At 42.4% G+C, this 72089-nt stretch overlaps 2 protein-coding genes across 2 annotated transcripts in view; one reads left to right on the top strand and one right to left on the bottom strand.

Annotated features, from left to right (window-relative positions):
* Positions 1–4977, bottom strand: part of LOC138367038 (uncharacterized) — a 5074-nt gene extending 97 nt beyond the window's left edge. The window contains exons 1-2 of the mRNA XM_069328433.1: positions 4963–4977; positions 1–287 (exon numbers count right to left, since the gene is read on the bottom strand). The exon at positions 1–287 is cut by the window's left edge and continues 97 nt beyond it. Of these exons, the coding sequence (XP_069184534.1) occupies positions 1–287; positions 4963–4977 (302 nt within the window). The remainder of the gene's footprint in view (positions 288–4962) is intronic.
* Positions 4978–21379: 16402 nt separating this feature from the next.
* LOC138367036 (dentin sialophosphoprotein-like) lies at positions 21380–56944 on the top strand. Its single transcript, XM_069328432.1, has 4 exons — positions 21380–21470; positions 21576–22093; positions 55114–55216; positions 55998–56944. Exons 1-4 carry the CDS (start codon positions 21380–21382, stop codon positions 56942–56944), a joined length of 1659 nt encoding a protein of 552 aa, XP_069184533.1.
* Positions 56945–72089: the final 15145 nt, after the last annotated feature.

Raw genomic sequence — 72089 nt, 5'->3', positions numbered from 1 at the left:
ATACACTTGCCAGACTGGTCAATACACTTGCCAGACTGGTCAATACACTTGCCGCACTGGTCAATACACTTGCCGCACTGGTCAATACACTTGCCACACTGGTCAATACACTTGCCGCACTGGTCAATACACTTGCCGCACTGGTCAATACACTTGCCGCACTGGTCAATACACTTGCCGCACTGGTCAATACACTTGCCAGACTGGTCAATACACTTGCCGCACTGGTCAATACACTTGCCGCACTGGTCAATACACTTGCCGCACTGGTCAATACACTTGCCGCACTGGTCAATACACTTGCCGGACTGGTCAACACACTCAAGCCGGACTTGTATTCATCCTGGGGCTCGTCTTAACCTCTCTCTGCTGTTGAATAAGACGCTCAGACGTTGGGACGGAACACGAAATGCCAGTCACCATCTTATGTACACGTATTACACCGCAAATTTGACGTTAACGACCACAGCGCTAAAATTAGACGCTTTAAGGGACTTAAAAATAACGCAATATTGACTAATCGGCTAATCGTTTTACGATAGGTTAGATGCATTAGGATTGTACGCTTCTAGTTAGAATTAAGACCACTACAAATTTTTCCGCTTGTCGAATCGTGAGATTGGTGTGTCCGATGGGTCACAAGATGTTTAATGTGAACAAATCCACAAGGCCCGTGATGAGGGTTCGAACCTACGTCCGAGATGATCCTATACGTGCCTTAATCGACTGAGCTACGACATGGTAAAAAAAATTGTAACCGGGAGTTCAACTTGACCTACCCCTCGAGGATTTGTTCATTTGATGCATCACGCTATTGGGATTTCTGTGTGTAATATTTAATATGATATTGAAAATTCCAGTTATTAGCAGTATCCGCATTTACCCTTCAAACAGGCTCTCCAGTCAAGATACAGCAAACATCATACATTACCAAAATACAGATGAATATATTTATGTATTTACTACATACCTAATTGTATATATAATGTTATTTATAGATTAAATTTGACTTTATGTAAATAGACATTTTCTCTGAATTTAAAAAAGAAAAATATTAGAGAGACCAGTTGCAGAACAGATACGCTGGAAGCCAACAGCAAATTAAGTAATTATCAAAAAGAAGGCGCCAAGCAGGCAACTGCTAAACAGCTGACGAGTAGCACAACCAAAACAGCAGACTAGCACGTGTCAACAGTGACACCCTCGTCACTGGTAACATGACAGACAGCAAGAACAATCTGTGCACCCAAGTGGCGAGACACAAGACAAGGCACTATGTCATGACACAGTGCCGGAGAATGACCAGGCTAGGCGTCATACAGGTATAGTGGGAAGAGCCTTAGTGGGGGGTTATGAGCCCCAGGGGAAGGGGTCTCTGCAGCTGTAACCATCACGAACTGTGCGAGAGGTTGTGACATCCACCCTCGCCTCCTGACACCACAGGAATTTCACTACAGAGATGCTGGAAAGCTGTGAGAAGGAGAGCCGTTAGAGGACAAAATTCGCGAGGAAAAAAACATAAAAAAACACATGAATGATGTTCACTGTTATCATGAGAGAACGGACGAAGAGTTACTTCTGTTCTTCTTTATCAAGACAGAACTTCCACCTGCCGGCGTATCTACGTATACTGTGAAAATGAGAATCTATTGCCCACAAACCCTTAGAACGGAATTTAAGGTTACGTCATACAGCTACCTGAGCTTATAGAGGCCAAATGAACTCTATGTGAGTGTATTATGTAGAGTTATAACAGTTAATTGCACTCTAGGGAACTCACACAACTCTAATCATAAATCTAAGCTACAATTTTCACTCATGACTCAAATCATCTATAATTCTGGTCTTTAATTCTTACTCATGGCTCAAATTATCTATAATTCTGGTCTTTAATTCTTGCTCATGGCTCAAATTATCTATAATTCTGGTCTTTAATTCCTACTTATGGCTCAAATCATCTATAATTCGGGTCTCTAATTCTCCCTCATGACACCATTATAATTCTAGTTCCAGATAATACTAATAATACTCGTACGGAAATATATTACTTTATTAGCCATTCATCTATATTTATCTATTCTAGGAGTTCGAAATATTATACAATGAAGAAAAATCTAAATATTTTCCGGCGGAATATATTTAGTCCAAAAACATATAATTTTTGTGATGAATGTCGTAAAATGCTTTTATTCACAAAGTTGAATTTCGAGGAATAATCTTGATATGGTCATAAACTATTTGAAAAAATAATTTTCCTTTTTCTCACAATTTTTTTATATATATTTACTAAAATTTTAGGCATAAAATATAAGAAATCAATGCAGTTTTCCGGTTACATTCGTATTTAAAATAAAAGCATAAGATAATATTTATAAACAACAATTTATTTATAAAACAATAATAACAATAGCATCATCGAGTACTGGGTTTTTCCGCCATCTGCTATTTCAGTTTCCAATTATGTTCTCTCGTTTTACTCTTCCTTAATTTGCTGTTCCTCTTCTGTATCTACTTTGTTAGAACCCCTTTGTATCTTGTATGTCGTTATCATGTCCGCATATTCCTTCTTTCTTCCACTGTATTGAGAGGCAGTTCCCTCAGTCATTCTTCATAGCTCAGGAACGAGCCTTGAGGTATATATATATATATATATATATATATATATATATATATATATATATATATATATATATATATATATATATATATATATATATATATATATATATATATATATTTTAACGTTTTCTAGTTTTGTTTTGTAATTCTTTAGACGGGGTTCCATGCTGAGGCAGCATACTCATTAACAGGTCTTTCAAAAGATGTGAAGAGAAGCCGGAAGAGATCTTTTGTCCAGGTTGCTGAAGGATAAAACCAGACGTTTGCCAGTATGACAGATGCTGCTCTTGTTATCATGCTAATGTGTGCCTCTGGCGATAGATCTTGGGTTGTATACGAAGGTAGAAATAGCCAAAGCTACTCTGTCCGTTTGAGATGTACTTCTTTTTCTCAATTTACTTACTTGAACTTGGGTTGTGTTCACTATTAAATCTATTTCTCTTTTTTTTCATTTGTTGGAAGTTGCCTTCCCTTCATCGTGTCCGATATATGTGATCTCCCATTGCTCCATCTCCTTGTAGTCTTGCATTTGTCAGAGTTCAAGTCTGGAAGGCATGTGTACTCACCTATATGTACTCACCTATATGTGCTTGCAGGATCGAGCATTGACTCTTGGATCCCGCCTTTCGAGCATCGGTTGTTTACAGCAATGACTCCTGTCCCATTTCCCTATCATACCTGGTTTTAAAATTATGAATAGTATTTGCTTCCACAACCTGTTCCTGAAGTGCATTCCATTTCCCCACTACTCTCACGCTAAAAGAAAACTTCCTTACATCTCTGTGACTCATCTGAGTTTCAAGCTTCCATCCATGTCCTCTCGTTCTGTTACTATTCCGTGTGAACATTTCGTCTATGTCCACTCTGTCAATTCCTCTGAGTATCTTATACGTTCCTATCATGTCCCCCCTCTCCCTTCTTCTTTCTAGTGTCGTAAGGCACAGTTCCCTCAGGCGCTCTTCATACCCCATCCCTCGTAGCTCTGGGACGAGTCTCGTTGCAAACCTCTGAACCTTTTCCAGTTTCATTATATGCTTCTTCAGATGGGGACTCCATGATGAGGCGGCATACTCTAAGACTGGCCTTACGTAGGCAGTGTAAAGCGCCCTAAATGCCTCCTTACTTAGGTTTCTGAATGATGTTCTAACTTTTGCCAGTGTAGAGTACGCTGCTGTCGTTATCCTATTAATATGTGCCTCAGGAGATAGATTAGGTGTTACGTCCACCCCCAGGTCTCTTTCACGCGTCGTTACAGGTAGGCTGTTCCCCTTCATTGTGTACTGTCCCTTTGGTCTCCTATCTCCTAGTCCCATTTCCATAACTTTACATTTGCTCGTGTTGAATTCTAGTAGCCATTTCTCTGACCATCTCTGCAATCTGTTCAGGTCCTCTTGGAGGATCCTGCAATCCTCATCTGTCACAACTCTTCTCATCAACTTTGCATCATCCGCAAACATCGACATGTAGGACTCTACGCCTGTAAACATGTCGTTAACATATACAAGAAATAGAATTGGTCCCAGCACCGATCCTTGTGGTACTCCACTTGTTACTGTTCGCCAGTCCGACTTCTCGCCCCTTACCGTAACTCTTTGGCTCCTTCCTGTTAGGTAGTTCCTTATCCATTCTAGGACCTTTCCCCCCACCCCCGCCTGCCTCTCGAGCTTGAACAGCAGTCTCATGTGCGGTACTGTATCAAAGGCTTTTTGGCAGTCCAGAAATATGCAGTCTGCCCAACCATCTCTGTCCTGTCTTATCCTCGTTATTTTATCATAGAATTCCAGAAGGTTTGTTAGGCACGATTTCCCTGTCCAGAACCCATGTTGATGTTTGTTCACAAACCTAATGTTCTCCAGGTGTGCAACCAGTCGTAGCCTAATTATTCTTTCCAGTATTTTACAGGGGATGCTTGTCAGTGATACAGGTCTGTAGTTAAGTGCCTCCTCTCTATCTCCTTTCTTGAAGATCGGCACGACATTTGCCTTCTTCCAGCAACTGGGCAATTCTCCTGACATAAGTGTGTGTGTGTGTGTGTGTGTGTGTGTGTGTGTGTGTGTGTGTGTGTGTGTGTGTGTGTGTGTGTGTGTGTGTGTGTGTGTGTGTTCTCACATATTTTTGCCTGTAGGATCCAGCTCTAGCTCTTGGACCCCGCAGGTGTGTGTGAGTACTCTACTAGATGCACTCATCTAGTTGTGCTTGCGGGGGTTGAGCTCTGGCTCATTGATCCCGCCTCTCAACTGTCAATCAACTGGTGCACAGATTCCTGAGCCCACGTGGCTCTGCCATATCTACATGATAGAGATGAGTGCATATCTCATGATAGATATGAGTGAGTGTACTCACCAAATGGATTTTCATTATTGCAAATTCGTGGACGTATTCAAATAGGCAGTTTCTATCTATTCAAATAGGTACGTGTGTACTCACCTAGTTGTACACACCTAGTTGTGTTTGCGGGGGTTGAGCTCTGGCTCTTTGGTCCCGCCTCTCAACCGTCAATCAACAGGTGTACAGATTCCTGAGCCTATTGGGCTCTATCATATCTACACATGAAACTGTGTATGGAGTCAGCCTCCACCACATCACTTCCTAATGCATTCCATTTGTCAACCACTCTGACACTAAAAAAGTTCTTTCTAATATCTCTGTGGCTCATTTGGGCACTCAGTTTCCACCTGTGTCCCCTTGTGCGTGTTCCCCTTGTGTTAAATAGACTGTCTTTATCTACCCTATCAATTCCCTTCAGAATCTTGAATGTGGTGATCATGTCTCCCTTAACTCTTCTGTCTTCCAGCGAAGTGAGGTTTAATTCCCGTAGTTTCTCCTCGTAGCTTATACCTCTCAGCTCGGGTACTAGTCTGGTGGCAAACCTTTGAACCTTTTCCAGTTTAGTCTTATCCTTGACTAGATATGGACTCCATGCTGGGGCTGCATACTCCAGGATTGGCCTGACATATGTGGTATACAAAGTTCTGAATGATTCTTTACACAAGTTTCTGAATGCCGTTCGTGTGTGTGTGTGTGGCTCATTTGGGTACTCAGCTTCCACCTGTGTCCCCTTGCAACCCGTTCTCGCACTTTCGTATAGTCAATATTGACTTATTAAATACGTGCATATGTGACATACTAAACATACTAGTTTACCTTGAAAAGCTTCATAGAAAACACCGACCTTAGCTAACCTTCTTAGTATGTTAAGATAAGCATCTTATTGCTTAGTAATTACAATTATTACTTAACATATTATAGGTATAGGTTAAGTAATAATTGTAATTACGAAGCAATAAGGTGCTTATCTTAACATACTAAGAAGGTTAGGTAAGGTCGGTGTTTTCTATGAAGCTTTTCAAGGTATACTAGTATGTTTAGAATGTCACATATGCACGTATTTAATAAGTCAATATTGACTGTAAGAAAGTGCGAGAACGGGTTGCCCCTTGTTCACGTCCCTCCAGTGTTGAATAGTTCATCCTTGTGTGTGTGTGTGTGTGTGTGTGTGTGTGTGTGTGTGTGTGTGTGTGTGTGTGTGTGTGTGTGTGTAAGTGTGTGTGTGTGTGTGTGTGTGTGTGTGTGTGTGTGTGTGTGTTTGTGTGTGTGTGTGTGTGTGTGTGTGTGTGTGTGTGTGTGAAGAACATATTACGACACTGTGGTCATCGTCCCGTGGGATGAGAAGTGTGTGTCCTGGATACATAAAATAGACACACGGTGGATAAATGAACACAACTCTGAAGCAATAATGACGACCACTCCCCCCCTCCCCAAGGCAGCTTTTAAGGCAAAAGCAATAAAAACTTTTACTATTTATTCCGCTTGCCAAGTTATGCCTTTCATCTCCTGACATGTTTGCCTTCTGAGCTGCTCCCTTGTTTTATATACAAGACTATTGTATCGTGTATTTTATTGTATATTTTTGAATGTGTATGAATGTATACATACTTGGCCGTGCGGCCCCGTTCTCTTGATTTGTCGTTCAGCAAAAAAATGGAAGAGCTTCGTCCCACCAAAATGGTACTAATCCACACAGACCTCCCAATTTATCAGTGCCGATGGACAATAAAAAGTCTATACTACCATGCTTCAAGTTATACTAATACTGCTACGGGCTCACCATAGCCCGTGCTACTTGGAACTTTTTGTTCCAAGTAGCGAATCTTAAACAACAACAAGTTATACTAATAGGTCGCATTTGTAACGGACTGGTCGAATCAGTAAACATATAGAAGAGATGTATTTGAGAGTACTGACTGAACACCACATATACATCAATCCCTTATGGAAAAAAATAATCAAATACTGATGTTTAAAATGATTAGTAATGCAGTGTTCTAAGGTTACTTAAATTTTTATAAGTGACGTGGAGCCAAGGGGAGGTAGGTCTGTCTCTCTCTCTCTCTCTCTCTCTCTCTCTCTCTCTCTCTCTCTCTCTCTGTAGTTTATGGTTCAATATGAGACGAAGCGAAGCAGCCCTCCACCACACACACACACACACTCGCCTCCCCTATTTTTAACCCAGGATATTGTATTAGCAGGGGGGAGGGGGAGCATATAATGTACACAGGACTGGTTATCATAGATTCTTTACGAAAGGTGGGGAGTGTAAGGGGAGAAGCTATTTTTTTGCATGTGTATTAATGAGAATTGTGGCGCATGTGTGTAATGTGTAGGGAGCTTTAAAGTGGTGCAGAGTTGGATTATGTGGTTGTCTTCATTGTGGTATAAAATCTGATATTACACACACATATATATGTATATATATATATATATATATATATATATATATATATATATATATATATATATATATATATATATATATATATATATATATATATACATTGTGACGGTAAAGTGTTGGAGTGTTGATGTTCGGCAGTCCTCCAATGGCAGGTGTCAATGCCTGGTCACACTTACAAGAAAAAAAGAGACTGCTTGCCTGTTTGTCTGTGGTAAAGTAATGGAAAGACACGCAAAACACAAAATATAAACACTGAAATTTTAATTACTTTAGAAAACAAAATATGAACAAAGACAATCCCTTGGCTTACGTAAAATTCAAAACAAGTCAACAAACAAAACAACATGAATAATTACTAGATATGAAAATTTACGCTACAATAAAATAATGTGCAATGCAATAATAATCAGGTGCTGAGAATATTGGCTATAGCTTCTACCTCCCTTAGTATACGACAGCCAGAGCTTAGTATACCAGAGATGTCAACTTCTAAGAGCACAGGAATATTCTGAGGAGGACGGCTTGAGCTGGCCCAGATGTCGACTCAGGTAGAGGGCGTGAGTGCAGGTGCAGGTGTGCTGTCGGCGATACACCAGCCAATCAGGAGCAGGCAGGCGGAGAATGGGTAGTTAGCTCGTTGACGACGGGCGATGAGCCGGCATGTCGGGTGGTGCAAGGTACGCTTTGCTTCCTGGTCAAAACGTTTTGTGCTACTGGTGGAAGTATCTTGAATGTAGCATCTTGTACTTGTAGAATGACGTGACTGATATAGGGAAAAGCAGGCTCAATCTCTCTTGAAAGAGATTATCGTCACAACATATATATATATATATATATATATATATATATATATATATATATATATATATATATATATATATATATATATATATACATATATATATATATATATATATATATATATATATATATATATATATATATATTATTAAATATGACCGAAAAAGTAAGATTAATAATTCTAACACGAATTTTCTCAATCTTTCGTACATTTCTCTTTTCACTGATACAACTAACACAACACCTATACCCCCTATTAGACTATTTTACAGGAACTTCTTTTCCACAGCTCATAAAACGGATGAAAGGGTCCTGAAAGATATTATTAATAGAAACGTTATCCCTACAAACAAAAATCAGAGGATACAACTGACAATTTACTATAAAACCAGAAAAACGGCCAGCCTACTCATGAGAAACTCTCCAGACACAAAGCAGAACGCTTTAAAAGAGACCAACGTCATCTATGCCTTCAAATGCCCACTTGGGGATTGTAAGCTCCAAAAAACCCAGTATATAGGCAAGACAACAACATCTCTTTCTAGGCGTTTAACGATGCATAAGCAACAGGGCTCCATTAAGGAACATATAATCTCTTCCCACAACCAAACTATCGCCAGAGAAATCCTAGTAAACAACACAGAAATCATCGATAGATACAGCGATAGCAGACGGCTTGACGTTTGCGAGGCACTACACATTAAAAAGTCAACACCAGCAATCAACAGCCAATTAATGCACAACTATATTCTACCCACCTCAAGACTCCGCTCCAATATAGAAGCATCAAGAAATATGGACCAATAGGCTTTCTACAATCACTTCTATTCAATACCCATTGTTTCGTGTTCTGTCTTGTGTTGATGAAATTAATACCCTATTAAATACCACCTCACCCCATCCACCTCACTCAAATGTAGATATAAACAAATCGGAGATGTGTAAGTTCTATTCAGTTGTGTATGTGTAACTAAAGTCTTTGAAAATGTAATAAGTTTTACGAAACGCGCTCAAGTGTCGTGTCAGACTAGAAATAAAAATGAATTTTGGAGAATTGATTTTTGAATTACCACCAACAGTGAAAAGAAATGTACGAAAGATTGAGAAAATTCGTGTTAGAATTATTAATCTTACTTTTTCGGTCATATTTAATAATATATGTCGACAGGAAAGACTGCTACCAAAATATACTAATATATATATATATATATATATATATATATATATATATATATATATATATATATATATATATATTATGCATATTTTACAGTGAAATACTATTTTCATTGTAATTACAGTGGTTAGATTAACATACGGTGTAATTGTTTTATCTAACAGTTAAACATTAATTACTTTATGATGGATATTATAGACTAAATTAAACAATTATAATTTCTATTTATACCTCTGAATAATATGTTATAATTTATTTGTAATTAATGTAATCTATTATAAACCCAATACTAATACAATTTCTGAAGTTCAGGTATTTTATCAGACACAACAAAGTCTGGTCACGGAATGTTATCTGAGATGTACATTTAAACGATAAAATTGGCGTACGGTTTAGGACGAAATGTTCAAGTTTGTCCCCATCTTTGTCCCTATGTTGTGTGTCAAGCTTTCTAGATCCTAATTATAATGAATCTGTGATTACATTTTGAAATCTACTACAGAGGAAATTACAGCCTTGAATTCAAGATTTTAACATATAGCTGCTCTTAATTGCCAGACGTAAATACAGTCTAACGTATTACACTTGTGACTACAGCTGTAATTTTACTATTCTGCTGTAGCAGAGCTGTATGAAAGGAAAACCACATCAGCTTGATTCAAATTATATTATTATGCATGAAGATGACTCTATGCAAAGGCTTCAAAGACCAGCAGGTTTAAGTGATGTTGTCAGCTCATTTAACGCGGTTAATGAGGATTCAGGTGTCGGGAATTAGTTATCAACAGCCGCTGTTCACTTAATCCTTAACGCTAACAAATAATCAGCAATAATTGGATAATTATTGATCTCTACATTCCTCTCTCTCTGTGTGTTACAAATAATATGTGTGGGGCTTCTATGGGGGACTGGTACTATTAAGGGGTAAGGGTAGTTAGAAGACAGAGTATCAAATATGGGAGAGCTAAAAGGCCCGGCCCCCAAAATAAACTATCCACAGTAGTAATAACTTGCTACTAGACCATATATGTTAGTCTAAGGGTTGATCAACGCACTCCCACACTGGAAGAAGGGATACTCTGTAATTCATGTACTTATTTATTAACCCCTTAACAACCCCCCATATACACTCACACCAATAACAATAATAATAACTTTACCACACTATCTTACGTTAAAAGCCTTGGTCCACCTAGGCAGGATACAAGGTTTACACTAATAACAAGCTAGGGTAAAGTACTACTGGATAAGCACTGAAGCTGGATGCAGCTTAGGGTAGTGAGACCATGTGGTACCCTAATACAAAACACAACACTTTGGGGTACCCAAAACACTGGCAAATACTATCCCCAGGTCTCACCAATATTTACTACCAGAGTAGGCACACTTAACACCATGTAATACTTAACTTAAGGGTACAGGAACTTAGGGTAAGGGAAATAAGTAAGAGGAGAAGGGAGGAGATTAGGGGTGCAGCCACAGAGTAGGTCTCGTCCGCACGAACGCCAGCCAGAGAAGAGAGAGCTCCTAGCGACCAGCTGGCCTCCCTCATGTCGTGGTGCCGGAAGGAGCCTAATTGATCGTGCAGCTAAGCACATTAAAGATCTTCCCCTATGCAACGTATTGTTACTTTATGAATGATTAGAAAGTATTAGTAAGCAAAGTTGGTGCCTATGTTATTATTTAATAATCAACCCCCAGCTCAGTCTTTAAATGCTCTTTGAGAAACAATAATAGTCTTACGTCTGGCAGGGAAGATACAAACAATTGCCGTTCGAGATGCACTCAACTGTACTACTAGAAAGTTTAATAGCTCAATTTTGACCTCTTGTTTCCACTGGAGAACCCAGGGTCGTGACACTCCTCCCCCCTTCAGAGAAAAAAAAATGTGACTACTAGAATAGTAGTCATATTTTTTTTGTAAGAGTATACAGAGAATAAAAAGAAAAAACATATGACAAAAACAAAAAATCAATCAAAAACAATTTCTCTGCAAAAAAAAAATACAAAGGAGTTCTCTGAAAAAAAAAACATACACAAAAAAAATAAAAGAACAGGGAAGTAAATAAATTGGACACGGAATATTTAATGTCACAGGAGAACCTAAAAAAAAAATTAACTAAAGCATGACAGTTGGTAAATGGCTTTCTGTGGCTCAGATGAATGTTATTCAGTCAACCGGGACAGAGCGTCGGCTATCACGTTGAGTCTGCCCGGTAGGTGGGTAATGGAAAGATTGAAGTCCTGTAGGTACAACGCCCACCTGAGGATGCGTTTATTCTTACCCTTCACCTGAGTCAGGAAGACTAGTGGGTTATGGTCCGTGTACACTTCCACTATATTACCTGTGAGGTAAACTTCAAACTTTTTACATGTTAACACTAGCGCCAACGCCTCTTTTTCTACCACTGAATAATTGCGTTGCGCCTTGTCGAATTTCACAGAGTAATAATATACTGGGTGTTCCACCTGATCATCCCCAGTTTGCAACAACACTGCACCAGCACCCGAGTCAGACGCGTCAACATGAATTTTAAACGGTCGGTCGAACCTTGGACTAGCAAGCACTGGGGCGGAAGCTAAGATCAATTTCAAATTTTTAAATGCCTCTGCACAGTCTGATGACCACTTAAATTTAACGGCTTTCCGCAACAAGTCTGTGAGAGGAGTGGCAACACTGGAAAAGTTCTGACAAAAACGTCGATAGTACGCACACATACCGATAAATCTTTGAACGTCCTTTTTAGACTTTAGTACTGGATACTCCAGAATGGCACTGATTTTATCTTGCCGAGGTAACACTTTTCCTTGGCCCACTTCATAACCGAGGTACGTCACTGTGCCTTGGCCAAAATGACACTTTTTAGCATTTAAGGTAAGATTTGCCCTTTTCAAGATGGCAAACAACTGGCGTAACCTAGCTATGTGGTCAGTCCAATTACTGTCAAACAGCACGATATCATCTAAATACGCCCGACAATTTGGCACCTTAGCGAGTAGAGAGTTCATGAGTCTCTGGAACGTGGCAGGAGCATTACGCAAGCCAAACGGTAACACTTGATACTCAAAAACACCCTCGGGTGTCACAAACGCCGTTAGCTGTTTAGCACGTTCAGTGAGTGGGATTTGATAATACCCCCTCGAGAGGTCGAATTTCGAAACGTACTTGGCATTTCCCAACTCGTCGATGCAGTCCTCGAGGAGGGGCAGCGGATAGGCATCCACAATGGTCACCTTGTTGAGCTGCCGATAGTCGGTGCGTAATCGCCAGGAGCCGTCTGGTTTGGGGACGAAAAGGCAGGGCGAGCACCAAGAGCCCTGGCTCGGCCGGATGAGGCCGTGCTGGAGCAAGAAGTCGACCTCCTTCCGTACGATGGCCTTCTTTTCTGGACTCATCCGATAGGGTTGAAGGCGAATGGGAGTGTAGTCCGTCAACTCGACATCATGACAAATGGCATCAGTCTGGGTCGGGACCTCCCCGAACAGACTGGAGAATTCATCAACCAACGACTGCACCTCTTCACGTTGGGCCATCTGCAAATGGGACAGTCCCTCCTCCACAGCATTCACAGAACTAGAATTATTTAAAATGAGATTAGTTGGGTCCCCAGAACAATCATCCCCTCTCTCACTGGAAATGGAAACATTGGTTAGTGCAATGGGCCTGGGGCCCTGGAACTTCTTCAGTCGATTTACATATATGAGCATTACCTGGTTACGTTTGTCAGAGTGCCTCACTTTGTACGTGAGGTCCCCAGTCTTTTCTGTCACAATGTAGGGGCCTTCGTACTTGTGGGACATAGTGTTCCCTAGTCGAGGCTTTAATACCAGGACAGGGTCGCCAGGCTGAAATACCCGTAACTTAGATTTAGCATCGTTACGTTCTTTCATCTTTTCTTGGGCCTTGCCAAGATACTTTAATGCAGCCGCCTTGCAGTCCTTGAGTCTCTGGTGGTGTTGCGCAAAGAAAGCCGAACCTTCGGTTAACGTTACGTTCCCTAACAGATTCTCCTGTAACATTTGCAAGGGTCCACGAACTTTATGGCCAAAGACTAACTCAAAAGGAGAACAGCCCAGTGAACTTTGTAATCCCTCTCTAGCCGCAAACAAAACATACGGTAAATTCTCATCCCAGAAGGTGTGGGAACTCTCGCACGATGTCTTCAACATCTGCTTCAGAGTTAGATAGAAACGTTCAATTACCCCCTGACTCTGTGGATGGTATGTGCTGGAAACCTTATGAGTTATTCCATGTTCCTTACAAAATTGCTCAAAAACATCAGACTTAAAATTAGTACCATTGTCAGTTTGCACGACCCGAGGCAGTCCAAAAGTGGAAAAAAATTGCAACATACGAGCAACAACAGTTGTTGCTCGGATGTTCCTTACAGCAAATGCCTCTGGGTAACGAGTAGTGATACACATCATCGTGATTAGGTAAATATTACCAGACTTAGTTCTAGGTAATGGTCCAACACAGTCCATTACCACATGAGAAAATGGTTCCTCTGGCACGACAATAGGCCTTAGAGGAGCTTTAAGTGGAGTCTGGTTTGGTTTCCCAACCAGTTGACAAACAATACACGCATTACAAAATTTTGCCACATCGCTTTTCAGCTTGGGCCAGAAAAAATACTTTAAAATTTTGTGATATGTAATATTTATACCTTGATGTCCCCCCATAGGATCATCATGAGCAGCTGTCAAAACTCTTTCTCTATAGCAGGTCAGCAACATAACCTGGTGGACTACCTCCCACTCATTTGACAAGGGAGCACTCTGTGGTCTCCATTTTCTCATCAAAATCCGATCATTGTAGTAGTGCCCAGTTGCTGCGTCTACAATTTCCTCCATAGAGACGGCTGTTTCATGACAATCTGCAAGAGTGGGGTCAGCTTTCTGTAACTCACTCAAGGAGACATCTTGGCCTTGGTCAGATGCCATTGGCCGAGGCTCAACAGTGTTCTCCTCCACCTCCCCACTACTCTCGGTAGATGGCGGTGGCAGGCTCTCCACAATGTCCTCGGCCACGTCATCGAGTCGGGCCATGAATGTGTCCGCGAGGTCCACTTGGTTTTCACCACTCGGAAAGCTCCTCGTGACCTCGGGATTTACCACCTTGGCAAGCACAGGGCTGCCCTTACATTTAAGTCCCATAGACCTGGTCACCGCGCACGCAGGGTACACAACATTATCCTCTGCGGCGGGTGGATCCAGGCAAACCTTAGGGGTAGGCAACATAATAGGCAGTCTGGAGTCCCCTACCTTATCCCCTGCTAAATCATTACCAACTATTACATCAACATTAGGGAAAGGTAGGTATGAAGTGACTCCGACTGTACAAACACCCTTGTGGAAATCAGATTCCAGGGTAACCTTATGGAGGGGTACTGCTCAAGTATCACTAGTGACACCCTCGACCAGTACCACCTCTCCAGTGTCGAGAGTGTTGGCACCTTGCAACGCACTCTCTAAAATTAAAGTCTGGATGGTACCGGTGTCTCGGAAGATCACCATGTCCTTCCAGGAAGAACCCTCAGACAAAAGTAGTCTCCCTTTCGATAAGAATGGGGTAAGCAAGTCCAACCACTGTGGGTTGGAGGTCTTACTCCCTAACCCTTCCGAAGGCCTCAAGCCCTGTGTCACAACTAGAGCATTGGGTCTTTTTTCCGGGTACAGTTGCCAACAACGGCTAATAGTGTGGTTTGGACGATTACAGTGACCACAAAAACGTCGGGGAGAAGAGACATTACTAACAGAATTACCCTTCGGTTCACCCTTAGGTGCCGTGGGGCTAGACACTTTAACAGGGTTAGTTATGTCTGAAACAGAAGGTGCATTAGGTAAAGGGTTAGAATGAGCTGGTCTGGACTGGCTGTGGGTATAAGTTTTGCTACTCTGTGGGGTATAATTATTTTTATTGGGCCTTTTGCCCGCCAATTGGTAGTTTTCTGCCAACTTGGCCAAATCCCCTATTTTAGAATTTAACTCTATCCTTCCTTTAATGTACTGTGAAACATTCTCTGGCATAATATCTATAAAATGCTCCATTAAAATTAAGTTCCTGAGAGCCTCGTATGTTTCGGCTTTCGCCGAGCGAATCCATCTATCAAACAATCGAATTTGATCATTCACAAATTCAGTGAGCGGTTGGTTGTGAGTAGGCCTAAGGTTACGATAAACTTGGCGGTGAGCTTCAGGAGTAATTTCATATGCCCGCAAAATACATTCCCTGACTTTATCATATTCGAAACACTCGTCGTCAGGCATGTTTATAAAAATATCTTGTGCTTTACCCCTAAGTCTTCCCTGTAGGATTTTCACCCACTCTTCCTTTGGCCAGTTCATGGACATGGCCAATCTCTGAAAATGGTTGAAAAACCTTTCAGGGTCTGACTCGGAAAATTCAGGCAAATTATGCTTTTTCTCATAATGCCTGGGGTTTGAATCCCCGGCAGGTGGAGGTCCAGTGGCATTCGCTCTAATTCTAGCCTCCTCGGTTTTGAGTCTTTGCTCCTCTAATTTTATTTTTGCTAACTCTAAAGCTAATTCTCTATCCCTATGAGTTGCACTTTCTGCTTGGCTAGGCTGGCATAAAGGTGTATCACTTGCCAATAGTTCTTCATCAATACAATGTTGTAATATTTCATTCACCAAAGTCCACTTTTTATCCGCGTCATTTAATTCTAGGCCAAATTCCTTGCCTAACAATACTAAATTAGACTTTTTAAGTTTCTTTATCTCTACCACTGAAGGCTCGCTTGCCAGTCTCTGCATTTCAGAAGCCATCACTAATAATTTTAGCTCCCAGCCAAAGAAAAAATAAAAAAATAAAAATTGGAAAACAAAAATTTGCACGGCCCCTAACACAAGGCCACACTAACCTTAATCGTGAAGGGATCCAGCTGGGTGTCCAGTCAGTGCAAGAATGTCCTTTGCTAGATGAGCTGGACCCTAGGCTAGCACACAACCGTTCTGCGGAAATAAAAAATTTTAGTTTTGGCACTCAAGAATCTAATTTTTTACACTTATAATGTTCATCCCGGACAGGCCCCCACTTGTTACAAATAATATGTGTGGGGCTTCTATGGGGGACTGGTACTATTAAGGGGTAAGGGTAGTTAGAAGACAGAGTATCAAATATGGGAGAGCTAAAAGGCCCGGCCCCCAAAATAAACTATCCACAGTAGTAATAACTTGCTACTAGACCATATATGTTAGTCTAAGGGTTGATCAACGCACTCCCACACTGGAAGAAGGGATACTCTGTAATTCATGTACTTATTTATTAACCCCTTAACAACTCCCCATATACACTCACACCAATAACAATAATAATAACTTTACCACACTATCTTACGTTAAAAGCCTTGGTCCACCTAGGCAGGATATAAGGTTTACACTAATAACAAGCTAGGGTAAAGTACTACTGGATAAGCACTGAAGCTGGATGCAGCTTAGGGTAGTGAGACCATGTGGTACCCTAATACAAAACACAACACTTAGGGGTACCCAAAACACTGGCAAATACTATCCCCAGGTCTCACCAATATTTACTACCAGAGTAGGCACACTTAACACCATATAATACTTAACTTAAGGGTACAGGAACTTAGGGTAAGGGAAATAAGTAAGAGGAGAAGGGAGGAGATTAGGGGTGCAGCCACAGAGTAGGTCTCGTCCGCACGAACGCCAGCCAGAGAAGAGAGAGCTCCTAGCGACCAGCTGGCCTCCCTCATGTCGTGGTGCCGGAAGGAGCCTAATTGATCGTGCCGCTAAGCACATTAAAGATCTTCCCCTATGCAACGTATTGTTACTTTATGAATGATTAGAAAGTATTAGTAAGCAAAGTTGGTGCCTATGTTATTATTTAATAATCAACCCCCAGCTCAGTCTTTAAATGCTCTTTGAGAAACAATAATAGTCTTACGTCTGGCAGGGAAGATACAAACAATTGCCGTTCGAGATGCACTCAACTGTACTACTAGAAAGTTTAATAGGTCAATTTTGACCTCTGGTTTCCACTGGAGAACCCAGGGTCGTGACACTGTGTTTGGGAAGAAATGCAACACTCTTTGGGGCTGTGAATAGCAAGTAGTGGAGCTTGTAAGCAAAAGAGCACTGTATTACGTCTTGGAGAGGTCTGTTTAAGCTGTTACGTTTGGGCTTGTATATTAGCCCGTCCTCATCACAGCCCGACCTCATCACAGCCCGTACTCATCACAGCCCGACCTCATCACAGCCCGACCTCATCACAGCCCGTCCTCATCACAGCCCATCCTCATCACAGCCCGTCCTCATCACAGCCCGTCCACATCACAGCCCGACCTCATCACAGCCCGACCTCATCACAGCCCGACCTCATCACAGCCCGACTTCATCACAGTCCAACCTCATCACAGCCCAACCTCATCACAGCCCGACCTCATCACAGTCCATCCTCATCACAGCCCGACCTCATCACAGCCCGACCTCATCACAGCCCAACCTCATCACAGCCCGACCTCATCACAGCCCAACCTCATCACAGCCCAACCTCATCACAGCCCGACATCATCACAGCCCAACCTCATCACAGCCCGACCTCATCACAGCCCGACCTCATCAACAAAGACAAAATTCCATCCACCCACCAAACCCTCTTGTTTATGTACGGAAAATGGTTTACACACAACACACAACTGATGACGTCTGAACACTTCCGGAACAAGTGCTTCGCTGACGACTATTGTTCGAACCACAACGCTGTAAATGCTTCACCCACGTACTACAAACAATCGCCAACAGAACCTTAACATCTAAACTAACCTAACCCAGGGGCCTAATTATGCACAATATGCTTATATAATAATGATAATTTATATTTGATAAAATTCCTGTTTTGAATGAACAGCAGGTTAAAATGGATGAATGCATCTTTGGGGTCGACCGCTGGATGGAATGGACTTGGTCTAAGGACGGGTTGGCTTTACACACGACTCGCAATTAAAGACCTTCGAATATTTTCGAACAGTGCTTCGCCGACGACCTCTGTTCGAATCGCAAGACTGTAAATGCTTCATCCCACGACTACAAATGAAAAATAATTACCAACAGAACCTGAACACCTAACCTAATCTAATCGCTTAAATAATCACAGTATGTTAAAATATAATCATGTTAATTTATACATGATTTATAACACAGAAATTTTAAAACAGAAAATTTAGAACACAGAAAATTCCTGTTTTGATTGGACAGTTTCGTTAAAATTGATGAAAGTGTCATTGAGGTCATTTTCACTAACAATCGTACGCTCTGTATGTATTGAAAATACTTTAATTAAGTGCATATTGCAACAGCTTTAAAATAAATTGTTTAAGAAAACGGAAAATAATTTGAGTTAACACGAGTTCAAAAAAAAGTTGACACATTGAAGAGAAATTATTTTATTGTGTTTATGTATGTTAGACCAATACTTTGTGTTGGTTTGTTAGGTGTGTGGTGTAGTGGTGGTGTGGTGTAGTGGTGGTGTAGTGTGGTGGTGGTGTAGTGGTGGTGATTGTTACGGTGCCCTCTCCTATTTCTTTCGTTTGCCGGCTTTAAGAGTCATATCAACTCTCCCTAATGTTTCTCTGAGGTACAGGGAAGTCTATTGGTATGTGTGGCGACCAGACCGGCTGCCAGTAAAGGGAGAAATTTACATTATAAGTGGTAAGTAAGGGGAATTGGCGCCTTGATATAAATTGAAAGAGTATCCCCTGCTGCAGATATGACGTTTTGGAAGGGACACTAGCCGATCGCGGATTGGCCGACTTTGGTCGCGGGCGACCAATCAGAGCCCACCATGACGTCACCGAGTGCCCCGGGCGGCGCCAACGTCAGAGTTGACCTGACCGTGAAGGCGAGAGGACGCACCTCGGTCAGCTCTCAAGGATTTGAGGCTCTACAAGCCTTTCTTAGTGCATTAGAGCTAGCTATCGCAGCACATCTTATGTATTGGAGACCCCGCGCTTCTGGGAAGCAAAAAGGAACCAAGTTTATTGAGCGAAAGAGTGCCAAACTTGGAAAATATTCGGCGACGACGCTGGGCGGCGACGCTGGACGTTGAGGGCCTGGAAAGGTGTGGCGGGCAGGCCTAGCTGTGACTGGGTCACATCCACTGAGGGTTTTGGAAGGACGACACTGTTCCTAGGACAAGGAGCAACGCCTTGTGGAAGGGGCGAGTGTGGGAAAATAGAGATTAGCTCAGTGCCCATTGATGAACCAGAATTGGGGTAGCTGTATCTCAGGGATTGGAACGGCGAGGACGCGAAGGCTTCACGACACCTGAGGACCTGTGGAACGTTCCTGGATCGTCAAGGATCGACTCAGGAAGCGTGGGAACCTCACACCATCGAGGGACAGGCGTCGTGAGCCAGGAATGTAAGGTAGATCATTTTCCCTCCCATTACCCTTTGTGTGAGTAGGCTAGATAGGTCACAATATTCACTTATGTATGTGGCAATAGGACATTAATACTTTAGTAGTAGAATAGGCTGCAAGGCAGCTTGTGTCCAGGACTGTCAGAGGGGACAGTGTGTATGGATGGCAGGACAGTGAAGAAGAGGCGCCGACGTGGTGAAGAGGCCCTCCTGTGAGAGAGTGTGGGACTCCTGTCTTTCTGCCCAGTTGAAGGAGTGTTGGAGGTCGTTGAAGAAGAGGCTGACGATCTCCAGACTTATTATCCTTATTTTCATATTCATGTATTACTTGTGATTGTATGTGTGTTCATGTAATTTGCGTCAGTAAATTCACACATTTTATCACTGTGTTTAAGTGTGTCTCCATTATAATATTTCTCTATGAGCATACACGAAGGTTATTATAGTTACACCTAGGGAACACTACGTTCTCTAAAGAGGTTCTTATTGCCTGGAGAGCGGTAAAAAACAGCACAGACTTATATAAAAGTGTACCCTTAGCCATCCGATCAGTATCAGTGCCTAAATGGTGGCAACTAGTAAGGAGTTCCTGCAACCTTTTGGTCTGGCAGGCAAGACTCAGGGAGGTTATGGTTATAAGGTAAACCTGAGTTTTCCTTCACTCCTCCACGGGTCTAGGCCGGAACTGTTAACAGTAGTTTCCCCGTGTTTGACTGAAGGGCTTCCAGGGTGAATCACTGGCACCCCTTTGTGGTGGAAGCAAAGACCTGCGGAGGTGGGCATTGTTGGTCCTCTCCTGTGTGACCAAGGAGACTCCGGTGAATCCCGGGAGTCGGAGGGGCTGAGTATTCGGCCATTTGAGCCCCTAGCAGCTGAGTGCTAGCAGAGCCCCGGCCCACCCCCCGTGACATGATGTGTAGTGATGGTGATGTAGTGTAGTGTGGTGGTGTGGTGTAGTGGTGGTGATGTGGTGGTGATGGTGTAGTGGTGGTGATGTGGTGTAGTGGTTGTGGTGGTGTAGTGGTGGTGATGTGGTGTAGTGGTGGTGATGTGGTGTAGTGGTGGTGGTGTGGTGTAGTGGTGGTGATGTGGTGCAGTGGTGGTGGTGTGGTGTAGTGGTGGTGATGTGGTGTAGTGGTGGTGGTGGTGTAGTGTGGTGTAGTGGTGGTGATGTGATGTAGTGGTGGTGATGTGGTGTAGTGGTGGTGATGTGGTGTAGTGGTGGTGATGTGGTGTAGTGGTGGTGGTGTGGTGATGTGGTGTAGTGTGGTGGTGGTGTAGTGGTGGTGATGTGGTGTAGTGGTGGTGGTGTGGTGTAGTGGTTGTGATGTGGTGTAGTGGTGGTGATGTGGTGCAGTGGTGGTGGTGTGGTGTAGTGGTGGTGGTGATGTAGTGGTGGTGGTGTGGTGTAGTGGTGATGGTGGTGTAGAGCAGTGGTGGTGTAGTGGTGGTGGTGGTGTAGTGGTGGTGGTGGTGATGGTAGTACTGATAATAGTAGTGGTAGAGATATTAGTGAGAAAATCAATAGGAGCCATGAGAAGGATTCGAAAACGCTCTCCTCGTACTACTCCCCCTCAAGCACACGCCCTAAACCACCACACCATGACATGGTAAAAAAAACAGTGGTCCATAGAGCCAGAGAGCATGGAGGCAAAGCGTGAAACCTTGATTGGGCTTCAGATGGAAGCCTCAGGATCCCTAGAGGATTCAGTGGAATCCCAGGTGGTATTGGTTTGTGAACATGTAATGGTGTAGTGGTTTAGGGCGTGTGCTTGGGGGAGTACCAAGTGAGCGAGTTCGAATCTTTATCTCAGCTCCGACCTTTTTACTATTCTTACAGCTGATAAAAATAGAGGTAGTGGTGAAACTGATAAGAATAGTGGTAGTAGTGATAGTGGTGGTACTGATAAGAATAGTGGTAGTATTGATAGTGGTGGAACTGATAAGAATAGTGGTAGTAGCGATGGTGGTGGAACTGATGAGAATAGTGGTAGTAGCGATAGTGGTGGAACTGATAAGAATAGTGGTAGTAGTGACAGTGGTGGAACTGATAAGAATAGTGGTAGTAGTGATAGTGGTGGAACTGATGAGAATAGTGGAAGTAGTGATAGTGGTGAAACTGATAAGAATAGTGGTAGTAGTGATAGTGGTGGTACTGATAAGAATAGTGGTAGTAGTGATAGTGGTGGAACTGATAAGAATAGTGGAAGTAGTGATAGTGGTGAAACTGATAAGAATAGTGGTAGTAGTGATAGTGGTGGTACTGATAAGAATAGTGGTAGTAGTGATAGTGGTGGTACTGATAAGAATAGTGGTAGTAGTGATAGTGGTGGAACAGTTAATAGTAGTGGTGTTGAGGTGAGGGAGAAATAGAGAGAGAGAGAGAGAGAGAGAGAGAGAGAGAGAGAGAGAGAGAGAGAGAGAGAGAGAGAGAGAGAGAGAGAGAGAGAGAAAGAGAGACAGACAGAAAGACAAACAGACAGACAGACAGATAGACAGACAAGGGTCAGGTGTCCACTCGCTGATAGCTAATTGGCTGACCCATTGTCTGACGTGCTGAACTGTCTTCCACCTGAACAATACTGCCTTTCCCTAATGACTGAGAGGAATCTATACGTCTCTTCATATCTATCTGTCTCTTCTATGTTCAAATCAGTGCACAGAACAAGCCACTAGGCCCCACAAAAAAGGTGTTTGTTGAAATAAATACATGTAAGTAGGCCTACTGGCCTAGGAAAGGAAAGAATACGCCTGCAATAGACCTACACCCCCATCAACGGAAAGAGAGAGAGAGAGAGAGAGAGAGAGAGAGAGAGAGAGAGAGAGAGAGAGAGAGAGAGAGAGAGAGAGAGAGAGAGAGAGAGAGAGAGAGAGAGAGAGAGTTGGGGGGTTACAGAAAACTCTCCAAAATACAGTAGTAATACAGGAACCGAAATGAATATTCTTCTCAGGTTTCCTGTGATATACATCAAATCTGTTTGCCACAAACTGGGTCGCAGTGACAAATCTCACAGGATTGATACAGGATTTACACAGGGTTTACACAAGATTGACACAGGAATTCTAAAAAATCTGTTAACTAACATCAGCTCTTCGACACACCTCAAGAGGTCACTGCAGCTCCAGGTGATGAAACGGGACTCTCTCTTTCTAAACTCTTCTCAAGAAAATCCTGAAACATTGTATTGTACTTTTAAAAACAACAGTAACTTCCATCAGCACTCAACAAGTCATCCAAAATGTCGATCCTAAGTTCCACTTTGTGGCAAAGTTCGAACGTTGTAAAAAAAGATGTGTTTTATTTTTGCCCCGCGATTGAAAACTCTTAATTGGAATTTATAGGAAGATGCACGGGACACACAGACACACACACAGACACACACACACACACACACACACACACAGACACACACACACACACACACACACACACACACACACACACACACACACACACACACACACACACACACACGCACACACACACACACACACTTAATATACTGCTTCAACCCCCCCCTCTCCCCTCATAAACTTTTTATCCTGACTTGCTCACTTAAGATTCCAACGTTTCCTGGTAATTTATATCAACAAAGAAGGGCTTTGAACGACTCTTAAACATCTTCTTAGCTTCCTCCTTCACTTTTACTACACTTTACGATCTTCCATATACACGACATTGTCCTCAGATAGATAAATTGTCTCTCTCTCTCTCTCTCTCTCTCTCTCTCTCTCTCTCTCTCTCTCTCTCTCTCTCTCTCTCTCTCTCTCTCTCTCTCTCGTAAGGTTTCGTATCCTGGCAAGTTTTCGTATTTAAATGAATGCTGGGAACAAGTCACACAGAACAAGTCCTCAAGAGAAAGAAAAAAAATCACTACTTACTCAACAAGGTACAGTAGGTACACAGTGAACAATTCCACAAGGGCCGTGACGAGGATTCGAACCTACGTCCGAGAGCATCCCAGACGCTGCCTTAATCGACTCAGACAGCTCAGACATATGAATGTTTATTTGATGCATCACGCAATTGTGATTTCTGTGTGTAATGAAGGTACACAGTATGATTAAGGTACACAGTATGATTAAGAAAAAAAAGTTGGGAATTTTAATTTTCCTCACTAGGATTCCCCCGCAGCTCAACACTAGATAGACAGACAATGTTTAGACGTTATGATGGATGTTATTGGTATTTCTGAGCTTTCATCTTAGGAGTGAACAGTACAGCGAACAATTCTGTGCTATTACGAGTTATTTCCAGCGAGACCGAGTCTGGCTATGAGGCTGGAGGGAACTCCTCGTTAAAACAGTGTGTGTGTGTGTGTGTGTGTGTGTGTGTGTGTGTGTGTGTGTGTGTGTGTGTGTGTGTGTGTGTGTGTGTGTGTGTATGTGTGTGTGTGTGTGTGGTGGAAAATTTACATTTGTGATTGAATTTCCATACGTCAATACGTCGTCAGTTGCTACGTTTATTCATGAAATAAGTTCGAAATATTGCTTCATTTTAAACGTGGCTGTGAAGTCCTTTACGGGGAGGGGAGGGGGGGGGTCTCGTGGTGGTAATTTGGCTGCCCATTATATATAGTAATTGGAGACCGCGTGTAGCGCGCCCATTACAGTAATTGGTTGAAATGGGAATGGAATGATCAGCACCTTTGTTGAGGCCTTACCCTGGCTGCCCAGGATCACCCCTTGACGTAAAGAATACAGTAACGAACGGGGGTGATCCTAGCTTGCGCGGGTTCGAATCCTGGTATATATTATATAAATATTTATACATAAACAGGAATAATCGTGCACGGCCCTTAGGTCTATGGCAGGCCGGACACACATGATTATTTACTAGTAGTTAATTTAGCCCTCACTCCTTCAATAGGCTTAAGAGTATGCATGATAGCGTTAATTCCTTGTTGCATCAATGTCATTCAGGCAACAAGACGGTCGTAAAGTATGGAGCCCAGGAGCTGAAGTACAATTAAAAAATTTTTTTAGTGTGTTTTCTTTTCCATTTATTGTTGACTTTTTGACGTATTTGGCCTCTCATATCGTCTTTTTAACGCACTTCCTGTCGTCTCATTTATATTGGTCCATTCACACACCTCGTGTCCTCCCCTCCCAGAGATAATCAAGGAAGAATCTTACAAAATCATTATTTAATGCGTAAGAAATCTTGCACAATCTAAGGTGCCAAGTTTGGGCCAAGGGCCTCCGGTAAACTTTTCTCAAGAAAATCCTGAAACATTGTATTGTACTTTTAAAAACAGCATTAACTTCCATCAGCCCTCAACAAGTCATCCAAACTGTCGATCCTAAGTTTGGCATTTTATGATTTCTTAATTCTTTCGTTTTTAAGCACAAATTAAAAAAAATATAAAAAATCTGTTATACTGACTACATCAGTTTACAGCTGGTAGAGCAGCACTTATTGTTTACTGTAGACTCATTACTAGTCTATTATTGCAAGATAATTGTAAGGCTTGTACTGGAGCTCAAATTTCTAATGAGCTGTAAACTGTATCTACAGTTTATGATGTAAGATTTATCATTTATAATTTATTATGTAAGTCAGTTGATACAATTTTTAAGTTAGTGTTTGGAAAGTGTCTACATTCCCCCCCAGAGATTTATTTCGTAATAACATTGTTTCAAGCGTAGGCTAAACATGTATATGAACGAGTTTGGGTGGATATTGAGAAATAAACTCGTATGTGCCAATATAGGCCTTCTGTAATTTATTTTTATGTTAATATAAAAAAAATGATATTGTAGAGGTCCTATTGGCCCATACGAGCCAGCTCCTATTTATATATAACAAAATTCATTCATAGATATGTCTAACCTACGCTTGAAACAATCACTCTAGAGATAGCCTATTTCGTGACTAAAGACAATTTATTCTCCCTCAAGATAATCCAAGAAACAACGTATTAGTGAAAAAAAATCATTGTCCCTATTGCGAAATTCACAAGAAAAATAAAATCTTATTTTCCTTTTCAACGCTGGAAAGTCTTAATTGGAATTTGTAGCAAGTCTAATGAAAAGAGAAATTCTTTCAACTTTGCTGTGGCTCGTATCTGTTACCTGAGGGGAAATGGAATTATACTTTTGCAAGTGGAGCGAAACCAATGAGTTTTCTATTGGTTTAACCAATAGAAACCAATGAATTTTTATTGGTTTCTAACCGAGGGACACCAAGACTCTGTACAGGACAGACTCCTTGACTTTTGGAGCCATGAATAGTCTCTGAAACTCTCTCTCTTTTGTATCATTCCTTTTCGCTTCATATTTGTTATTTTTTGTTTACACTGATTGGTTACATGGAGGGGAAAGTGCCACGACTATATGAACTTGGAACAGATTAGGATAAGGATTTGGGATGTGGAGGATTAGGATTGGTGTCCAACCACTTGTGGATGGTCGGGGATTGAACGCACACCTGCTTTAAACGAGACCGTCGCCCTACGTGAGAAGACGAGTTCTGACTCCTGTTAGCAAGCTCAGAGCTTTCCTTTCCTGTAGATCACGGTAAGCCTTACTCTACTACTTTACCCTGGAACACAATCTGCTAATCAGTTTTCCAACCTCGTCACCAGTTACTGCTGGGTGAACAGGGGCGAACAGCTATATGAATCGACGCAAAGCCAACCTTCCTTCCCCCCACTTTGTTGTTCAGGGCTCGAACCCCGGCCGAAATCACTCTCTTCGCCACCAACCGGATTAATACCGGGGAGCCACACCGGTGTAAGACAAAGGGACAAGGGAGTGGGGCATGGTGGGAAGGAAGAGGGGATGGTGGAGTGGGGAATGGTGGGGAGGACGAGGGGGAACAGCACAAAAAAGTATACACACCTCTTCTCTTCACAGGCTGGTTCTCCGGTGCCCAGGAATGATGCACTAGCTTAGGTTCGCGCTTCTGACATGATGTGTGCTTTAAAAACGTGGACTAGATCTTGAGATCTTGAGATGATTTCGGGGCTTTAGTGTCCCCGCGGCCCGGTCCTCGACCAGGCCTCCACCCCCAGGAAGCAGCCCGTGACAGCTGACTAACACCTAGGTACCTATTTTACCGCTAGGTAACAGGGACATAGGGTGAAAGAAACTCTGCCCATTGTTTCTCGCCGGCGCCCGGGATCGAACCCGGGACCACAGGATCACAAGTCCAGCGTGCTGTCTGCTCGGCCGACCGGCTCCCTGCTCTATGCAGGGACATATTGGGACTATGCTCCAGTCCCAATATGTTTCAGTTCCACTATGCTCAGCAACCTTCCCTCATAGTCAGAGCATACCCCTTCCTCCCCTCTCATAGTCACATCAAGCCCAACAATCCCGAAAGGTAGTTACAACCTCAACTGATGCTTTCTAATATCACTAATATCGCTAACAATTGCTACTTCATCCAGGAGATCAAAATTAAACCACTTTATTTGTAGATCAAATCCCCCATTTCCTGTTTGATTTACTGTCCCATAGTTTGTACCTGATTATATTTGGGTATACCTTAGCCAGCTCATACTGGGTGGGACCTGATAACTCCATAGTCACCTCATTGTATTTGATGATCCACCAATACCATTCAATGATGATCGCTGTCATTGTAAAATATATCATTGATGATGACATTACTTACATTCCTTTCTATAATATCACAGACTTGCCCTTTGACCTTATATATGTTAATATTGATTTTGACATTTTGATTTAGAAACATGTATTGTTGGACTAAGCAGCAGTATTGGCGTCTCATTCACACAATCTCCTAAGAGTAAGAATCAGTGGACATATTGTTACTAATTGGATAATGTGGGAATTAGACAGCAACATGAATATGTTAATATATGAGGACAAGGAGCTGGTGTATGAGGACGGGATGTAGAGGGAATGGTGCCCCACAATGGGTATACCCATTTCTATACCCATTTCTGACTATATACCGAGTATACTTTAGCCCTAGACAATCTTCATGTGTAATGCCAAATTGCTGGTTGGTCTGTAAACTACTGTAGTGGACTTAGTAACTAACTTCCCAGAGGGTTGACTAGATTGTGGGAACCGACCTGTGAGATTTATATTTATTTAATTTATATGAATTTATATTTACGTTAATTTATATACTTCGATAGCAATTTGTATAATGTTAAGTGGACTGTATTTCTGCAATAATCTCTTAATCTCACAAATCGATCCTCTACACATTAGGGGGGTTTATATTTATATGTATGCAGCCAATCAAACTACAGTAACTACATACATTGAAGAGGTTCCTTATCTTATAGTACAGCAGGTTAGTCCACCAGGTATAACTAGGGTGTAGACACCAAATTATCCTCTTTGAGGTAGCTTCCATATCACCCAGTAACTGGTGCACAAATCTTGCATCCTCGTCTTGACCTGTCAAAAGTGCGCTAGCTGTGAAGCCAGAATCCTATATATGACAAGTATATCAGAGAAAACACTATACAGTACATGGAACATGAAGACCTGGCTTAATTACCTTTAGTTTGAGGCGATTTCGCGTTCTAACCGGGTCACCCTATATAATGACATTAATGGCCACTAATGATAGATAATGGGTTTCGGAAAGAACACTTAACTTGATTTGTTGACAGCGTGTTGACAGATGGTACACCTTTGGTATCCATAACACTACGTCCAAGTAAAATTAACAGGAGCCGAATTTGCTCCCGTGTGAGCCTCTGGTCTCTATAAACAACAATGGCTGCCCTCCTTCCTCCACTCTGACGCCTGGCTTACATTGTCCAGATTTCAGAACGTGATAGAAGGGTCACATTTACTCTACTTTAATATTGATAATTAAGTTAATTTATATAAGATGTTTTTATGATGGTAAAGTCCAAAGACTAATGTATTTAAGAATAATTCCCAGCAGAATAGCTGGTGAATTATAATAGTATGTGGTGATGATATCCCGTTTTCTATAGACGGTAATTCCACTACAAGTTACGTTTTCTATGGGTAACTTGTTGGTAATACAGCTATTATCTGTATGATATATTAAATGGTGTCGGATTTTCCGACATAATTCCCCAGGGGGCTGCTCACGGGTCGAAGTCCTCTTTAGAACAGACGAACACCGATACTCCTCCTTCGAATTATTTGATTAATTTGATGTTAGTAGTTAGTAATCACACATTTGTGTGTCTGTTCGTACAGGACGGATGTCCCGTACTAGAGTTGCAGGGATTAGAAGTCTAATGCGATTTCATTTCCCTGTCAACTCTTGAAAGGCTAATATTCAAGCCTTATTACATATTATTTAACCCAGAAGACTGGATGTGATCAAGTACTACAGTCAAGTATGATTCAGGGACTGCAGTGAGATCAGTGACATTAGATATAACTTGAAGTTTCTTCAGGTAACTGGTCACTGATATATAAACACTGAGGCCCATGGAATACATCTTGATTAAATAATAAATGTATCAAATCAGTCATCAGATTTATTAGGGTTTAATTTAGTTAATTGATTCAGAAGATTGAATAGCTCATCATTAAAGTAAAGTATGGTTCTGAGACTGCAGTGGGTTCAGTGACATTGGTCGCAGTGACTTGTAGCTGTTTAAGCTACTGTTCACTGATTTGCCACTGAGGCCTCATGAACTCATCTTCAGCTTCAAATGATGATACTAACATCAACCTCTGTTACTATAGTCAGCTGTAATCTCCTTAGTATAATGCTACTGGAGAAATATAATCAGCTGACAAATTTAGGTTTCTACTGGTATTGTTTATCTGCAGGCATAGGTCTCCTCAGGCTTGATACTGGGCCTGAGAGTAATTTACCTCCTGCAGAGTTTAACATGGTTATGCCCTGATATTTAGTAGGGCTACCAATGAATTGATGGTAGTAGTCTGTCCCCACAAGGACAGCCATTTGGCATTTGATTTGCTCAAATTTACCTGCAGCTGCTTGATAATAGCTTTCCAGGTCAGCATAATCAACTTGAGATTGTTGTGACAAATCTTCACATTTCTTGATCTGTCTTGTTAAGTGGCCTTTAAGACCTGCAAGGGTTCTTTTCATTCTCCCTGCATTATCCATACTGGCTCGTTGGTGAAGCCTTGTGGGACTTGTACTTGGGCTGCTCATAATACTGAACAAACACTAATGGTAGCCTAGGGTAAATTCTGCACTCACTAGGCAATAATCCTACCTCTACTAGAGGTTAGCACTTAAAATTAATACACATTATATATATACAATCATCCACACTAATGATTTGAGTGATAAACCAGTGTCACTGGAAGTACCTTTAGGTTAGCTCTTCTATATCACCCTAGGATGGTAGAGACACTAATTAATCACTCAAAGGTGTAATGATCATAAGTAAATTATTATATATACACAACTCAACTCGAGTTGATAAAAATTACACCCAAAATAGAGTCAGCACCATTCATTAATGGTGTTAGGTTAATCAATATAGTACAACTGACTATGGTAATAATGGGACTAGGATGAACGATAATAGTTCAACTAGTCAGTGGTAATATCCTACCCTGTTGTGGGTTGGCAATTAGTAAATATTATACTGTGATCACTAGTGCAATATATATTAAATAATTCTCTATTTGGAGAAATAATATACACAATTATTGATAATAGCCTCTTAATTAGCCTCTATGAAACTTCTAATATTATCTAGAAGTATTAAATATTATTAGTGACCTCGCGAAATAAACTCCACAAAATTCGTAGATAATCTCTCGCGAAATGTAACACCACGAAATCCGTGAACAATCTCGCGAAGACACAGTCACTAATTGGCTGGCTTCAATATTAGCGCTGTCATTTCACGAAATAACACGCCACCAAATATCTGTGGGTGTGCATGAAACCGCTGATGAGGCAGAACTCAGTTGAGGGAGGCTCCTGAGCTCCCTCGAGGCTTCGCCGCTGTCTTTGACTGGCTGGCCTTGTTTAAATAACACTGCACTAGTTTATTTAATGAATCCACTGGTTAACTGGTTCATCCGGTACTAAGATGACCAAATGTGGGTTCATAGGACCGAATATTCCGGTTCCGAAGGTCCAAATAATGTGGTTTCGAAGGACCAAATAATGTGGGAACCGACCTGTGAGATTTATATTTATTTAATTTATATGAATTTATATTTACGTTAATTTATATACTTCGATAGCAATTTGTATAATGTTAAGTGGACTGTATTTCTGCAATAATCTCTTAATCTCACAAATCGATCCTCTACACATTAGGGGGGTTTATATTTATATGTATGCAGCCAATCAAACTACAGTAACTACATACATTGAAGAGGTTCCTTATCTTATAGTACAGCAGGTTAGTCCACCAGGTATAACTAGGGTGTAGACACCAAATTATCCTCTTTGAGGTAGCTTCCATATCACCCAGTAACTGGTGCACAAATCTTGCATCCTCGTCTTGACCTGTCAAAAGTGCGCTAGCTGTGAAGCCAGAATCCTATATATGACAAGTATATCAGAGAAAACACTATACAGTACATGGAACATGAAGACCTGGCTTAATTACCTTTAGTTTGAGGCGATTTCGCGTTCTAACCGGGTCACCCTATATAATGACATTAATGGCCACTAATGATAGATAATGGGTTTCGGAAAGAACACTTAACTTGATTTGTTGACAGCGTGTTGACAGATGGTACACCTTTGGTATCCATAACACTACGTCCAAGTAAAATTAACAGGAGCCGAATTTGCTCCCGTGTGAGCCTCTGGTCTCTATAAACAACAATGGCTGCCCTCCTTCCTCCACTCTGACGCCTGGCTTACATTGTCCAGATTTCAGAACGTGATAGAAGGGTCACATTTACTCTACTTTAATATTGATAATAAAGTTAATTTATATAAGATGTTTTTATGATGGTAAAGTCCAAAGACTAATGTATTTAAGAATAATTCCCAGCAGAATAGCTGGTGAATTATAATAGTATGTGGTGATGATATCCCGTTTTCTATAGACGGTAATTCCACTACAAGTTACGTTTTCTATGGGTAACTTGTTGGTAATACAGCTATTATCTGTATGATATATTAAATGGTGTCGGATTTTCCGACATAGATCTTAAGCCAAAGGCGAAGCCAAGCGGTATTTAAACTATCGGAGGCACGAACGCCGATCATCTCAACAGCCAGACCGTCGCTGTACCCACCAAAACAGATTTTTGCACTGAAATCCGGACCCCCCACCCTACAGACGTAGTCCATACACTACTGTAATCGTTCATCTGTTCCCTAGTCACTCGTACAACTAAATTAAACTGGAACAGGCAATATAGTGCCTGGAAACAAGGAGGTAGGAGAGGAGGGAGAAGGGGAGAGGAGGGAGAAGGGGAGAGGAGGGAGAAGGGGGAGGGGAGGGAGAAGGAGGGAGGAGGGGAGGGGGTGCAAAGAGCAGTGTTGACCCTGGTAGTTATTTCTGTTTTGACACGTGACCTCAGGCATAACAACCCACGTTATAAGTCTTCTGTTCCAGTAAACTAATAAAGTAGGTTGTCGTGTCATCTTTTACCACCACCTTTAATGTATCGTATCAGTCTTCCTTCCTCTTCTATCTCCCCCTCCAATTCTTCTCTCATTCATTCATTCATTCTCTTTCCATTTTCCTCACAATCGAGGTTTATTTCCCCTGCAATTCTCCCTCCCTCTCTCCCTCTCCTTTCCGTCCATCTCTCCCTCCCTCAGCCTCCCTTCATTTCCTCCCTCCCTCTTCCTCATATGTGAGTTTAATCTTCAAAAAAAGAATGGAGGCGCCCACTCCACCTCTGGGAGATCCACACACGTCTCTGGCGCCTCAAGCACTAGTTTCAAAGGAAATTTTCAGGTTTCATTTTGGCGTTTTCTCTATGTGTCGCTAAATGAAGGTTCTCCGAGAGGCAGTGATGAGATGAAGAGTGATGAGGATAGAGAGTGATGAGGTGGAGCGACAGTGGTGAGGTGGAGAGATTCGTGAGAAAGATCTGGGAGTGGAACAGTTAGTTATGTATTTAGATTTGGGGTAAATAATCAATCAGTGAGAAGGGGGGAGAGAGGGGAGAGGGAGGGGCGAACCTGGGGTGATGGGGAAGGAGAATAATAGGGTGAAGGTGCAGTATTGTATTTAGACATTACAAATTATATCATATTATAGGTGATAAACAATTATATTTCTTCCTATACTGTAATATTCGTACACTCAAATACTCATGTTCCTAAGTCCACGTACACAGGAGGGGGATGAGTAAGCAGAGGGAGGGAGATGGGTAAGGGAGAGGACTGGGTAAGGGGAGGGGAAGGAGATGGCTTCTTCTACTCTCTCTCTTCACCCTCCTGGCTCATCCTCATATTACCCTTTCCATCTAATTCTCTTTCTCCTCTCCTTTCCTCTCATATACTCTGCCCTTCCACTTCCGCATTGCTTTCCTAATTCCCCTATGCACTCCAAAACAGTTCCCTCTTCCACATCTTCCTCCTCCTCCAAAACAAGAACTCAAGACGATTACTAAAACCTATTACTCTGTTCACCCAACATGCGAGTATTCGTCATGCCTAGCCAAACACACACGAGTAACTTAACAAACAAATTATTAGCCTATTTGCATGTCTTTGCCATTATTAATCTCGGAGAAATCTGGCATAGAAGACACAAGATCTACGATGAAAGCTCATATTTACGAGGCTGAACAGACCACGAGAATCATTCGAGTGCAAAATGTATTTTAATTTAATATATTTTCCGTTTAATATAATTTCGGGTTAATATAATATTGTATGAGTATTAACTGCTTGCATATGCATGTTCTCATGATTGATCCCGAAGGGAAACACCAATCTAACCTAACCTAACCTATTAACTTAACCTAACCTACTAACCTAGCCTAATCTACTAATCTAACCTACTAACCTAACCTAACTCAACCTAACCTAACCACGTACTAACCTAACCAGAAACGTGCGAACCCAAGCAACCCCAACCTAACCCACCACTCCCAGCCATAGAAAACGTAGCTGCATGTGCCCCCGGGTCTTTTCACAATAGGTTGCATTTGTAGCGTATTGCTACCATAACGTGCAACACGCGACCAATTAGCTGAGAAGATAGATTAGCTGTTAAAAATTACCTTTCATTAAGTGATCTTGATCACCACTACAATTTTATCCCCATTGCCTCAGAGACACTTGGTGCTTAAGCGTGTAAATATTGTAACCAGACTTTGTGTTGTGCTTATATAAATTAATAATATTAATATTATTATTATTTTCCAAATCAACAAAGGGGTTATTTAAGTCGCCTATGAATAAAGTAAAAATATTAACTGATTGCTTCTTTATATGAGGAATAGCATTCTTGATTATATTTCAGTTGATAATATGCAAAAGCCAGAAATTTTGTGCGTTATTAAACAAGCGAATTTATACGTATTGATCTATAAGCTTTTACTAAGGTAGTGGGAAAATAATGTACTGAAGACTCCAAAGGATACCTGATCAACCAGGCTGTGACTCATACGTCAGGCTGCAAGCAGCCGCGTTCAACAGCCTGGTTGATCAGTCCAGCAACCAGGAGGCCTGGTCGACGACCGGGCCGCGGGGACGCTAAGCCCCGGAAGCACCTAAAGGTAACCTCAAGGTAAGAAAGGATTTTACTGAGAGAAAGAAAGTGGGAGAGAAAAAATATAATACCTATTGGATGATAAAAAGAGACTTTAATCATGCCATCACAAAATTAAAATACCGTATTACTGACGTTTTCTATACGACGGCATCGCTGGGTTAGGTGGGTTGCTGGGGTCAGGACGTATCTGGTTAGGCAAAACAGTTGCATTTTGTACGGAGTGGCGACTCAAGATAGCAGGTTGGGTTGAGGCTAGGTTCTCTACGGGGTCAAATTGCTTGTTACGTGGCTAAACTATGTCGGCAATAGAGAGGTCTTCAAGGCATGTTGTAGGTTGGAACCCCTGGTGGTGGAAGTGGTTGGGCACTCCTTCCTCATATCTCAGCTGCTGTTCTGTCCTCATATCTCACCCGTGTGTTATATAGTCATGCTGGCATAGAGCTTTATCATCGTAACTGCTATACTTTACTCTGGACGGGACAGAGATTAATGTCCAGTCCAGAGTAAAGAGTGTACATAAGAGTGTACTACACTATTTCACTGTTTATCTCTCTCCGCTCTGCTCAATCCCCCCCCCCCTCTCCCCTGCCCAAGCTGCTGTGTTGGGTCTAGGAGGCGCTGGTATTATGGAATAAACAAAACGGTCCAGCAATGGCATCGATGCCGGCCAGGAAACATCGTCTTTATCCATTTTAAGCTCAGACTCGGGAAGTCCAAACAGCTTGACGGGTCTGGCAGGAGCAGTAGTGGCCGGCTGGACAGTCGTATTGTTCCCCCTTCTTGACTTTTACCTTCTCGCTTCTGTCCGGCAAATTACTAACCTTAATATATATATATATATATATATATATATATATATATATATATATATATATATATATATATATATATATAAAGAGCTTTCACTCTTAGCGGAAGTCAAACACAACTGTCCGTCTTAGCGGAAGTCAAACACAACTGTCCGTCTTAGCGGAAGTCAAACACAACTGTCCGTCTTAGCGGAAGTCAAACACAACTGTCCGTCTTAGCGGAAGTCAAACACAACTGTCCGTCTTAGTGGAAGTCAAACACAACTGTCCGTCTTAGCGGAAGTCAAACACAACTGTCCGTCTTAGTGGAAGTCAAACAGGGGCAGAACACCTCTCACATTCACCGTTCACAACCCGTGTAAAAGCCTCAAAGCGGATCGCGACTATGACCGAGTGAACGATATCAAATAATTCCGCAGAAGAGGCAAATGTATTCTGTTACAGACGCGGCGGACAGCCGAGTGTTCGAACCCCTGTGATGATAATATCCTCTGTGGGTACCGGGAGCGTATTCCAGAACGCTCGGTGCGTAATTATACGAGAATAATAATAATTCGCTTTGTTAGGCCAGTGAATGATTACGCGCGAGAGGCGCTTAAGAATATATAATGACCGGCGGGGAATAACTGGTTCGGGAACAGTCTATTGTTAATTTTGTTAATTGTTAATGATTTATCGGCTAAATGTGAGTAAATATTATTCGTGTCGAGGCTGGTTAACCTGTCATTAGAGAGGGTATTATCCCTCCCCCCCACTTCCAATGGGCAGTTAGCTCTATATTGGCAGTCGAATTTTGTTTTATTAATTTCATCAAACAGCTCTGTGATAGAATACATTTTGCTTTTGTTTCAAGGTAAATTATATTTCATAACATCGATTCTGACGTATCGGTTAGCAATTAGTTTTTGGCGAGAAAGATATTTTGACAGCATTCGCACAGCCAGGCAGATATTTACACAGGTGCAGGGGCACACGTGCAGTGGCACACGTGCCGGGGCACACATGTCGGGGCACAGGCGCATGGGCACACGCGGACACCACACACAAGTGATTGAAAATCGTAGAAAATAGTGACAGTGATTTACAACCACCATCTAAGCAAGTAACAATAGACCCAGGGCAAGAGTAAGTAATACGTAAGTAACAATAAGTAGGTAAGTAAGACAGAGTCAGCATAAGGATCCTACAGAAGATTCCATTCACCTGGGCACTAGGAGACTCGAACCGCGGACCCCACACGTGAGAGGCCGAAGCTCTATCCACCGAGCTATTGAATGGTCTTAATAAGAAAAGTTCCCAGACATTTATCTACGAAAGGCCGTAAAAAAACCTACTACATAAGCAACAAACTATTATAGTCATCATTATCCTCATCCACTGGGAAAAAAATATTAAAACTGGAAGAGAGGAGGAGGGGAGGAAGGGGGGGAGAAGGAGGGAAGGAGTGGAGAAGGAGGGGAGGGGGGAGAAGGAGGGGAGGGGGGGGGGAGAATGAGGGGAGGGGGGAGAAGGAGGGGAGGGGGGAACTTGGGAAGAAAAACTAGTTTAGACAAAATAGATTAACTTTCTATTTCATGACGAATGGGAGGTCCCGAGGAGATGATCTAATAGGAATGAGTGACCTGCATAGGATGAGAGAGAGAGAGAGAGAGAGAGAGAGAGAGAGAGAGAGAGAGAGAGAGAGAGAGAGAGAGAGAGAGAGAGAGAGAGAGAGAGAGAGAGAGAGAGAGAGAATGGCATGCTATGGAGATTACCAGAATGATTGGCAATTCCTAACGAGTGAACGAAAGGAAAGGGGAAGGCTCAAAGTTAAGGTAAAAAAAAGGTCCACAACAGCCTTACAGGTTAAAAAAGGATAACAAACAAAAGGATATGCTATCCAGCTCACAACTCATCGTATGCAAATAAGGAGAAATATTTGGGAGTTAAATTAACAAATATTTCGCAAACATACATTTGTTTGTACATGTATGCTAGCTCATACATGTTTGTACATGTATGCTAGCTCATACATGTTTGTACATGTATGCTAGCTCATACATGTTTGTACATGTATGCTAGCTCATACATGTTTGTACATGTATGCTAGCTCATTTCAGACCATTGAACAAACGTAAGAATTGCAGTGGTTTTCCCTTAACCAGACGCTATACAACCCTTACCTACTCACATCTATCGTTGATATCTATCGAGGTAAATGCTAATAAGTCTTAAGGAAATTCCCAGGGATTTTTTTTATTATTTATTTCACTATTGGACCGGGATTTATCACGCTGTTCTAACGTTAAACTTTAAGTGCATTACGAGGGTAATTTCAGGTCAGCAAATTGGACAATTTGGGGATAGTTTCCCTGCAACACATTTAAGTTGGGTATATCTAACCCAGGAGATGGTATATTCAGAGTATGCTACATTTCACTCCTGGCCACCTTGTGTTTTAGCAGCCAGAGTGTGTTTGTGCTTGCTGAGTGTGTTTGTTGAGTGCGTTCCCGTTAGTCGAGTGCGTCTATATACGCCGAGTGCGTTCATAAATGCCGAGTGCGTTTGGAATACGTGAGAGCAGGTGACCGAATGACCCGTGGTTTACGAGGAAATGTTGGAATAATGACAATATTGTTTTAATATTGCCAGACAATACGAGTCCGTTTTTCAATGCAAATCGCAGAGACCAATGTCCACTATTTTTTTGGCCGCCATTCGACTTTTAAATCACTATCAGTATTAATTTTATAGACTAAAAAATAAACCGTATATATATATATATATATATATATATATATATATATATATATATATATATATATATATATATATATATATATATATATATGTCGTACCTAGTAGCCAGAATGCACTTTTCAGCCTACTATGCAAAGCCCGATTTGCCTAATAAGCCAAGTTTTACTGAATTATTAAATTTTTTTTATATTTTTTTCTTATGAAATGATAAAGCTACCCATTTCATTATGCATGAGGTCAATTTTTTTCTATTGAAGTTAAAATTAACGTAGATATATGACCGAACCAAACAAACCCTACCTAACCTAACCTAACCTATCTTTATACGTTAGGTTAGGTTAGGTAGCCGAAAAAGTTAGGTTAGGTTAGGTTAGGTAGGTTAGGTAGTCGAAAAAACATTAATTCATTAAAACTTGGCTTATTAGGCAAATCGGGCCTTGCATAGTAGGCTGAGAAGTGCGTTCTGGCTACTAGGTACGACATATATATATATATATATATATATATATATATATATATATATATAAGACTTAGAGCTGTAGCAGCTCCCCATGCAGGTGATTTCCTATTAGCAACCCCAATGTCAGCAACCGGCACCCGTCTCACACCGCAGGCCCTCCGAATTGCCGTGGCTCTCGGCCTAGCTGCGCCAATCCACACCGAATACAGGTGTATTTGCGGCGAGGCAGAGACCGACAGATATGGACGGCATGGCCTTCTTTGCCAAAGAACGGGAGGATGGCATGCAAGACACGGTGAGGTTAATGACATTATTAAGAGAAGCCTTACCACAGCCGGTTGTCCAGCAGAGAGAGAGCCCCGTTACCTAATGTCCCGCAACTCTGATGAGCCTGTCGGTCGCCCAGACGGAATTACGGTGAACCCCTGGAAGAATGGTAGACAGTTGGTGTGGGACTACACTTGCGTTTCAACTTTAGCCAATACCTATGTTGACTTCAGTGCTACACAAGCAGGAGGAGCTGCCAATCACCGGGAAGCGGCCAAGTCACGTAAATACAGAGACCTTGAGCACCACTACAATTTTGTCCCCATTGCCTCAGAGACACTTGGTGCCTGGGGTAAAAGTGCTGCTAGCTTTTTGAAAGAGTTGGGGTCTAAGCTAATCGAAACAACTAGAGACCCTAGAGCTGCCAGTTTTCTTTTTCAGCGCCTTAGTGTGGCAATCCAGAGAGGAAATGCTCACTGCATCCACGGTTCCTGCCCGCCATCTGAGGAGCTGGAGGAGCTTTTCAACTTGTGACAAGCAGCCTTGTACTCTTCATGTAATCAATATTGTAACTTTTTTTGTGTAATGACATTTTCAAATAAAGTTAGATAAATATACACACTTAACAAAAGAATAGGGGTGGTAGGAGAAGAAAATATCAAAGTGTTCAGTGAGGATCCACAAGGTCTTCTCTGAGTACTCTTTATTTTCTTCTCCGAGGCTATGGGTCCCTACACTTGCACCAGAGGTGGTACCCCTTCTAGGTTTATATATATATATATATATATATATATATATATATATATATATATATATATATATATATATATATATATATATATATATATATTGTATTAATTGACAATGTGACAATCTATACACATTATCACATTGTTCATCACGTGTTAATTTTTTGTGATTTAAATACATGGTATAGATTATATATCCCTCCAAAAAAATGGGGACTATAGGAGGCCTATTGGCCCATACTACGCAGTTTCTACTTCTATCCATCCAAAATTCACTCATATATATGTTTAAACTATGCTTGAAACAATCCAGTGATCCTATGTCTATTATATAGGCTGATAATTCGTTCCATAAATCAACGAATTCCAGTCGCCAAACCAGTATTTACCCAGGTCATTCCTATATCTAAACCTACCCAGTGTATATCCATCTGTAATACAAGGGGTAGAAAATGGAGTATTGACATGTTACCCCATGCTAGAGTCCCTAGGGCACATCAAATGGCTGAAAATTTGTGAGGCAGCTGAGTTTTAACGTCAAGAGAGGTAGTGTATTGTTGTATTTCAGGAAAAGGGGCAAATAGTAATGCATCTCCCTCATGTGAGTCATTTTGGGTTTTGTGAAAAGCTGGAGTAGCAGTATTTATATTCATCACACGCAAGATTGTACTCAGAATATGAGACGTTGATGATCTATATTTGCGTATGTGAACACATTCACTGTCACAAGCGTGAAGCTTTAAGTTTCACGATAGAATGTTGTTGTTTTAGATTCAGCAACTCGGAACAAAATGTTCCAAGTAGCACTGGCTATGGTGAGCCCGTAATGGACTTCACGGTAGAAAGGTCCTTCTAGATACCCACGAAAAGGATTAAGCCAAAGCAGTGACAAAAGGATCCTTCCTCTAGACGTTAACGAAAGAATGCCATTGCAATGACAATATCAGCCGTCGCCCTTATACTCAAATTAACCCCTAAATTAGATAGAGAACTTAAATATTTTCAAAGATCACCCGCATTACTTTCCATACCAAAGACATTACAATCAAATCAAGATAACAATTTTACTGGCAACTAATCGACAGAGCAAGCAATAAAACCACCCTTGGCCCCCCACCAACATTTTATTAGCGAAGGAGAAATAACAATAATTAAAAAAAAAAAGTCTGGAACCCCACCCTTGAAGCCTGATACACAGTCTTTTAAAGACTTACCCCTCAGGCTTTTGTATTGCAAGGCTTTAAGAAGTTTTCCGCGACTTGATACTGTCTCGGCTGGAGTATCAGCAGAGCAGCAGACAACTGCAGTTGGAGTGTCAGCAAAGAACAGATAATTTCAGGGACCCGGGCTGACAATAGACGGGAAGTGGGCACAAAAGTTTCGACACGAGCTGGCCTCTGAGGCCCCTCCAGGGTCATGGCAGCCACTCGAGAGAGTATACTCACCACAACAGCGAGAACAAGGCAGTTCATCGGTCACACGGAAACGACTCCTACCGTCTGAAGAACAATCTATCAACAAGAGGCAATCAGTCAATCATTTATTTTGACCAGACCACACACTAGAAAGTGAAGGGATGACGACGTTTCGGTTCGTACTGGACCATTCTCAAGTCAATTGAGAATCGACTTGAGAATGGTCCAGGACGGACCGAAACGTCGTCGTCCCTATACTTTCTAGTGTGTGGTCTGGTCAACATACTTCAGCCACGTTATTGTGACTCATCGCCAGTCAATCACTTACATAAATTGCATATCAATTGCAATTTAACTGAAAATAATCAACGTTTCTGATATGGAATTACTCCATTATTGTCTTGTTTATACAGCAGACAACTTCTGGCTCCTGTTAGTAGTCGTAGTGTTTTCTCTTCCCATATCTCAGATATCTATCTACATGTACGTCAATCAGATATCTATTAGGTAATACTATGTCAATCAGATATTAATTAGATAATACTATGCCAAGCAGATATCTATTAGATAATACTATGTCAATCAGATATCTATTAGATAATACTATGTCAATCAGATACCTATTAGATAATACTATGTCAATCAGATATCTATTAGATAATACTATGTCAATCAGATATCTATTAGATAATACTATGTCAATCAGATATCTATTAGATAATACTATGTCAATCAGATATCTATTAGATAATACTATGTCAATCAGATATCTATTAGATAATGCCAATCATATATACCTGGTTGATGGGGTTCTGGGAGTTCTTCTACTCCCCAAGCCCGGCCCGAGGCGGCAAGGCTTGACTTGTGAGAGTTTGGTCCACCAGGCTGTTGCTTGGAGCGGCCCGCAGGCCCACATACCCACCACAGCCCGGTTGGTCCGGCACTCCTTGAAGGAAACAATCTAGTTTCTTCTTGAAGATGTCCACGGTTGTTCCTGCATATCTATTAGACAATAGCATGTCAATCAGATATCAATTAGATAATACAATGCCATTCAGATAAATATCGTGTTTTGCTGCATCAAGATGGACTGAGACATTCGGTATCATGAGAACGGGGAAAATTTTACATAATATTCTGAGAGTTGACATTTTAATTGGTTAAAGAATATACGGGCAGGAAAATCTCCCATACAAACCGAAGTATGACTAACTTGCCCCAGAGGTAGTTTCAGACTTTGTGAGTTTCAGACACTATTGGCAGTGCTCCTGCTACTTTGGCTACTGCTACTGGCAGTGTGCTCCTGCTACTGTTGCTGCTACTTGTACCTGTCCTGCTTCTACTATTATCAGATGTAATACTACCTTGACTATAAACTGGCAGTGTTGAGGCCAAAGTTTCTTTTAGACGCTGGCTGAGGAAGGACGGTGGAATGGAGCCGGTGGCTGAGCGGACAGAACACTGGACTCATGATCCTGTGGTCCTGGGTTCGATCCCGGGCGCCGGCGAGAAACAATGGGCGGAGTTTCTTTCACCCTGATGAGTCTGATACACAGCAGTAAATAGGTACCAGGGAGTTAGTCAGCAGTCACGGGCTGCTTCCTGGGGGTGGAGGCCTGGTCGAGGACCGGGCCGCGAGGACACTAAACCCCGAAATCATCTCAAGATAACCTCAAGATAAGATAGACAAACTACCTAATACATATTACAGGATAATATATATAATACAAGGCAGTAAACTGGTTGTGATCAGCATCCAATATTAATCCGCGTCCCATCTCATTCATCTCACTCGCATCTGCAGCATCAAAACACTTCACAGCTTAATATCGACGCTTGAAAGCAGAAAGTGATACTCATCCCCCCCCCACATCCGAATCTTCATTCTATATTTCCCCAAAGCGTTCCACCAATTACATTCACAACTTGAATCATATCAAGTCAATCCCACCTCACCTAAACTTATATTTACATTCCCCCAAACCAACTTCACTATAAATCCCCTGATCTATAAATGTACCTGCTTAAATCTACCTAAATGTTGTTGCTATCTCTAAATGCAACTACAGGTGTTATTGTTGACTGACTGCAAGTACTAGTGCTACTTTCAGGCGATGAGTCACAATAACGTGGCTGAAGTATGTTGACCAAACCACACACTAGAAAGTGAAGGGCCGACGACGTTTCGGTCCGTCCTGGACCATTCTCAATCGACAATCGATTTGAGAATGGTCCAGGACGGACCGAAACGTCGTCATCCCTTCACTTTCTAGTGTGTGGTCTGGGCAACCAGTGCTTACTTGTACTCCCACAACAACACCACCCTTCTCCCCCCAACCACAACATGACCTGAGACCTAGGCCTGCCACCTCTAATCTTTACTCTAGCGACGGTCTTTAAATAATTCAACTGCAAGCTTCAAGCTGACATCTAAACCTCCCGTTTTCTGTGGCTAAAAGCGGTTCTGAGAAGCTTGGGGGTCCTCAGGATCACTAGGTACAGGTATTTACACTAGGATCACTAGGTACAGGTCTGAGTGTGTGTGTGTGAGAGAGAGAGACAGACAGACATAGACAGACATAGACAGACAGAGACACACACATAGACAGACAGACAGACACGGTGGAAAGGAGAGAGAAGGCAAAGCAAGACAAAAGAGAGAGGAAAGGCTTTTAGGTTGTGACGATAAAGACTTGAAGGGTCGTTGGCACTTGAGCTGGACACAATGCCAGTCACTTAATGGCAAGTCGTAGTTCTCACCCATTAGCCCTTTTATCTCCTCTTAATTGTCTGCAATGTTTATCTTTGGTTCATAGTCTGGTAGATTATACATGCTCTGGTATGAGTGTAAACACACACACACACACACACACACACACACACACACACACACACACACACACACACACACACACACACACACAAACCCCACCCAACCCTCACCCCTCCTATGCACCTCCAACCCACATTTAACCCCCTCACCTTGTGACCCCCTAACACCTTCCCCCATCTCCCTCTTCCCCTCTTCTACCCCAAAACCCCCACCTACCCCCGATTCCCCCCTAACTAATATACCCTCTCTTCCACTCCCAGCACCCATGCTCCATTCTCATCTCAGCTCTCCGCCCTCAGTATCCCTCTCCCCCCCAACCTCTCAACCTCTATCTGACTCTCAGTCTCACTCTATTTCTCAACCCCCCTATGCTATTCAGACCCCTAACTTTCAGACCCATTATGCCCTTCCTACCCCCCTAGATGCCCAGACCCCATTCGCCTACCAGGCACTCCCAGGCACCCCCCTAGCACCCCCCCACTCACCCCCACAGCCCCCACTTGCCCCCCAGACACCCCCCAGTTCCCCCCAGACCCCTGGTGAAAGGGGGAACTCTGACACCCGAGTTTCCAAGATGAGTCTCAAGGTTTGGTACACCAATGCTGATGGGGTAGCCAATAAAGCAGAAGAGATAAAAGAAAGAGTTAGTGAGGCAGACCCAGACATAGTGGCAATAGTGGAAACTAAAATAAATGGTATGATCTCGGATGCAATCTTTCCAGAGGGGTACCAGGTGATAAGAAAAGAAAGGACACAGAGACAGGGAGGAGGAGTGGCACTACTAATAAAGCGGAAATGGAATTTGATGAGCTGGAAAATCCGGGTACCAATGAAAGCACGAGCTTCATACATGGAACTCTGACAGTGGATGGGAAGAAGATTGTAATCTTGATACTCTACAATCCCCCACCAAACAGTAGAAGGCCCAGGCAGGAGTACGAGGACAGCAACAAGACATGTATGGATGAACTGCAGAGGGCAGCAACTTTAGCGCATAGAATGAGAGCGAAGCTGCTGGTCATGGGGGACCTAAATCACGGAGAGATAGATTGGGAAACGAGGAATCCCCATGGCGGGGAAGAGACCTGGGGAGCGAAGCTGGTAGACGTTATTGACAGGAATTTCCTAACACAGCATGTGGAAGAAGATACTAGGGAAAGAGGAGGGGATACGCCTAGCCTATTAGATCTCATTATCACTCAGAATGTAGAAGACATCGAGCAGTTGGAACATGAAATACCACTAGGAGCTAGTGACCATTGTGTCCTAGTCTTTGACTACATGATGGAGTTTAAAATTGTGACCAAAGGACAAGAGGTCCGGGAAAGGAGACTTGATTACAGAAAAGGGGACTACAGAAGGATAAGGGACTACCTGGGAGAAGTGCAGTGGGAGGAAGAACTTAGAGGAAAAACAGTGCAAGGTATGATGAACCAAGTCATATTGAAATGCAAGGAGGCTGAAGATAGATTTATTCCAACAATAAAGGAAAAAAGCAGGAGGGAATATAATAACCCATGGTTTAATAGACAGTGTCAGGAAGCAAAGGTGAGAAGCAGGAGGGAGTGGAGGAAGTACAGAAGACAGAGGACAGAGGACAACAGGATTAGATGTAACAGAGCTAGGAATGATTACATTAACATAAGACGAGTGTCGGAAAGAAATTATGAGAATGATATTGCAGTCAAAGCGAAAAAGCAACCAAAATTACTACATAGCCATATAAGAAGGAAGATGTCGGTAAATGACCAAGTGACAAGACTGAGGAAAACAGAAGGGGCATATACAGAAAGCGACAAGGAAATCTGCGAGGTACTGAATGCAAAATTCCATGGAGTGTTCACTACCGAGCCTGAGCAGCTCCCTTTGTTAGAAGAGATTACCCAAGATGAAAGACTATCAGATATAGAGGTGACAGCAGAGGATGTAATGAAACAGTTGACAACACTGGATGCAAATAAAGCTGTTGGACCAGACAAAGTATCACCGTGGATACTTAAAGAGGCAGCGCAGGCTCTCAGCGTGCCTCTGGCAATGATCTTTAATGAGTCACTTATGTCGGGAGAATTGCCCAGTTGCTGGAAGGAGGCAAATGTCGTACCGATTTTCAAAAAAGGTGATAGGGAGGAGGCACTTAACTACAGACCCGTATCACTGACAAGCATCCCCTGCAAAATACTTGAAAGAATAATTAGGCTAAGACTTGTTGAACACCTGGAGAGCATTGGGTTTGTAAACAAGCACCAACATGGGTTCTGGACAGGGAAATCATGCCTAACAAATCTTTTAGAATTCTATGATAAAGTAACAAGGATAAGGCAGGACAGAGAAGGCTGGGCAGACTGCATATTTGTTGACTGCCAAAAGGCCTTTGATACGGTACCGCACATGAGACTGCTATACAAACTTGAGAGGCAGGCAGGAGTAAGCGGAAAGGCCCTAGTATGGGTGAAGAACTACCTAACAGGAAGGAGCCAGAGGGTAATGGTAAGGGGCGTAAAGTCGGACTGGCAAACAGTAACAAGTGGAGTACCTCAAGGATCGGTGCTGGGACCAATCCTCTTTCTAATTTACGTAAATGATATGTTTACAGGAGTGGAATCATACATGTCAATGTTTGGAGATGACGCAAAATTAATGAGAAGAGTTGTGACAGACGAGGATTGTAGGATCCTCCAAGAGGACTTAAACAAGCTGCAGAGATGGTCAGGGAAATGGCTACTGGAGTTTAACACCAGTAAATGTAAAGTTATGGAAATGGGATCAGGTGACAGGAGACCAAAGGGACAGTACACAATGAAGGGGAACAGCCTACCTGTAACGATTCGAGAAAGAGACCTGGGAGTGGATGTGACACCTAATCTAACTCCTGAGGCACATATAAATAGGATAACGACAGCAGCGTACTCTACACTGGCGAAAATTAGAACTTCATTCAGAAACCTAAATGAGGAAGCTTTTAGGGCACTTTACACTGCCTACGTGAGACCCGTCTTAGAGTATGCCGCGCCATCATGGAGCCCCCACCTGAAGAAACACATAAAGAAACTGGAGAAGGTTCAGAGGTTTGCGACAAGGCTTGTCCCAGAGTTACGAGGGATGGGATATGAAGAGCGGCTGAAGGAACTGAACCTAACGACACTAGAGAAAAGAAGGGAGAGAGGAGATATGATAGGGACATATAAAATACTCAGGGGAATTGATAAAGTGGAAATAGATGAAATGTTCACACGTAATAATAACAGAACGAGGGGACATGGGTGGAAACTGGAAACTCAGATGAGTCATAGAGATGTTAGGAAGTTTTCTTTTAGCGTGAGAGTAGTAGAAAAATGGAATGCACTTGGGGAACAGGTTGTGGAAGCAAATACTATTCATACTTTTAAAACTAGGTATGATAGGGAAATGGGACAGGAGTCATTGCTGTAAACAACCGATAGCTAGAAAGGCGGGATCCAAGAGTCAATGCTCGATCCTGCAAGCACATATAGGTGAGTACATATAGGTGAGTACACACACACACACACACACACACACGCACTCACACACACACCCACACACACACACTGTGCGGTTGGTGGCTGAGTGGACAGCACGATAGATACGTAGTCCTGTGGTTTGGGGTTCGATTTCCAGCGCCGGCGGAAATATAAATGGATAGAGTTTCTTTCAACTTGATGTGCCTGTTCACCTAGCAGTAAATAGGTACCTGCGAGTTAGACAGCTGCTACGGGCTGCATCCTAGGAATGTACTCACCTAGTTGTACTCACCTAGTTGTGTTTGCGGGGGTTGAGCTCTGGCTCTTTGGTCCCGCCTCTCAACCGTCAATCAACAGGTGTACAGATTCCTGAGCCTATTGGGCTCTATCATATCTACACTTAAAACTGTGTATGGAGTCAGCCTCCACCACATCGCTTCCTAATGCATTCCATTTATCAACTACTCTGACACTAAAAAAGTTCTTTCTAATATCTCTGTGGCTCATTTGGGCACTCAGTTTCCACCTGTGTCCCCTTGTGCGTGTTCCCCTTGTGTTAAATAGACTGTCTTTATCTACCCTATCAATTCCCTTTGTGAGGGGATGGTTCACCAGCTCACTTACAATAGTGCTCTTATGCCTGTGGGAGCCAGTACTCTTGTTAAGTGCACTTGTTAAGTGGGCGGACTTAAGTTTGGTAACCAGCGATCGAAACATCTAGTGTTTGGGCTCATGTGAGAGCCCCAGTCATCAGCAGTCCATAAATGTTACCCTGGCCGGGGTGGCATGTCTGTGGACAGTGCTAGAGCTGATAGCATCATCTCCTTGTATGGCATGAGGGAGACAACTTTGCGCGGGAACAGCTAGGCCCAGGTGTGGGTGAGCTGTGGGCCTCCCGCGCTCGCTGGCCACTTGAGTCGTTGTCATGGAAACAGCCGCAATCTTAGTAAACATCTTGAGCCGCCATGTTGGTCGGCCATCTTGGAGCTGCCCTAGGGCCTATGCTACACCGTCGCTGATTGGATGAGAGGGGTAGGCCGCTGTATGCCTTCCTCTCATTGGTTATTTCGAGAAGGACGCGGGAGTTGTCGGTGTGAGCATCATTCTGAACCCAGCTGCCACCTTGTCAAGACGCTCTCTGTACTCAATTCGGCCAAATTGAAGTATAGGGCGTCGTGGTGGCTGGACTACTCAACTGCTGATGCTTCCTGCTTCACCTACGACAACGGTCGTCACAGAATCCGGCCGAAGTCGTCGCTTGGAGGGGTTTAAGACATTGTGTACAAGGGGTAGAGGAACAGTGATCTGGGATCGTGGGGAATGTGCATACGAGCAGTAACAGACTCGTAGATCCCATACTAGTGTTGATTAGACTTGCTAGTGCTCTGTAGCAGTCGATGGGAACGGGGAAATTCGTGTCAGTGTTAAGGCAAATTTCCCATGTTGTGTGAGACGCTATCGTTGTGCGCGTCACCTGGGTATGAACGCTTCACTTCACCGGGGAGTTGAGGGTGCGAACTCAGCCGTGTTGAGTGTGGGAGGGGTTCGAGTGTGCGCCAATTTTTCGAATAAATACCACGTAAGGTATTACCGCCGCCTACGCCACCCTGTGCGAGCCAGCCACCTATAGTGGGGTGCCTGATGTATGAGAATGGTGTGTAGCCGGCAGTGTGAATGAGTAAGTACCTATGTGTGTATTTCTGGTGATTAGTAGTCTCTAAAAGCTTGAATTCGAGGTCAAGTGTTCTGTCACATTGTCACGCAGCACCTGTTCAGGTGGAGTGGAGTGTAGACGAGGAGATTATCACCCTTTGTTAACATCTTGTTAGTCCAGAGGGACTTAAGTCTAGTGTACATAGACGTACAGTGTGTGTGTGTGTGGGTACACACAGGAACAGAGTATACATAGATTAGCCAAGGACTGAGAGGATGTCCATGTAATAATTATAGAATTCCATTGTGGTAATCATTTTTGATCGTCCGTGGGATGGAGTGATATCATTTCCATGTGTGGTCTTGCAGGTGTGGAATTCCAACACTGAGCGCTCAGGTATGTGTAACGCCAGTGATTCCTGGCAATGATTATTGTGGAGTGTACCACAGTGAGGTCTTAATTTCTTGTATTGTTCCCAGGGCCGTGACAAGTGTGATTTATAATTATATAAATATATATGTATTAACGTAATTTTGGTGAGTTTTGGTGAGTGACGAGGCCGTCTAGAGAGACCGCCACCGCTCTGTCGAGTAACGTAACTCTCGAGAGTGTTTATCGACATGCGTGATCGATAAATCACTCACCCATGTGATTTAAGGAGTGTGAGATCTCTTTAGTGTTCCCAATAACGTTTGATAGCTGTAGGCTACATGTGTCAGCAGTAATTATATATATATATATATATATATATATATATATATATATATATATATATATATATATATATATATATATATATATATATATATATATATATATATATATATATATATATAATCGTAGTGTCACGGTGCCCAGTGTTATTGTGTTATTTACTGTGTGGTGATTGAAATATATTGACCTATGTTCTAGGGGTTATTGAGAGCATTGGGGTCATTTGCAACAGTAAGTAAGTAAGTGTGTGCAGTATTCTAATATTTGGAAATTAGAGTACTTGCCGTGTGTGTTATTGCAAAGGGGTTGTTATTTGATGGTGATTGTTGCTAGTGTTGAGCATCACTGTATGTGATTGCAGTTCAGTAAAGTCATTGTGGGGCAGTGTTCTAGAGGGTGCATGTCCTGTATGTTATTTTACTAGGTTCTGCAGTATTGTCATTGCAACCGGATTGTAACGTAAATCACTGTGATTTGTCATTGTCGTGGGGGAACTCGGCTGTAGACGAGTACTTGGGTACAAATATATTCTCTTGGTTATCTGGTAGGACATCGAAGTCCAGTATTCAGTGAGGTGATTGCGAGGCAATTAATATAACGTAACCAAGGGAACGCCCATTGCTTTAAGAGAATTTGTTCTTTGACAATTTGAGTAATGTAGAATACGTTTGGGTTGATTTACTTTCCTGCAAGTAGCTACGGTAGTCTCGAGGAGCCTAGCCATCAGCCAGATAAGAATTAGAGTATTGTCTGTCGTAATTAACGGTCAGTGGGCCGGGTAATTGACGTGTTTCAGGAAGTCCAAGTAATTAACCTCGATCCTTGTTTGATCGACTCACACGAAGGCTACATTGTTCCATTAACGTAACGTCGTTATCTGCCCGGAAGTACCGGCACTTGATTGACTCGTGGGAGGAGTAACGTCATTTTAGAATAAAGTAAACGTGGGGCTAATTACTGTTATTAGCCACCTGAATTGGTCTGAGTATGGAAAGCTTAGACGGAATTCATACCTTATTGTAAATTGCTGAGCCAGTGTGAAAGGTTGCGTATTTTAATTGTTTAATTATTGATCTTGAGGATAGTAATTAATTACTCTAAAGGTAATCACGAGTGATTACCGTTCTCTTAGCACTTTGGACATTGTAAAGCAGAGTTTACCATCTCTGAGTGATTAGTAACCGATTAACGTAAATTAACGTAACTAGTAAAGAGATTAATCAGCTGTCTGGTAGTACAGGGATTAATGGGATTTTCTCACTGAATGCTCGACGGGTAGAGTGTTGTGTAATTTCCGCGTTACTAGTGACAGTTGTAAGTGTTGTTAATTTAACGTAAATGTTACCTTGTTATTGATTGTTGATCGTCCGTGGGACGGAGTGTTAACGTAAGGATTAATTGGAGGAAGGGTGCTGGAGTTGCCAGTGAACCCATTAGTTATTGTTGTCATTGAAAGACTACTGATTTGATTGCATTGCAACCGCTATTGCAGGTGTAGACTGCACTGAGGCGTAGAACAGTTAGGAGGTTACTGGAGACGTATTTCAGAACCTACTGTGTCATTTGTTGTAATTGTGATTATAGATCTGTTAGTTCTTGTTTCTTGTTGATTCCTCTGTGGTCACGCTTATGTTCGAGTTAGTTCATTATGCAGTCCGAGGGGCTGGTGTCTAGCTGCCATTGATAGTGTCACAGGAAGAATTTCGAGTAACGTCACTGGCATTTCTTTTTGTTTTGTTGTAGTAGTTAGTACTTTATTGAATAAACTAAGTTGTTATGGTTAACACTGTCTTTTCGTTACACCTCCACACATTATTATTGTTATGCAAATGTTCTTCACACTCGACTAATAAAGTTGAGACTAGTTCTGAGCTTTGGATCAAATATACGGCACCACACAACAATAAATTATTGTTGTGAGAGCCCTTGACCTACTCGCTAGATTCGCTTCGGCGAATGGCGAAGGTCGGCGGCCTAGTGGAGGGGATTTCAATTTACATTGGGGTCTCGGCGTTTGCTCACGCCTAGTCAATTGTTCAAACATGGTCCCAAAGTGAGGAATGAGCTGTTTACTACACTGGTGTGTTAGCTAAACAAGTCCTTCCTCAGGCGACCTAGTTGAATATCACGACAGGAATAAATGTTAAAGAATAAAGAAAATTCTTAGAAATTTTCCGAGCTAAAATTCCTGTTACGGACCCGGATCCAGCGTCCGAGCACGGAGCAGTGACGACCACGCCATCTGTGGGTCAGCTCCCGAAACCCCCTCCAAACGGACGACGACACCTGGTGAGGACGACGTGTACTGGCCTCGAGGGCCAGTTTCCAGTCCTGTTCAGCGCTCAACACAGCCGCTGCTGACCTCTGGTGAGGTGGTGCTCAGACAACAGCGCCATCTATGGAGTGGATACGTCGGGCGTTTGTGTCTGAGCCTGTAAGTGAGGTGCTTTAGTGTGTCCCTGTTATTGATGACGTGTCTGCTTACAGAGTCGACCTGGGACTGCTGTAAGGGATGTTGAGTCAGTCTACCCAAGGCAGCCGTCTCCATACCTTGTGCTTTGCTGCAGCAGCTGTGAGTCGTCTTCCGGAGGAACACTGTGGTGTTACCCTGCCTGTGAAGCGGCAGTGAAGGCTTGTCGTACCCGGGACCGACTGCTGGAGACGATTAACCACTGGGGTATTGAGGACAGGAGAGTGATTTGTGGTATCACACGAGGCTCCTGACTAGGGCGTTACCCTAGTATCGCTCGTGGAGTGGCCTGACCAGCGTTGCTGATCCGGAACCTGCCAGCAGACCTGCTGAACTTGTGGTTGACGGCCTCCACGGCGGTGCCCCCAGTGGAACTGTGTTTTGGCTGGCCTGTGGCCAGGGTAGACTCAGCTTGTCGAAAGGATTCGTCAAAGAGGCCACGAAACCACCAAGGACTTGGCACCGAGAGTTGGGATCCAGAGTCTTCAGGAGAAGACGATAGTGTATATAATTCCCTTGCGCAGTGTTAATACCCCTCCCCCTGAGTAACCTTTTATATATTATTTATTTGGTGATGGTAATAATTATAATCTTAAGTTCTTAACTTTATTTCCCTTCCCCTTTAAGTTACTTGTGTCACGGATCACATCCCTTGAAAGCCACTACTGGCTTGGGGCCGGATACAACTTCCTCTAATAACATCAGAGTACGAACTCAGTTGCGACCCGAGAGGGCCGTAACAATTCCTTATACCAATTTCAATTTATTCCTCAAATTCTCATAAAAAACTCTCACACCCTTGAGAATCTTGAATGTGGTGATCATGTCCCCCCTAACTCCTCTGTCTTCCAGCGAAGTGAGGTTTAATTCCCGTAGTCTCTCCTCGTAGCTCATACCTCTCAGCTCGGGTACTAGTCTGGTGGCAAACCTTTGAACCTTTTCCAGTTTAGTCTTATCCTTGAATAGATATGGACTCCATGCTGGGGCTGCATACTCCAGGATTGGCCTGACATATGTGGTATACAAAGTTCCGAATGATTCTTTACACAAGTTTCTGAATGCCGTTCGTATGTTGGCCAGCTTGGCATATGCCGCTGATGTTATCCGCTTGATATGTGCTGCAGGAGACAGGTCTGGCGTGATATCAACCCCCAAGCCTTTTTCCTTCTCTGACTCCTGAAGAATTTCCTCTCCCAGATGATACCTTGTATCTGGCCTCCTGCTCCCTACACCTATCTGCATTACATTACATTTGGTTGGGTTAAACTCTAACAACCATTTGTTCGACCATTCCTTCAGCTTGTCTAGGTCTTCTTGAAGCCTCAAACAGTCCTCTTCTGTTTTAATCCTTCTCATAATTTTAGCATCGTCCGCAAACATTGAGAGAAATGAATTTATATTTTCCGGGAGATCATTTACATATATCAGAAACAAGATAGGACCGAACACAGAGCCCTGTGGGACTCCACTGGTAACGTCACGCCAATCGGACGTCTCACCCCAATGTGTGTGTGTGTGTGTGTGTGTGTGTGTGTGTGTGTGTGTGTGTGTGTGTGTGTGTGTGTTTGTGTGTGTGTGTGTGTGTGTGTGTCCGAGAGAAATATATGGAGGAGATATGATGAAGAAAATAGATCTGGAGCCAGTTCATCAAACAACATTCAGGTAGAAGGGCGGGGTCCAAGAGCTAACACCTCGATGCTGCAGGCACAAATAGTAAATACACCCCACACATGCTCAAACGTAAATATATCAAGATTAATGAAGTCAGTGTACTCTACCATATGCATAATGGAAAGAGGCAGAGTCCAAGTGATGAAGCTCAATTCCTTCAAGCAAAGCTAAGTGAGTGAAAGCTTGTGAGTATATTCACCGAGTCTTCCACATATATAATATAGTGAGTAAATACACCCATACTCCAACACACAACACGCGGTGTTAAAACACAGTGAAACAAGCTATGTAATAATACACAAATGAAGATGGGACTACAAATAAGGCAAGTGAACTTAGGGAGTGGACACTTCGAAAATTCAGATGTACCCTGCTCTCATTGACTATTACTTAAGGTGAAAGAGAATAAAAAATCTAACTGTTCATCAATGAGTGTTGACCACTATTCACCAAGGATTGTTGAGCAGGATTCATCAATTATTTACATTTGTCCTGAATCACAGCAGTTTAGTTGTTATGCATTTAAAACGTTTACGATTTCCAAGATGGAAAACAACATCGAAGCATTTCGAAGCTCGTGAACAGGAGTAGGTCTAACAAAAATTATATACAAACCCACAAACACACAAAAGAAAATTCAGACACAAATATAACATAAACCAAGGCATCTTTTGGAATCAATGAGAAAAACTTTATAAATTGCAAACAGGAAAGGGTAATGAATTTTAACCTTGGGCGACTTTAAGCAGGATGAGGTAGATTGGATAAACATTTCAGCTGTGTTGCCTCTTTGCGAGCAAGAGATCTATTTGCGCTGAACTTTGAGTACCTAACAGAAGACTAATGAAGTAGATAGACAAGAAAAAGGATTTGTGACATACAGAAGAAAGTTTACAAGGGGATATGTGAATGCAATTATTATCTAAGGTTTTTTGGTTAACCTATTTACGATTGCAGACCCCACAATGTACTACCCAATATATCACAATTCTCCCTTTGCCAGGATATCCAAATCGTCCTAATCGCCAGGCTTATTAGGTCCCAGTATAACTTCAAAATATATCAATAGCTTCCCTACACAACCCATCACTTGCCCTCTTCGTTCCTTTTAGACCATTCTTACAAACCTGAGATGGTTCTTTTCGCCACACTTGTGTCGTGGCTTCAAATTGAACTCATCTCGACCATATTAGATTTTCTAATTCGAGGGTTTAACTGCTCTCGCTTCGCCAATCATGGCCAGCTATCACCACCAGATCACGGAAGACCTCGTCAGGGGCCCTCATCTCAGTCCTCGCCCAAAACCTTTCAGACAAGACTGTGACACTGCCAGCTTCTACAAGACCACACCCAGACATTATCAGATCTTACCAGATCTCATTTGACCTCACTTAAACTGTATGAAACATAGTTAAACTGTATGAAGCCTCGTAAAGCATTTTCAAAACATTGTCAGACCATGACAAACTGTGTTCTATACTATACCAATCATGGTAAAACCATACCAAACAGCGCCAGGCCATACTAAACGATAACAGCCCGTACCAGATATCGCAAAGCCATATCAAAACATCACCTGGCAATATCAAACATCCCAAGACTATACCAAACATTGGTAAGCCACATATAACACACACCAAATCAAACATCATCAGAGGATATCAAAACATTGCCTTAATTGCCACCCCCCCCCCCCCCCGTGGGTTTAAAGGCCGCAAATCCTACACTTAACGAAGGTCTTTAAAGGACATCAGAATCTTTTGAAAGATTCAATCTTGCAAAAACAGAACTGAAAGAATCCAGGTTGTTTCTGGATTCAATTTTTATTATCATTATTGTTTTAATGAAACTTAAACCTTACCATTGGCATTTTAATGTTACAAAATTAAATAAAATAATTTTGTGAAATAATTTACATATTAACTCACTCATTATCGTGAGATGTTTTCCCAAAACGCATATTTTGATTGGGTAAAATCGTGATTCACCGAGCTATGATTGTGAGTATGTCGTGGAGAGTTATGGCAACAATCTCTCCGCGCATTTTTGTATATTTAATATCTATGTTAAAAATTAAATTATGTACGAAAAAAATCAAATATTTATAGATGTGAGAGCGAAAGTGAGAGAGAGAGAGAGAGAGAGAGAGAGAGAGAGAGAGAGAGAGAGAGAGAGAGAGAGAGAGAGAGAGAGAGAGAGAGAGAGAGAGAGAGAGAGAAAGAGAGAGAGAGAGAGAGAGAGAGAGAGAGAGAGAGAGAGAGAGAGAGAGAGAGAGAGAGAGAGAGATAATAACAATAATTATAAAACAAAACGATTAATAATAATACAAATGCAATTTTAATAATTAATAATAATAAACATAATTTTTTTAAATAATTAATAATGCAAAATTTCAGTAATTAATCACATTCAAATTTTAATAATTAATCACATAAAATTTTTAATTATTAATGAAAATTCAAATTGTGTTAATCGTCAATATAATACCGGGAACGGAGCGGACGACTTCAACTCACAAATAAATAACATAGAAAGTGACAACATAGAAAGTGACAACATAGAAAGTGACAACATAGAGAGTGACAACATAGAAAGTGACAACATAGAAAGTGACAACATAGAGAGTGACAACATAGAAAGTGACAACATAGAAAGTGACAACATAGAAAGTGAAACCATAGAGAGTGATAACATAGAAAGTGACAACATAGAAAGTGACAACATAGAAAGTGACAACATAGAAAGTGACAACATAGAGAGTGACAACACAGAAAGTGACAACATAGAAAGTGACAACATAGAGAGTGATAACATAGAAAGTGACAACATAGAAAGTGACAACATAGAAAGTGAAACCATAGAGAGTGATAACATAGAAAGTGACAACATAGAAAGTGACAACATAGAAAGTGACAACATAGAAAGTGAAACCATAGAGAGTGATAACATAGAAAGTGACAACATAGAAAGTGACAACATAGAAAGTGACAACATAGAAAGTGACAACATAGAAAGTGACAACATAGAGAGTGACAACACAGAAAGTGACAACATAGAAAGTGACAACATAGAAAGTGACAACATAGAAAGTGACAACATAGAAAGTGACAACATAGAGAGTGATAACATAGAAAGTGACAACATAGAAAGTGACAACATAGAGAGTGACAACACAGAAAGTGACAACATAGAAAGTGACAACATAGAAAGTGACAACATAGAGAGTGACAACATAGAAAGTGACAACATAGAAAGTGACAACATAGAAAGTGACAACATAGAAAGTGACAACATAGAGAGTGACAACATAGAAAGTGACAACACGACGACTGAAAAACCGTAACAAAATGAAAGAAATCCGCTGAGAAATGCCGTGAACACTAAATTTTGTAACATGTCTCAGAGTTTCTCATAAGATTTTGAATTTCTCCTTCGTCTGCTGAATCTTCACAAACATGCCAGGAATCTGGAATAGGGGGGGGGATGGGAGGGATGCCTCTTCCCGTGGAATGGGATGGTGATGGGTGCTATACTTTCTCGTAGGGAGGGAGGGATGGCTTTCTCCCAGGGGAAAGTAGAACTATGCCTTTCCCCCTGTGGGAAGGGGGCAAGGCCTACTCCTTTCATTCGAGGTCCGGAGGAATACCTCTCTTTCGTGAGGGAAGAAAGTTGTCATTGTTAATTGTTTTTTTACAGAAGATAAGGATCCAGAAGGCTGTTTGTACACCCATCTGGAGATTATCTTGAGATGATTTCGGGGCTTTTTTTAGTGCCCGGTCCTCGACCTGGCCTCCACCCCCAGGAAGCAGCCCGTGACAGCTGACTAACACCCAGGTACCTATTTTACTGCTAGGTAACAGGGGCATTAAGGGTGAAAGAAACTTTGCCCATTGGTTTCTGCCTCGTGCGGGAATCGAACCCGCGCCGCAGAATTACGAGTCCTGCGCGCTATCCACCAGGCTACGAGGCCCCTTACTAGTGTCTGTGCCTCCCCTCGTTTCTCACACAAAAAATATGTTAATTCACTTTATCCTATCTTCCGTCTCCAGAGTGGGGTGGTGGGGGTGGGGAGTTCTCCTTTCTCCTCCTCTCCTACGGGTCTGAATTCTGGCATTTCAGTACCTCAAAGTATTCCTTTGAGAACTGCAGCTCTTCCTTTCTCGCTCCTCAGAATTCTCCTTCACACACACACACACACACACACACACACACACACACACACACTCACACACACACACACACACACACTCACTCACACACACTCACTCACACACACACTCACACACACACACACGGCAGGCTAGTGGAGGCAAACTCCATACACAGTTTCAAATGTAGATATGATAAGAGCCTAGAAGGCTCATGAATCTGTTCACCGGTTGATTGACAGTTGAGAGGTGGGACCAAAGAGCCAGAGCTCAACCCCCACAACCACAACTAGGTGAGTACAGTCACACACTCAACAAAATCTCTCTATACACTTAACTTTGTATCTGGGACTCCTGTTACATAGTTAAGTTGCTCAGAGAGAGAGAGAGAGAGAGAGAGAGAGAGAGAGAGAGAGAGAGAGAGAGAGAGAGAGAGAGAGAGAGAGAGAGAGAGAGAGAGAGAGCGAGAGAGAGAACGAGAGCGTAAGAGCTAACAGAATATCACTCCATCATTTAATACCCACGAAGTTACGAGCACGTTGCAGCGACTCCAAGAGCTCGTATCCCGGGGATTCTTGACTGCCGATCTTCAGTGTGTTATAAAGAGAGAGTTTCAATAGTCTGTCCATTCGTAAACTTCACAGGTTTGTGCATACAGAGCTTTTGTGTTCTGAAGAGAATATATATTGTATCTCCAAGTGTCTGAATGTTTTCTCTCTCAAATGCTTTCTGTCTCGTTTGTAAGTCCTTCTGTCTCTGCCTCTGTCTCCTTGTCTACAGTTCTCTCCAAGGCTTTCATTTCCACATCAGACGATGCCTAGACAACACAACTGAAGCGTGTTGTAGTGTCAATACAACTGGATTGTGTTGGTGTGTCTTGTGGCATGATATTCAGTTGAATTTCAAGTTGTATACGGGGGAGAGAGAGCGAGAGAGAGAGAGAGAGAGAGAGAGAGAGAGAGAGAGAGAGAGAGAGAGAGAGAGAGAGAGAGAGAGAGAGAGAGAGAGAGAGAGAGAGAGGAGAAGGACGAGAATGATCATCCACGACTTTAAGAGGACCCGCATATCATTGTCTTGCCTCCCAGTCCTTAGCGTTTCCAAAAATTATCCCGAAACCCCGGACGCGGGCTCACGGAACTCCTGTGTTCTACGCCACCTCAGTGTTCCACAGAGCCTAGTGTTTCACGGAACCCTGGTTGTGAAGCACTGGGTATTACAGTACAAAATCACTATATGTTAGTGACTCTAACATCAGTTTTTATAACAAAAGCATTTTAGAGATTGTAAACCGTTTAATAGATCTTGTATAATTGTTCTGATAAACGGCATACCTATATATATATATGCGAACAAGCCTGAATGGTCCCCAGGACATATGCAACTGAAAACTCACACCCCAGAAGTGACTCGAACCCATACTCCCAGAAGCAACGCATCTGGTATGTACAAGACGCCTTAATCCACTTGACCATCACGACCGGACATAATGAGGTGATAGCCGAGGCTATATGAACCACCCCACCGCCGGCACTCGGATAGTTATATATATATATAACTCACGGCCTACTTTTCACGGCCTACTTTTTAATTTTTTGTAGTTTTCCAAAAAAGCTAAATTTTCACTCTTTATTTTCTTTGTTAAAAAAAATTAAGAAAGGCATTTGGAAGACAGCTTCAAGACAATAGTGCATTAAGGCTTCTTAAAAACCGCCAACGAAATAATAAAATATAAGATAAATTAATAAAAGTAATGAAATATTATTCATTATTGGTACATTTGTTTTACTTCCGAGATAGCTAAATCTACTATGACCTAATGTAGACTATTTCTATTTCATACAGTTTGGATAACCCAACTTGAAAGGACAGATAACTTAGTTATCTGGATAAATTGTGCTATAGTGCTATAAAGTGCATATAAGTGCTATAAATTCATTCTGACTTTATAGCCCTTGGGAGGGATTGGAACACATAGAGTGAAGGAACGCTGCTTAACAGCCTGGATCATCGGGGAATTGAACCCCGACTCTGCAAGAAGCGAGACCGTCGCTCTACCGACCAGTTTATGTAGATAGGGCTTTTTTCATGGCAATCTGGATTTTGGAAAATCCCCATAAACGTTGCACAAAGCAACATGAAGTGCAACAATGATTTTCATATCATAAGAGAAGGAGTTTACACCAACGAAGCAAAATCAACATTTCTTGAACCTCGCAATAAATAAACGCAACAGTTTACCAAGTAATATAAATCAAAGCAATTTTGTACGTGAATTTAAACTTGCATAAAAAGAAATCTTCACACCACAGCTTTTTTATTTTTTTTCATAAACAAGCAGCCTAGCTTTGATCTAATGAGCTGTTGATGTTGGTATTACTTTAAAGGTTTTCTTTTATACTCATAAGCAGAATTTCCACTCTTTGTATAAACTCTAAAATCAATGACGAGGGCTGACTCCCTGTATTGTGCCTATTGCGCGTCTTAGAGAGTGTCCCATGTGACACAGGGACAAACTAAAGGGCCGCGCATGGTTAGCTCAGCTGGGGGGGGGGAGGAGGGGGTGGAGGGAGAGGGGAGAGGGAGGGGTGAGGGAAGGGGTGAGAGAGAGGGTAGTGAGGGAGGGGGAGCAGCACTGTGTGTGTGTGTGTGTCTGTGGCAGAATAAGATTCGTGCAGAAACTTAGGCTACTGCATTAAATATATGGAGGAGGAGTATACTACCAATTAGTTTCTCTCGTGAGCGAATTACAGAACGAGCGAAGGTGCTGTTATGGCCGTCCTGCTGCACCACCTTCCCTCTCTCTCACCTACTTCACTCCTACAAATTTTTCAAGACAATTTTCTTTCTCTGTTGAACTCTTCAGAATTTTCGCCACTTCAGGTGACAAACTTTCCTTCCTGTTTCCTGTCCTGAGGACAGTCTTATGTTATTATCTTCACCCCGCAGTCCTCCTCTTCTATCTCCGTCCCTGCACGGTCATTCCCTTCCCTCCCTGCGCCCCCTCCCTCCCTCTCCCACCACCACTTTAAACTGGAAAAGGTTCAAAGGTTTGCCACCAGACTAGTACCCGAGCTGAGAGGTATGAGCTACGAGGAGAGACTACGGGAATTAAACCTCACTTCGCTGGAAGACAGAAGAGTTAGGGGGGACATGATCACCACATTCAAGATTCTGAAGGGGATTGATAGGGTAGATAAAGACAGTCTATTTAACACAAGGGGAACACGCACAAGGGGACACAGGTGGAAACTGAGTGCCCAAATGAGCCACAGAGATATTAGAAAGAACTTTTTTAGTGTCAGAGTGGTTGACAAATGGAATGCATTAGGGGGTGATGTGGTGGAGGCTCACTCCATACACAGTTTCAAGTGTAGATATGACAGAGCCCGATAGGCTCAGGAATCTGTACACCTGTTGATTGACGGTTGAGAGGCGGGACCAAAGAGCCAGAGCTCAACCCCCGCAAACACAACTAGGTGAGTACAACTAGGTGAGTACCAGTCACCCCTTTCCCCTCCTCACGCCTCCCCCCCCCCCCCCACCCTCTTCTATACATTATTTTTCGAACCATTCCACAACGTGTCTTTCCCGTACCATCATTGCTCACCTATCTGTGCTTGGGCTGGAGGCTGTGCCTCCTGGGTCCCGCCTCTGAGCCTTCTCGCATCCGATGCAACTGGAGCTACTTCTAGCAACAAGTTTGTTCTATATCTTCACTACGATTTCGATGAAATATTTTCAACCTTACAAATGCATTTGTGTGGACTTGTTATTTTATACGTTGTGATCATGTCTACTCTCTTGCTACCTAAGAACTCATTCCCCTCGCTAAGAATTTGTGTTGCGGCACGATGTTTAATTCTTTCCAAACTGGTCCGGTACACGTAAAGTACAAGATTTCCTTGGCTAATCTGATATCCAGTATAAGAGGTTCAAGAAAATATGCAGAAACAGAAGCAGCTCTTTCGAATATTTTCCATTCAACACAAATGCGGTGTTCTAAGGGGGGGGGGGGGGGGTGAAGAAACAGCAGTTCATTTAGTCTTCACACCCTCTCCACTTGGAGTGGACGGTACAGTGTCGGCCTAGCTATATGCAAGTCGGCGTTCAATCCCCGACCGTCCACAAGTGGTTGGGCACCATTCCTTTCCCCCGTCTCATCCCAAATCCTTATCCTGATCCCTTGCTATATAGGTGTAATGGCTTCGCGCTTTCTCCTGATAGTTCCCTTCCCTATAGTCTTGACCCACAGAGAAACCACAGTAACCTGATATATCAATGAGCATCCAGCGCTCGAATCCAGGTTCCAGGTTCGAATCCTTCTCAAGGCCCTTGTGAATTAGTTCATAATCTTGACATTTAATTCCACGAGGAGACGTCTGTTGTTGTTGTTGTTTAAGATTCGCTACCTGGAACAAAAGGTTCCAAGTAGCACGGGCTATGGTGAGCCCGTAGTTATTGAAGAGACGTTGAGATGGGACTTTGGGAAGGTCTGTGACCATGACAGCCTTCGCTAATGGTGATATCACAGGCGACATCTGGTGGCGTGGGACCGCAGCATCTCTCTCAACCCAAAGTTGAGAGCAACTTGTCTCCTCCCAGCCTCTAAGGATGGGGGGAGTCGAACCCCCAGAGACTCGAGAGTCCGGGTGTTGGTGATGCAGCCGTGTCTCAGAGTAATGAGGCGAGTCCCACTTCTGGAGGGAACAAGCTCTCAATTTATGGAACTGAGACAAAGTTTTAGGTAAGTGTGTCAACGTCGGGGCGCAGACTGACTAGCGATTGGCCGAGTTTCCACACAGTTTGTCTACTTCAATTTCTGTTTCGTCCCAAAGGAAGTCAAGATCAATACCAGACGAATTTATCCCCTTTGCCTCCTAACCTTATCCTTGCTGATTACTTCAATATACTGAACTAGTATACTTTTCAGCTGACGTTGAAAATTGTGGCATTACACAATAACTGCATTGTGTAATGCTGTTATACCAGTGGTTTATGAGCCCCTAACAATGGTGTTACGATGAGGTCAATTCCATTGTAAATTTCTCTTTCTGTAATTGGCTCAATGCCTGTCCGTCTCTGCTAAACGGAGTTTTTTTCCTCCCGGACAGTAAGTGGAATCGTTTAAATTAGGGAACTACTGCAGGTAACAAAGTTTTGAATAGGGTAAATGCTCTGGAAGAGGAATTACCCCCGTTGAAAAGCAGAGGTGCAACAGGTACTGAGAGAGAACTCTATCAACATCAGAGGCCCGAGACTGTTCAACACGCTTCCACTACACATAAGGGGCATAACTGGCAGACCCCTCACAGTGTTCAAGAGAGAACTGGATAAGTACCTCCAAAGGATACCTAATCAACCAGGCTGTGACTCATATGTCAGGCTGCGAGCAGCCGCGTCCAACAGCCTGGTTGATCAGTCCAGCAACCAGGAGGCCTGGTCGACGACCGGGCCGCGGGGACGCTAAGCTCCGGAAGCACCTCAAGGAAACCTCAAGGTAAGGCAACCTTTGTATGTCCATCATCCGACTTTCTCCTTCCGCCATGACCAATTACCCTATTTATCAATCAACGACTTGGCCCATTATCCTACGTGACCACCACTCTCACAGATGAAAAAAAAATAGGTTTTCCTCTCAAGAGTTCAATCGACCTTACGATCTTGGGATCAAAGTAGATCTTAAAAATGTGCAAAACTATGCAATTAAACATTCTAATGAAACAAACTAGGTTTGTTGTAGGGAATTATTCAGTATAGCTTCTCACAGACATGGGGGTTTTGAAAGTTTGGAGTCAGACGGTACATGACCTGACTCAAGCAGAGGAAGGTCAGCCCTCTAGGGATTAGCGGTTAAGATCACAAAATGGCCGGCACCTTTGTCTTAAAGCAACGTATAATGAATTATTTTACAGAATTCAGTAATTTAGATTAATTCAAGTCTTCATTCAAATTGTATTCAATAGTATTCCTGTTCAAGTATCAAGAGTATTCTCAATTGTCGGAATACTGAGTAAGTCACCGTCAGTGACGTCACTAGCAGAGGACTAACCTCTGAGGCGGATCAATTTTGGTGACCCTGGGTCAAGGGTCACCAAAGCCTTCCATATTTAATAATTCTCAAAGTTCAAATAGCCATATTGTAATTGGAAATAGCCTTTTCCTATGAGGCCTGTACGATTACCTTCAGTTTATAAGAGTTCAACCATCTGGGCTGTTCATTGCAACAGAGATTAGTTTTTCAATTTAAACCCTGCTTAGTAATCTTGGTAAACCTGGTGTAGGAATACCCTCTAGGACTGACTAGCTGTGAGGAAGGCAGAGTGAGGAAGAATCAGTGTGGTCCCAGTCAACAATTGAGGGAGGTCATCCACTCTCACCTCTCCCAAATAGATCAGTAGAACACCAGCTGGTCGCATTAAAAGATATAGTTTGCAACAGTTTTGTATAGGGAGATAGTTCATTTCATGCCTCGATAGGTAGTGTTAAGGTATAGGGAGTGATATTTTATTTAGCTGTTGCTTAGACTTTGCATTAATAAATAGTTAGCTTGTTTTCTGTATTTTTTTATTTCCATTTGAATGTGTCCATGTCCTTGTCACGTGGTCTCCACGAGTCTGAGTTTTAGTTGAGCCGCAAGCCTAACAATGTTTAAAAGTTCATGTATCCCTTTGTTTGCTATAATTTCCCACACTTAACGTCGATTCTTCCCTCCTTTTCCAAGTAATTTGGGGATCAAGCCCCAAAGTTTTAGTGATTGATTAATCGGTCCAGACCCCGATCAATTGACGCTTCTGGTTAATGGTCTGGTAGTGGCAGCAGAAGGAGATCCCAGAGTTTGCTGGTGGTCCAGTACCACGTCACGGAGACTATAGAATCTTAGCCGGTCGAACGGCTAAGACCACGTGGCGGTGGACTCTGCTAGAGTAGCTCTGGGTTCCCTTGGTATATAAGTGAAGGAAATAGAATACAGGCAGGGGTAAGAGCGAAGGTAGAGTCGATAAGAGCAGATACCCCACCCCCCCACCCTACCCCGTGTTACACTAATCCCTATGTATCTCGGACGATATGTAATATGTATTTACTAAAATTTAAATGATCTAGACGGGCTTGACGGCTGAGAGGACAACGCTCGGAATTCGTAGTCCTAAGGGTCCGGGTACGATCCCCGGGGAAGGTGGAAACAAATGGGCAGAGATTCCTTCACCCTGATGCCTCTGTTAGCCTAGCAGTAAAATAGGTACCTGGGAATTAGACAACTGCTACGGGCTGCTTCCTGAGGATGTGTTACAAAAAAGGAGGCCTGGTCGAGGGACGAACGGCGCGGACCCCTAAGCCCCGAAATGATCTCAAGATAACCTCAAGATAACCACAGGGCCAAAAACACCGATTCCACTCTGGTTCCCTTTTTTTTCCAACACCAGCACCGGCAACAGCTGTGCGGCAGTGTACCGAGAGGAGGCGGGAGACTAGAGTTAGGTTCATTAGCGTGTGTTACAGATGCGGGTCGGGGGGGGGGGGGGTGGAGGGGGAGGGGGGGGAAGGAGACTGAAGAGGAAATGGAACAGAGGGAACCATGAAAGGGTAGCTGTCGAGCACAGAGTGAGTGGAGAGGGAAGGGAGGAAACAGTAAACAGCTTAAACAACAAAACCAAAAAAGAAGATTTGAGGGGACAGGGCGAGAAGTATATGGAGGGTGAAAATCAGACAGACGATGGTAGTAGAAGACTTGTATATATCGTGGGACAACTAAAAGAGGTAGGTGTCAAAAGTATCTGGACAAAATTGACAGGAGTTAATATGCAAACGAACAAAAACAGTTGAATAGTGTGTGGGGGCAGCAGCGGCAGACACGATGAGGCAAGAGCAGACATCTTTAAGAGACTCTGGTGGGCAGAAAGCATCGACCTGTCCTCTCACTTAACTACAACAAAGTTGACTTAACTACTGTTGAAAGGCGGGACCAAAGAGCCTAAGCTCAACCCCTGCAAGCATAACTAGGTGAGTACAACTATATATATATATATATATATATATATATATATATATATATATATATATATATATATATATATATATATATATTATATATATATATGTATATATATATATATATATATATATATATATATATATATATATATATATATATATATATTTATATATATATATATATATATATATATATAACATATATATATATATATATATATATATATATATATATATATATATATATATATATATATATATATATATATATATATATATATATATATATAAGAGACCCCAGAACCAAAGATAGAATAATGATAATAAAAATTCAGAAAGCAGTGGATTTTGAGGGAGAAAAATACACAGATAAAAAATGATAAAGACAGGTAGACAATAATAGGAATAAAGCGAATATATCGCTAACAGTTCCTAAACAAAAGATAAAATAAACACTAAAAGAATAATAACTAAAAAATAAAACAAGATTGTGAAAAATAACTGTGTATAAAACAGGACAAATAAGGAACAGAACATAAAACGAAACTGGAATAAAACGATACGGAGCAGAAAGTAAATAAAGAGGACAACAAACGTGAAACGAAAGAGCAGTAAACACGTTGACCAAAAAACAAACAAAAAAAAACAAGAATAAAAGAGGGGAAGTTAAAGTAATGAGGCATGAATGAGAAAGATAAAGAGATCATGAATAGAGCGCAGAGGAAAGCAACCCACAGAGGTAACATTATCATTCTGGGTGATGGTGAGGGAATGGTGAAGGGTGATGGTGGGGGAATGGTGAAGGGTGATGGTGAGGGAATGGTGAAGGGTGATGGTGGGGGAATGGTGAAGGGTGATGGTGAGGGAATGGTGAAGGGTGATGGTGAGGGAATGGTGAAGGGTGATGGTGGGGGAATGGTGAAGGGTGATGGTGGGGGAATGGTGAAGGGTGATGGTGGGGGAATGGTGAAGGGTGATGGTGAGGGAATGGTGAAGGGTGATGGTGGGGGAATGGTGAAGGGTGATGGTGAGGGAATGGTGAAGGGTGATGGTGGGGGAATGGTGAAGGGTGATGGTGGGGGAATGGTGAAGGGTGATGGTGGGGGAATGGTGAAGGGTGATGGTGGGGGAATGGTGAAGGGTGATGGTGAGGGAATAGTGAAGGGTGATGGTGGGGGAATGGTGAAGGGTGATGGTGGGGGAATGGTGAAGGGTGATGGTGGGGGAATGGTGAAGGGTGATGATGGGGGAATGGTGAAGGGTGATGGTGGGGGAATGGTGAAGGGTGATGGTGGGGGAATGGTGAAGGGTGATGGTGAGGGAATGGTGAGGGGTGATGGTGGGGGAATGATGAAGGGTGATGGTGAAGGGTGATGGTGAGAGAATGGAAAAGGGTGATGATAGAAAATGGTAAAAGGTGATAGGAAAATGTTAAAGGGTGATTAAACTAAAAGTAGAAGCCCCGAGCATCATATTTACATATGAAACATAGTACTGTACCATAGTGTTCAGTTCCTGAGTACAACTCGCAGCAAAACTACGTACACTAATTACGGGCTACGGGCTCACCATAGCCCGTGCTACTTGGAATTTTACATTCCAAGTAGCGAATCTTTAACAACAACGACACACTAATTACGGGCTATTCATCCCCGTGCCACCTATTGGGTGGCTTAATCTTCATCAATCAACACAATAAGACATTAAAATTGATAAACAAAAGCAAATATCTTTGAGGAAAGTGAGGTGTGTCTCACATTCTTCCAGCAACCTTCCTCACTCTTCCTCAGGGTATACTCGCCTAAGCTGCCACCGCAGACACATTCGTCAGTTTGAGTATACTATATAACCAACAGTTATATTCTCATTGAAAATATGCTAATAATAGTGTGTAATAAATATGTGTGTATAGTTAGACCTAGGATAGGTTAGGTGAGGTGTTTTTCTATTTTTTAGTTAATGTTTATAATACGGGGGTGAAGCATTTAAGAGCCACATCATTCCAACACAACAGCCCGTCCTCATCAATAAAGGCCAAATGCTCGTTAATTTAACCGGCAAACCACGTTTATGACATCAAAATAGGCTTACACAATACCCAATTGACGATGTTCAAACAGTTCTCGAACAGTGCTCCGCTGACGACCTCTGTTGGAATCAAAGATCTTATAACCGTTTCCTCCACATTCTTCACATGCAATAAACAAATGGGCCGAGTTTCTTTCACCCTGATGCCCTTGTCCAGCTAGCAGTAAATAGGTAACTGGGAGTTAGACAGTTGGTACGGGCTGCTTCCTGGGGATGTGTAACAAAAAAGAGGCCTGGTCAAGGACCGGGCCGCGGGGACGCTAAGCTCCGAAATCATCCCAAGATAACCTACAAAGATAACGATGAAGACTTTGGGATGGGCGCTGCTTGGACAAGTCCAGCGTGAGGTTGAGCTGTGTTTCTGAGCTGGTTGAGAAAAGTTTGTTTTCACTTATAAACGGGAGACTTTTGGTGGTTGGAATATCGAGTGTTTGTGGCCATTGTTTATGAATTCGGGCTGTTTCCCCAGAGTTGCTTGCAGCAATCCGTGCAACAGTGCACACACACCTGCCGCGCTCAGGAACCATCCATGTATATATACACATCTGCCAAGCAGCCAGAGGCGATATAATCCCCCCCCCCCCTTCAATCCCTCCCTTTCCACTTTACGCCACATGTATCCAAAGGCTAATCCTGGAACGCAATACCCAATCGAAATCCAATCCGGACAGGCCCAAACGTTCACAATTGCCTTACAGTTCTCCAATATCATGCGCCTAACGCTGCACCACATCATAAGACCACGGGTACACAGGACCACATCAGGTCTTCTGCAGCTCAAGCCTACTATATGTTCGTTTAACCGTATTGACAAGTGCAAGGGCGCACTTGTACGAATACCCGTGCATGTGCGCATGTGTGTGTGTCTGTGTGTCTGTGTGTGTGTGTGTGTGTACTCACTCACCTAGTTGTGTCTGCAGGATCGAGCACTGACTCTTGGATCCCGCCTTTCGAGCATCGGTTGTTTACAGCAATGACTCCTGTCCCATTTCCCTATCATACCTGGTTTTAAAATTATGAATAGTATTTGCTTCCACAACCTGTTCCTGAAGTGCATTCCATTTTCCCACTACTCTCACGCTAAAAGAAAACTTCCTAACATCTGAGTTTCAAGCTTCCATCCATGTCCCCTCGTTCTGTTACTATTCCGTGTGAACATTTCGTCTATGTCCACTCTGTCAATCCCTCTGAGTATCTTATACGTTCCTATCATGTCCCCCCTCTCCCTTCTTCTTTCTAGTGTCGTAAGGCACAGTTCCCTCAGGCGCTCCTCATACCCCATCCCTCGTAGCTCTGGGACGAGTCTCGTTGCAAACCTCTGAACCTTTTCCAGTTTCATTATATGCTTCTTCAGATGGGGACTCCATGATGAGGCGGCATACTCTAAGACTGGCCTCACGTAGGCAGTGTAAAGCGCCCTAAATGCCTCCTTACTTAGGTTTCTGAATGTGTGTGTGTGTGTGTGTGTGTGTGTGTGTGTGTGTGTGTGTGTGTGTGTGTGTGTGTGTGTGTGTGTGTGTACTCACCTAGTTGTGCTTGCGGGGTGTTGACCTTTGGCTCTTTGGTCCCGCCTCTCAACTCTCAATCAACTTTCGTACAGATTCTGGAGCCTAATGGACTCTATCATATCTCTATCTCCATGTTTGTGTGTGTGTGTGTGTGTGTGTGTGTGTTTACTAGTTGTGTTTACTAGTTGTGTTTTTGTGGGGGTTGTGCTTTGCTCTTTCGGCCCGCCTCTCAACTGTCAATCAACTGTTTACTAACTACTCTTTATTTTTTTTTTTCTCACACCACACACCCCCCCCCACCAGGAAGAAGCCCGTGACAGCTGACTAACTCCCAGGTACCTTTTTACTGCTAGGTAACAGGGGCACTTAGGGTGAAAGAAACTTTGCCCATTTGTTTCTGCCTCGTGCGGGAATCGAACCCGCGCCACAGAATTACGAGTCCTGCGCGCTATCCACCAGGCTACGAGGCCCCCTTGTGTGTGTGTGTGTGTGTGTGTATGCGTGTACAAGGGTTGAGCTCTAGCATCTGGCCTCGGCCGTTCTTAATATATAAACCGGCAAATGGATTCAAATTCCTATGGTTATTTTCCCAGTTCGCTTCACGTTCTAACTACCCGATTAGGGTCGTTCGGATACTGTTGTTGGTGTCCTTCAATGTTGTTTAGTTGCTGCGTTGGTCTCAGTCTATCTATCGACTTTTCATTCCTCGGTCGATCTATCGAGTATAATTTGTATTACTTATTATTACTATTACTTTTAATTTATAAGTATTACTTTTTATATTATCTATCGAATCTTATTTTCGTTACTAACAGTGTATCTATCGAGCCTACTTCTCGAAATTACAGTCGATTTGTAGTGCCTAATTTTCTTCCCTAATATTCGATATTTCGAACATTTCATCAAACATTCTATCTGTTGAAATTTTTATCATATTATTTTCCATTATTTTCTAAATTTGTGATCTAATTATTCTCGGGGTCTATATCTATATTTCTTTTGATCTGTCAATCTATAAATATCTGTCATTCTATCAATATTTGAATGTGTAAATCTATCAGTATTTTAATCAATCTATCAGTATCTATATTCTGATACTCTATCAGTCAATAAATAAATATATATATATATATATATCATCACTCAGCAAAATCACTCAAGTACAGGCGACTGGAAGGTCAATACCTCTTTGTTCCCATAGCGTCTGAGACGCATGGCCCCTGGGGCAAGAGTGCCTTGGGATTTCTCAAGGAATTGGGTTCCAAGCTCATTGACGTCACCAGAGACCCAAGGGCTTACAGTTTTTTTTTCGGCGTCTCAGTGTGGCGATCCAGAGGGGAAATGCTTGCTGCGTCCTCGGTTCCTGCCCAGAAGCGGAGGAGATTCAAGAAATCCATAACCTTTAGGCATTTGTCTTGTATGTTTTGTAAACTTTAAATACACAATAAAGGAAAAAAAAAGGAAGGGGGTGGTAGGAGAAAAGCACACAGAAACTGTTTTGGAGGGGACCTACATTCCCTCCAATGCGTTATGTGTGGTTTCCTCCGAGGCTATGGGTCCCCCTTCTTCCAGCCAGAGGTGGTACTCCCTTCCTTATATATAAAAAAAGAAATATATATATATATATATATATATATATATATATATATATATATATATATATATATATATATATATATATATATATATATATATATATTTAGTCTGACGCGACACTCGAACGCGTTTCGTAATAACTTATTACATTTTCAAAGACTTATAGTTTACACACACACAACTATTACCTGCAAACACTAATCAGAGTTCTTACTATACTATGATTTAAACAGCTTTCATTTTTCATTTTATACCCGCATTTTGGGTGAGGTGAACAAAACTTTCAACACAGGATAGAACACGAAACAATGGGTATTGAAGGTAAGAATGGAAGTAATTGCAGAGGGCCTATTGGCCCATATTCCTTGATGCTTCTAAATTGGAGCGGAGTCTTGAAGTGGGTAGAATATAGTTGTGCATTAATTGGCTGTTGATTGCTGGTGTTGACTTCTTGATGTGTAGTGCCTCGCAGATGTCAAGGCGCCTGCTATCGCTGTATCTATCGAAGATTTCTGTGTTGTTTGCTAAGATTTCTCTGATGATGGTTTGGTTGTGGGAAGAGATTATATGTTCCTTAATGGAGCCCTGTTGCTTATGCATCGTTAATCGCCTGGAAAGAGATGTTGCTGTCTTGCCTATATACTGAGTTTTTTAAGGCTTACAGTCCCAAAGAGGGCATTTGAAGGCATAGACGACGTTGGTCTCTTTTAAAGCGTTCTGCTTTGTGTCTGGAAAGTTTCTCATGAGTAGGCTGGCCGTTTTTTTGGGTTTTATAGTAAATCGTCAGTTGTATCTTCTGATTTTTGTCTGTAGGGATAACGTTTCTATTAACAATATCTTTCAGGACCCTTTTCTCCGTTTTATGAGCTGTGGAAAAGAAGTTCCTGTAAAATAGTCTAATAGGGGGTATAGGTGTTGTGTTAGTTGTCTCTTCAGAGGTTGTATGGCTTTTCACTTTCCTTCTTATGATGTCTTAAACGAAACCATTGGAGAAGCCGTTGTTGACTAGGGCCTGCCTTACCCTACAGAGTTCTTCGTCGACTTGCTTCCATCCTGAGCTGTGGCTGAGAGCACAGTCGACATAAGCGTTAGCAACACTCCTCTTGTACCTGTCTGGGCAGTCACTGTTGGCATTTAGGCACATTCCTATGTTTGTTTC

The sequence above is a fragment of the Procambarus clarkii genome, chromosome 21 (assembly GCF_040958095.1).
Source record: "Procambarus clarkii isolate CNS0578487 chromosome 21, FALCON_Pclarkii_2.0, whole genome shotgun sequence".
NCBI classification, from domain to species: domain Eukaryota; kingdom Metazoa; phylum Arthropoda; class Malacostraca; order Decapoda; family Cambaridae; genus Procambarus; species Procambarus clarkii.
The sequence above is the reverse complement of the archived record's forward strand: the minus strand, read 5'-3'. Positions and strand labels throughout refer to the sequence as shown.

What these genes read in the sequence shown, in the direction of transcription:
- LOC138367036 (XM_069328432.1), top strand. Translation starts at nt 21,380, where the DNA reads ATGGAGGCAAAGCGTGAAACCTTGATTGGGCTTCAGATGGAAGCCTCA. An exon ending in ATCCCAGGTGGTATTGGTTT is followed by an intron (nt 21,471 to 21,575) that starts GTGAACATGTAA and finishes CTATTCTTACAG; the next exon opens with CTGATAAAAATAGAGGTAGT. An exon ending in TTAATAGTAGTGGTGTTGAG is followed by an intron (nt 22,094 to 55,113) that starts GTGAGGGAGAAA and finishes CATACCAAACAG; the next exon opens with CGCCAGGCCATACTAAACGA.